We start from the raw sequence: 72,089 nt of genomic DNA on the forward strand, positions 1-72,089 counted from the left end.
ATTAACCACAGTTAGTAGTGGTAGTGACAGGAGTACTACTAACTGTGAGAGTGATTTTTGTATTGCTCTACTGTATCAGATATATCAAAAAAAAAATTCAACTCAGTCTAGTTAGTGCCCTTCCTGGGTACCTGTACTTTATTTTCTTTTTGATTATTCCAGACATTCTTTTTCAGATGCTATCTCAAATTATTAATCTTCACCTCTCTGCTACCACTCAGGCAGTTATTTCAAAAAATTCAAAGAAAGCATTCAACCACCTTCAAGATACAATGCTGGTTTTTTTTTTCATATATAGAATCAAAATAAATTTCTGTGGATATAAACCTTTCAGCCTTTTGGTATTTTTAATGCTTAGAAAAATATTGCCTTGTAGAAGAGATTCTAGACTTTCTTCCATTATCTTGATGAATTTGTTATTTCCTCTCTATCACTCTGGCAGATGGAGCAGAAGAGTGTGTGTGTGTCTGTGTGTGTGTGTGTATTCAGAGGAGACAAATAGATTTTTATGGGATAAATATTCAATATTACAGACAAGGAAAAGAAGAAATAGATTAACACCAATTAAGATCATTTTTTTTTTTTAACAAAAAGAGTAGTTATCACCTTAATTCAATCATAGTAATAGTCATACAGTGACAACTGCTAGTAGCAAATTGAAAGGTACAATAACAATATCCTTGGAGGTATTTCAGATAACCTATAAACTCCAAATGAAAAAGCTGATAGAAAGGAGTATTAGATAAATACATTTATTTTTTCTGAGAAGCATAGCTTTCTGCTAAAGTTTATCTGCTCTGGAGCCAAAACCCAGGAAGTATACAAAGCACTCACTATGAGGAAAGGTGATTGAATTATTTACACCAACAGAAAAAGTAAAGTATATGCATTTATAATCCCTACTAACTGTGTACCATTGAATTATGTAAGGTGGAATAAATAATACTCTGACTGATTTTATTCTCTGTATTTTCCAAAGTTATTTCAACATGAATATTCATGACAATGAACATCTATGAAAACAATTAATATTAAACTTCTGTATACATCTAAACTATTACCTCTTTATCCCCACAATATTGGCACACCGTACTATTCAGAAACTATACCAAGGTAACGTTGTTCTGATTTCGCTTTTCAAGTCTGTTCTGGAGGATTTTGATGGTACAGTGTTATAGCCTGTAATTTTGATAGTTATTTTTTCACCAAGTGTATTTGGTAGAGAGATATTTTCCTTCTTTTTAATACTTCTAACTTCTTCATTAATAAAAAAAAATTGGAAGCCCAAGGTAATTACCACATTACACTAAAGCTTATACTCAAGCACCAGTACCAGATTCCCAAGGTACATGGATATAATATGTGGCACATAACTCTTGAGATAGTCTTATTGAATATTAGTTTGGTGTTGTTCTTTTCCTCTTCTTTTTGTTTATTTTCTTTGCTACTCCTCCATTTTTGTGGATGTATGTCTTCCTATCAGCATATTAGAATTGCTAAGCTATAGACTAACTGACACTTGTTTGGTATTTGGCGGGTGGGGAGGCGCTTTTTTAAAAACTTTTATTTTAGATTCAGGGAGTACATGTGCAGGTTTATTACCTGAGTCTATTGTATGATGTTGAGGTTTGCTATATGAATGATCCTATCATCCAGGTAGTGAGGATAGTACCCAAAAGTTAGCTTTTCAACCCTTGGACCCTCCATCTCTCCCACCTTTAGTAGGCCCCAGTGACTACTGTTACCATCCTTACGAGTACCTAATGTTTAGCTCCCATTTATAAGTGAGAATGTGTGGTATTTGGTTTTTTCTGTTCTTGCATTATTAGCTTAGGATAATAACTTCCAGATGCATCCATGTGGCTGCAAAGACCATGATTTAATTCTTTTTTACAGCTGCATGGTGTTCCACGGTGTATATATACCACATTTTCCTTATCCAATCCACTATTGATGGGCACCTAGGTTGAGTCCATGTCTTTGCTATTGTGAATACTGCTGTGATGAGTACATGTGTCTTTTTGGTAAAATGATTCACTTTCTTTTGTATATATATACAATAACAGGTTTGCTGGGTCAAATGGTGGTTCTGTTTTTAGTTATTTGAGAAATCTCCAAACCACTTTCCACAGTGGCTGAATTAATTTACATTCCCACCAACACTGTATATATGTTCCTTTTCTCCTCATCTTCCCCATCATCTGTTGTTTTTTGACTTTTTAGTAATAGCAATTTTGACTGACATGACATATTACCTTGTTGTAATTTTATTTGCATTTTTCTTATGGTTATTGATATAGAACTTTTTTTATATGTTTCTTGGCCCTTTGTATGTCTTATTTTGAGAAACGTCCATTTCTTTTGGCCACTTTTTAATGGGGTTGTTTTTCAATTGTTGAATTGCATAAACTCCTTATAGAGTCGGGATATTAGACCCTTGTTGAATATATAGTTTGAGAATATTTTCTCCTATCTTGTAAGTTGTCTGTTTACTCTGTTGATAGTTTCTTTTGCTATGCCAAAGCTATTTAGTTTAATTAGGACTCACTTTTTTAATTTCTATTTTAAGTTCCAGGGTACATGTGCAGGATGTGCAGGTTTGTTAGATAGGTAAACATGCGCCATGGTGGTTTGCTGCACCTATAAATCCATCACCTAGGTATTATGCCCAGCATACACTAGCTATTTTTCCTGATTCCTTAATTTTTCTTTCTGTTACAATTTCTCTTTTTTTTTTTTTTTTATTATACTTTAAGTTTTAGGGTACATGTGCACATTGTGCAGGTTAGATACATATGTATACATGTGCCATGCTGGTGCACTGCACCCACTAACTCGTCATCTAGCATTAGGTATATCTCCCAGTGCTATCCCTCCCCCCTCCCCCCACCCCACAACAGTCCCCAGAGTGTGATATTCCCCTTCCTGTGTCCATGTGATCTCATTGTTCAATTCCCACCTATGAGTGAGAATATGCGGTGTTTGGTTTTTTGTTCTTGCGATAGTTTACTGAGAATGATGATTTCCAATTTCATCCATGTCCCTACAGAAGACAATTTCTCTTGAGGACTTGGTCACAAATTCCTTTGAAAAGGTGATGTCCAGAATGGTGTTTCCTAGGTTTTCTTCTTCAATTTTTATAGTTCATGGTCTTATATTTAAATCTTTATTCCCTCTTAAGTTTATTTTTATGTATGGTGAAGGGTAGGAGTTCAGTTTTATTCTTCGGCATTTGGCTAGCCAGCTTGTCCAGCACCATTTTTTCAATAGGGAGTCCTTTTCCCATTGCTCAGTTTTGTGAAATTTGTCAAAGATGGCTGTAGGTTTGTGGCTTTATTTCTGGGTTCTTTATTCTGTTTCATTGGTCTATGTATCTGTTTTTATACCAGTGCCATGCTGTTTTGGTTATTGTAGTCTTATAGCATACTTTGAAGTCAGGTAATGCTATGCTTCCAGCTATGTTCTTTTTGCTTGGTACTTTTGCTTTTTGGATTCCATACAAACTTTAGAATAGCTTTTTTCCAATTCTGAGAAAAATGACATTGGTAGTTTGATAGGAAATGCATTGAATCTGTAGATTGTTTTGGGTAGTATGACCATTTTAACAATACAGATTATTTCAATCCATCAACCTGAAGTGTTTCTTCATTTGTTTTTGTCATCTCTCATTTCTCTTAGCAGTGTTTTGTAGTCCTTCTTGTACAGATCTTTCACCTTCTTGGTTGGACGTATTCCTAGGTATTTTATTTTTTATTTTATTTCTGTGGCTATTGTGAGATTGTGTTCTTAAATTCAACCTGGATGCTGTTCATGTATAAAAATGCTACTGATTTTTATACATTGATTTTTGTATACTGAAACTTTACAAAAGTCATTTATGAGGACCAGGAAACTTTTGGCAGAGTCTTTAGGGTTTTCTAGGTAGAGAATCATATTACTAGTGAAGACAGGTAATTTGAATTTGTCTTTTCTTATTTAGATACCTTTTATTTCCTTCACTTACATGATTGCTCTGGCTAACATTCCCAGTGTTGTTGAATAGGAGTGGTGAGAGTGGACATCCCTGTTCTGTTTCAGTTCTCAAAGGGAATGCTACCAGTTTTTCCCTGTTTAGTATGATGTTGGCTATGGGTTTTTCACAGACTGCCCTTATTGTTTTGAGGTATGTTCCTTCAAGGGCTTTTATTATGAAGGGAAGTTCGATTTTATTGAAAGCCTTTTCTGCATCTATTGAGATGCAGAAAGAGATCCTGTGGTTTTTGTTTTTAATTCTGTATATGTGGGCAATCACATTTATTGATTTACATATATTGAGCAAACCCTGCATCACAGGAATCAAGCCTACTTGATCATGATAAATTAAATTTTTGATGTGCTGTTGAATTTGATTTGGTAGTGTTGTGTTGAGGATGGTAGTGTTGTGTTGAGGATTTTTGTATCTATGTTCATTTGTAGTTTTCTTTTTTCCTTGTTTCTTTTCCAGATTTTGGTATCAAGGTAATGCTGGCTTCATATAATAAATTAGAGAGAGGTCCCTCCTCCTCAATATTTTGGCATAGTTTCATTAGAATTGATACCAGTTCTTTTTAATCATGTGGTAGAATTTGGTTGTAAATCCTTCTTGTCTGGGGCTCTTTTTGGTTGGTAGGCTTTTTAATACTGATTCAGGTTTGGAACTTGATATTGGTCTCTTCAGTGTTTCAATTTGGTTTCATTGATTCTTTGTATGTATTTTTAGGTCTTAATTGTGTTCACTTTTGATCTGATTTTAGTTATTTATTTTCTTCTGCTAGCTTTCTGGTTAGTTTTGTTCTTATTTTCCTAGTTCCTCTGGGTGTGATGTTAGATTGTTAATTTGATATCTTTTTAAATTTAAGAGGTAGGCATTCAGCACTATAAACTTTCCTCTTGACACTCTTTTGTTGCACCCTAGAGATTTTGGTATGTTGTGTCTCTATTTACATTTATTTCAAATAATTTTTTTACTTCTGCCTTAATTTTGTTGTTTACGCAAAAGTCATTCAGGAGCAAGTTGTTTAATTTCCACATATTGTATAGTTTTGAGAGTGCTCCTTGATATTGATTTCTATTTTTATTTCACTGTATTGTGAGATTATAATTGGTACGATTTTGAGTTTCTTGGTTCCATAAGTCAAGTCTGGTTCCTTATAGCAGGCTGCTTATATTTGAAAGCATGTCATTCCAGTCAAAGCCTGGGTAAAAATAACCAGTTTCTTCAATTGTGTCCTGTTGCAAAAGAAAACAGATGCTAATTACACTTATGCAAATAACTATATTGCCATAAGTTAAGAATGCTCACAACTAGTTTTCAAATTTGGAGAAATCAGAGAGAAATATGCCTCAAATTTCGTTTATAGGAGTATACTCAATTGTTAAAAGCTGTACATAGCTTAAAATAAAAGTGTTCTTGACTTTGAAAACCAAAACAAAGAATCAGTAACATTTTCAACAAAAGTCATAAAAGGAATAATTTAGTCTTAGTTCAGTCCATGAGGTTTACTGCTGTTCTGCTTGATATACATGAACATTCCAGCTTTCCATGAGAGTTCTGAAAGTTTTTCCTCTATTCTAATGTCACAATCTCCAAAGCTATAAAAAACCTGAATTCAAGAGCACCTGTCAAAGTCCTATAGCTGATTATAACCACCTTTTGAAGAGGCTCAAAACAAGACAACAGTTGTCTGTGGGTGACAAAATTCTCAGGACAGCCATAGTTAAAGCCAAAATTCACTAGGAATCTTGGTTATTCCTGTGGTATACCATCAATTTTACACAATAATTATAATTACTACTAGCAACATATATAGAGACATATCACAATTACAGGAAACTTACATAATTTTGTAACACATACTAATAATATATTTATATGAACATAATCCAGAGAAAGTTAAACACCATTTTATATCAGACAGTGTTTCCTATATGATTTTAATATATTAAATAAGCTGAATATGTCTTTTTTGCACTTTAGGGGACCTAAATTTTACCTTTTTTTAATTTAGAATTTGATCTTGGAAGACTTGTCAAATATCAAAGGTTTGAAACACTGGATATCACAAAACAGAACTTCAGGTCACTATCAGTCATTCATTTAGCCAGAATGATTACTCGAATATTTTAAAAATGCAAAATCTCATACTCACTAAGAGAGGAGAGAATCAGCTTTCTAATAAAGACCCAAGAAAGACAGCATGAGGTCAAGTGAATCTGTCTTCTCTCTCTCCCCACCCTTTTATTGTAGTTTACTCAAAAGGCAAATAAAAATTTTTAATTGTCTCTCAATATTACATAAAATTATTTTTCAAAAGAGAAAATCAAATTTCATGTTTGTGTTAGTGCATCTTTAATGTTAAAATTTTATTAAAAACTAGTTTTATCAATCTATCCAGTGTTAATTACCTTGACTATAAGGTAATATTTTCATAAACTTTTTAGAACCCTTTACAATTTTCCATTAATCAGCAGATCAATTTTCTAAGGAAACCCTGTTATTTGAACACATGGGTCCAGATTCTGGCTAGATGTGGGAAGGTGTGCTGGAAAGTGGGCTGGTGTGCACAGAAAGGGTGAGTGCTGAGGGGATATGGTAGGACAATGAAAGCAGCTGTTACAACTTCTTCCAGAGAAAACATTCTTTTAAAAATGAGACATAAATTAAAGGCAGTTGTGTAAGGAATAATACCATGGTTGCTGAAGACTCATAGACCAGGATTGAAATCCAAACTCTGCCATATCCTGGGAGGCTAATCCTGATAAAAGTATTTAATTTCTCTCAGGTTGGGCTTCATTGTCTGCAAAATGAAAAACATGGTATCCATCTCAAAATTTGTAAAGCTTAAATGAATTACCTAAGAAATGCTTAACACAGAATCTAGTATTCAATGTATAGTAAATATTAATGTAATTAAAAGGCAGTTTGGTATTTAAAAATTATATTACCCTTAATGCTGACCATCACTTACCAGAGTTATTTTAAGAATGCAGGGAATCTCATCCAGGTTATCCTTCTCTCACAACTGTTGAACTCGGATTTGAATCCTCTAGTTTCATAGCATGCACAGCCTTTTAAAAAGTCTGTTCACTCTGGTTGGGGGCAGCACTAATGGCTAGCTTATTCTTTTTTATGTTGGAACCTCCCTATAAGTTAAAATAGATAAATGCAGAGGTTCATAGATTCAGAGAGTCTCAGATACACCTCTAACATTTGTGGGACCTGTGTCAAGAGAAGAGATGGCAACATACCCTTTGTCTAAAAGTTAAAATCAAGCTAACATAACTAATACAAAAAATCTTCTATTTTTCTGTTCTGGATAAATACTGAATCATCTTGCTTGTATGTGGTATCCAAAGTATTCAAATACATAGAAGCAGAAAGTAGAATGGTGGTTGCCAAGGAATTGGGGAAGGGGTAATGGGGGGGATTTTCAAGGGTACACAGTTTCAGTTATGCAAGATAAGTTTTGGAGATCTACTGTACAATGTAGAGCATACGGTTAACAAAACTGTATCACACACTTAAATATTTTCTAAAAAGGGTTAATCTTAGGTTAAGTGCTCCTACCACAGAAAGAAAAATGTAATTATTATAATAATAACTAAAAATGGCACGAAAAAACTTCTAGAAGTGATAAATAAGTCTATAGCATAAATTGTGATGATTTCCTGGGTGTATACTTATCTTCAAACACATCAAGTTGTATACATTGTATATCTATCTATGTATATGTATATCTATCTACAGCCTTTTCTCTGTCAACTATACCTCATTAAAGTGGCTAAAAATATTCTATGTAGTGGAAATATTGAAATGTATGTATTAAGCTACAATTTCCAGAGAAGGAAAGTTGGTATAATATAAATTGTAAATAAATATAATTTTATTATGCATGTCTGATTATTTTCTGAGTCAGTGGCATTTGGATGACTAATACATTAAGACTGACATGAGTCACAAATTATGTTTATGCAATCTTAACTTACATTTTTATCAACATTAACAACTATGTTGTTATAATCAGAATAACACATTTTCTTCTGTTGAGAGTAATGCCAAATTAGACAACTTTTAAAAACAAATTATTTTGAAATAATTTGTTGGAATAATGATATATTGCCAGCATTTAAAGAACAAATGTTTTATTGTTTTTAAAGTCAACTTTTTGAGGTATAATTTCCATATAATGATGTTCACCCTTCTTAAGTGTACAGTTGATGAATTTGACAAATGTTTATAGTCATGCAGTCACCAAAGCAATGCAGTTGTTAGATATTTTCATCATCCAGAAATTCCCTCGTGCCTCATTGTAGATAATCCCTGTCACCACTCTCAGCCTACAACAGCTCTTACTGAGTTATTATAGCTCTAGTTATTTTACTTTTGTAGTTTCAATATAGAAAATTTTAGCCCACTGAGACAATAGCCATTACAATTGTCCATAAAATTCTTAAATTGGTAGTTAGATTAAGATGTAAACCAAAGAATTGAAATAATATTGTTCAAATTTTGTGATGAGGTGACAAATATTAAAGTGTCATCACAGAAAATATTACAAAATACTGTAATTTCATTTTATAAATTGCTATCTCAGATTGCAGTTTTCACCATCACTTAAAACAATATCTAGTTTCATAGATTATTGTTTCCATTCTTCTTTCAAATGTTTCAATGGTAACATAGTATTAAAAAATGGAAATAGCATATGTTGCCAAATTTGTTTTTTCTTTATATACTTTGATCTATAATTGCCAGTGTTATTCCCTATAGAAATAAGTGTTGAGCTTATATGTTCATGAATCTTATCTTTCATAGTCATAGAAATTGTGTTGATTTTCTTGTTCTAATTATCTTATTTTTATTGGAATAATATTTGTATTCCTTTTTTTCCACATGTTGTATCTATCTTTTTTTCCACATGTTGTATCTATTTAGGAAACAAATTTCTGTAAAATTTTAAAAATACTGTAATCATTTTAATAGTGAAATCATTCAGATCTGTTAGCATTTTTTTTTGCTAAGCTTTCACTGATATTAAAGGTAAATTAGTTTATACTCAATAATGTGGAAAATATAAATTCAATTTTAGTTTTTGTCTAAGACCACAATTCACCCTCCATTTGAAGATCACCTCTTGTTTTACCTTTTTTAAAACTGCATCTTATTGTATAAAATACATCAAATTTTTTATTGTGATTATTCTCTCTTAGATCCTAAACTGGAACAATAAGAGAAGCATGCAGGAAACAAATGCACGGTGTGACTGGCAAAACATGCTTCATTACTCAAGAATGTATTGCTTCCTTGCTATTGGAAAGAAGGATTCACAAGTTAATTTTTTTTTCTTCCTTTACCCAAGTGTTTCCAAAGCTGAAAAGCTCCTTATAGTTCAAAACAGTGCCCTAAAAAAAGTTAGTAGCACAATCCAAACCTTCAGAACTTCCAAAAACAGTTGTTCTTTGTTTTGAAGATATAGAGCAAGAGATGTGGTAAGGAACTTCCTAGAGGTCTGACTCAGTCAGAAGAACAGATGGGTGGTTTATGGGTTGAGCTGTACCGGTGTGTCTGAGTATTCTTTAATACATTTATTTTGTGTGCATTTGAGATATTCAGGGCCTCCAAATTACATCACTCAGAGCAGGAAAGTCCCTTGAATGGACTGAAAGATGGGTACTGATTGATCTCACCTCTCATCTTTATGACAGTCCTTTAGCTTTGATGATGGCTATTAATATCTTCTACTTTTATAACTGTATGTTACCGGTTTCTTCATGTCTTCTGTTAAACAGCTTGATTTACTCCCTGACCTGGGTTTTGAAGTAAATAATAGCCACAAGTCTCCAATTGTTAGCAGACAATTTAAGAGGTCTTTCTTTCTTTTTTTTTTTTTTCTTACTTCGCACTTCCTACTTTTTTCTTAGCACTTCCTCAGTTTTCATGTAATTCACCAAAGATTGTTCAAGGAATGTCATCTCTTTACTGTTTTCCTCCATATGACTGGTTGGCAGTGCATCATTGCTAGCATGGTCATCCAGAGGCTTTATCTCTCAGAAGAGGAGAAACTGCATCTGTTCTGTATATGCTGCTCTTGCTGCATGTTGCTAACCCTTCATACTAGAACACCTTGTTGGACCCTTTTTCTACCTGGTAATTATGCTTAGCCATCTGCAAAAGCCTTTCTGTTCTTAATACAGTTTCTTCTTTGGCCCTGACTACTCACAGTTCTCTTTCTTAATTACAGACAGGAATATTTGGATCTGAATTTTATAGATACAAATATAACTAAATAAAAAATACATAACAGTTGAATACCATATATTTCATATTTGTGGTAGCACTGTTCACAATAGCTAAGATTTGGAAGCAACCTACGTGTCCATCAGCAAATGAGTGGATAAAGAAAATGTGGTACATATACACAAGGGAGTATACTATTCAGCCATAAAAAATAATGAGATTCTGTCATTTATAACAGCATGGAAGGAACTGGGGATCATTATGTTAAGTGAAATAAGCCAGGCATAGAAAGACAAACACTGTATTTTCTCACTTATTTATGGAATCTAAAAATCAAAACTATTGAACTCATGAACATAGCGTGTAGAAGGATGGTTACCAGAGGCTGGGAAGGGTAGTGGGGGGCTGGTAGGGAGGTGGGGGTGGTTAATGGGTACAAAAACATAGTTAGATAAAATGAATAAGACTTACCACTTGATAGCACAACAGGGTGACTATAGTCAATAATAACTTAATTATACCTTGAAAAATAACTAAAAGAGTATCACTGAATTGTAACACAAAGAATAAATGCTTGAGGTGATTGATAGATACTCAGTCTCCATGTTTTTATTATTTCACATTGCATGGGTTTATCAAAATATCTCATGTACTCTATAAGTATATATACACTTACTCTGTACTCACAAAAATTAAAAGTTAAAAAAATTAAAATAAATATTTAAATAACATATTTCCTATTTGACATACATGCTAGATAGGTCTACCACTCTCACTCTTCTCCTGTCTACAATCTTGAGGTTTTGATATCTGTTCTTTAAAATCTCTTTTCTTTACAATGTATGTCTATTTATGCAATCTCCAAACAAATTAGCTTTATTATTGCTATTAAATTTGTAATAAAAACAGAAGTTTTCATTTTCCTTTCCATACAATTGTTATTACAGAGAGATTGATTCATTGAAGTTTAGGAGTGATTAAAGCAAAAATGTGGAAAGCATGATATAAATGAATTGATACCAAAATCAGAAATGCAGATGGGTAACTAAAGTCCTGTATTGCTTCAAAGAAGTGAATGGGATTCCTTCCACCAGAGTCCCAATGGGACACATCTTCAAGGGAGAAAACCATGTCTGTTAATGTGAGATGCCAGGTCAATTAAGGAAGAGACAGAAGATAGAGGGGGAGTCTGTCAATGAAGAAGAAAGGAATCCCTAGACTGAATGGAATTTAGATTGAGGAAGCACATTTTTAAAAGGGGGAAGGTAAACAGAATAGCCGTAGAAGTTTGAGAGAAGACAGCTGTCAATCATGTTTCTTATTTGTAGGCTGGCCAGGATGGCTGACTGAATTTAGGAAACTAGGAGGGAGGTTGAGCATGATAGATACATTAGCAAGAAGGGAATGATTGTGGATCAAACAGTTCTAACCATTTTCACAGTGCCTATGGTGATATGCAAATGTATTGCATAGGCAAGTAGGCAGGGATTAAATTAGATACTCACATGATATTCTAAACTAAGCCATTTTACCTTTTATCAAAAGACTTCATTTAAACTAGACATATCCAGAAATCCTTTTATAATATTGAGATTTATCATGACATCATTTCAAACAGTGAAGAAATTCATGTCGATTTTGCATATTATATTAACTTTTATATCATATTGCCTTAGCTTATCAAAAGGACTTGGTTACATATGAATGGAAGAAATCCAGGTTATTAAAGCCACCAATCCAAATGTAACTCTAATACTGGCTTGTGATCAGTAATACTGCATAAGCCCAAAAAGCACAAGAAGCAGGACTGAGTACTTTGGCCTGAGGACTTTTGGATCATAGGGTATCCCTAGTTTTCCTGCTGGTATGCCAAAAAAGAATATATGCTATTACTAACATTTTCTACTGAACATATAGTAATACCACAGGGATGCCTGAATAATCCATATGCAAATCAAAGGGAAGGGCAACCTGACTATTAAAAGTAGACACTGGAGGTCTCTGGGACCTGTTTCCCTTGCCAAGATTGGGCGATCTCCTGTCATGGCTCTGAAGTGTCTTCTAGTCGGATGTTATGTAATTGCACTTATTCTTATTCATCTCACATCTTCAGATGTCTGGTCTGCAGAGTCTGAAATGATGCTGCATAACTCCTTTCTTGTCACATGGCACAAAAACTCATTCTTCAACAAAAGTAAAATGAACTGTTTCTGCTCTGCTCAGAGTAAATGCCAGAAGCTTCATAAAAATCCAGAGATTATCAGCTGATAATAATGCATATGGTGGTAAAGACAGAAATTATTAACACATGACCCAATGCTGGTTTCTTCTATATTTTAAGGGGCAATAGGGACCCATAAAAGTGGGTCGTTAAAAAAAAGTTATTCAAGCTTCTAGCATGCACATCCAAATACTCACTACAGTATTATTCATCTCATCCTGGACCCCTTTGAGAATTACACCCTCCCTTCTGAGACAAATAACATAAGATCATTTGTAAAAAAGAGTATACAATCTGCTTTCTAAGTCAACTTAAGACTTGAACTCATATTGCCTAAATTGGTGTTTTTTCTTTTTTCTCCTTTTCTCTTACCCAGTAATTTTCAACCACAGGTGATTTAGCCCATGGGGGAATAATTTGCAAACATCCAGAGAGAGTTTGATTGTCATACTCTTAGAGGAGCAGGGTAACAGGTATCTAGTGAGTAGTGGCCAGAGACACTGCTCAGCATCCTACAATGTATATGACACCCCCACCCACCACCACACAGAGACACAACCAAGAATTACTCAGTCCAAAGTGTCAATAGTGGCCGGGAGCAGTGGTTCACACCTGTAATCCCAGCACTTTGGAAGGCCGAGGTGTGTGGATCACTTGAGGTCAGGAGTTCAAGACCAGCCTGGCAACATGTGAAACCTCATATCTACTAAAAATGTTTTTTAAAAATTAGCCAGGTGTGGTGGCTGGCATCTGTAATGCCAGTTACTCAAGAGGCTGAGGCAGGAGAATAGCTTGAACCCAGGAGATGGAGGTCGCAGTGAGCCCACATTGTGCCACTGCACTCCAGCCTGGGTGACAGAGCAAGACTCAGTCTCAAAAACAAAAACAAAAAATAACAAAGTGTCAATAGTGCTTCTGTTGAGAAACCTAAAGCTAGCTCTTTATATTTCTTCTCAGGGAGACCCATACAATTTGTTTTTTAAATGATACAGCTCCTCCTCACTCAATAATCAATGAACACAGCTTGTTGTATTCAGTTATGGTAGTGTATGTTTAGTGATTTGACTTGAGACGTAAGCCAGAAGGATGCATGGTAAGACATTAGCTTTTGCATCAAAATCAGACTATTTGATTTAATGAAACAAGAAACTGTTTATCTGATGTGACCCATTAGCTTCATGGAAAGTTGAAACCTGTAACCCCATTTAGTGATAACATATGGTGGGACCTAGTATGAAGTGAGTTTTGGGATGTCTTTCTACTAAATATGAAACTTCTCGAGGAGTTTTAGGATCACTGTAGTCATATCCAGGATAAAGAAATCCTAGAACTAGTATAATGTCAAATATGTCGGAGTATCAAAGCTCTTCCATCACAATCTAGAACTTCATGAGATTTATTTTTGAGATAAAATCTCTTCTCTGATTAAAATAATGTAAATTTATCTGTGCCAGAGTGTGCTCATCAGTTGTATTTCACCCTACCCCTACTTGTTTATTCCAGGAAAACCATTCTCAAAGGTTTCTTGTTTTTGTTTTGTTTTTCTTTTTCCTTTATTTTCTGCAGCTGGAAGGCTCTATCCTTTACCTTTTTATCTGTTTACTTTCCAGTCTTAATGACTTCAGCTCAAGTACACCAAATTCTCTAATTTGATACATAGTTATTTCAACATACACGAGATTTCCTTCTTATTAAAGTGTTTTTACAATGGCTATCTACTTTTGAGTAAAGGACAGGATAAGAGCCACTTGGTAGGAGGGATGTTTACATTCGATTGTCACTCATCTTGATGCCCTGTCTCTAATCCTCTTCTGATACTACCCTCAATGAGAAACCCCCTTCCTCAGAAATGACAGCATGTAGCATTGTTTTAAGAACATGTTGTCTTATGTTCTCAACCTTTTTTTGTGTATTATTGTCTCTGCAGTCATATATAAATGTCAGAACTTTATCCTATACCCCTTAATAATTTGCATATTGCCTAAGACAATCTATGTCAACTATATATTAACAATAAATACTTAGCTGAAAATTATCTAGTTAGAAAATGAAGTCCTAGTCCAAAGGAAAAAAAGTATCTTGAACTCCTTAGGATGAGATTTCCAAAGTTATCTGTATGCAGTTAAACAGCAAATACTTGGCTTATGTTAATAATAGAGCTTTATAGTCTGACCCATGATAAGAGGATGACTGTGAACAGAAACATTTTAGGTTTGATTGCATTAATATTTTATTGGAAGCAGCCAAGCAAATTATAGATTGATTGTAAACAGCACACAATCAGTGGCTATAGAGAATTCCAATATCCAACAACACTTTAGCTTCTTTAAGAAACAGTAGCAAATTTTCAGAAAAATAATTCAAGCTTTAATTTCCTAATTTAAATGGTATCACTCACTTAAGCAGTTTAGCTGATTATAATTATAAAAACTTGCCATGTACTTAGCAGCAACTTGCACATTCTCCTGTGGTCTAACAGTTACAATGATTGCTAATAGTTTCAATGATGTAATTTTTTCAATTAAGATTTTTAATATACAAAACACTGACACTGAGATTAAGCATTTTATTTCAGGGGTAAAGCTTTCTCCTTTTCTATCAATATATCAGGTGGCAAAACAGTTATTCATGCTATTGCTTTACTATGCTTTCAAATATATTTGCTACTTGAATTAGGCCATCTTAAATTAATACATGCTAATTTCTTTTGTATCCAAAATGCTACCTCTTTGTGGAATGACAGTGGGTTGCTTAAGGCTCTGAGGCACTGTAGTCCTTGCTTTTACAAGAATATAATGATTATGTCTAATTTTACCCAGCTTAGAAAGCCAGGAGATCAAGGTGAAGATAGGGTGCTTTCAGCTCAGTTCATATCAATATTTACTAAGTGCCTTCTATATGCCAGGGATACTGCAAAGAAGGGGGAAATAAAAGATGAATGTGATGCTGCTGTTCTCAAGGAGATCAGAGTCTAGAGCTGAAAAGAAGAATCAGCTGGAGTAGACATTAAGATAAGAATTGATCAGCAGGCAAGCAGGGACTAGGGTTGTTTAAATGAGAGGCAAAGTAACTTTTTAAATTGAAGCAAAGTTAATTTTTTTCTTCACTGAAAGTCAACCATTCCAGAAAAGTGCAGCTTATTTTTTAGTCATTAAATTCTTATTCATTATTAAGGGCATTAATGGCTACCAAGAACCACCACAAACATTATTGTTATTGGTGTTCTTCCCGCCTTCAATACGCTGCAGCGTTTAAACATAAAATAGATCATTATTTCCCTTTTGTCTCTCTCACCTCATACCCCATATTATATATTATATTATGTATCATACTATATGTCATTTAATAATATATATTAACATATATAATTATATATATTTTTTATGGATACAAAATAGTTGTACATATTTATAGGGTATATGTGCTATTTTCATACAAGCATACAATATGTAATAATCAAATGAGGAAAATTGTGGCTGGGCACTGTGGCTCACACCTGTAATCCCAACATTTTGAAAGGCCGAGTTGGGTGGATCACTGGAGGTCAGGTGTTAATGTGCAGCCTGGCCAACATGGTGAAACCCTGTCTCTAATAAAAATACAAAAATTAGCTGAGCATGGTGGCACGTACCTGTAATCTCAGCTACTCAGGAGGCTGAGGCAGGAGAATCTCTTGAACCCAGGAGATGGAGGTTGCAGTGAGCAAAGATCGTGCTACTGCTGTACACTTTCCAGCCTGGGTGATAGAGCAAGACTCTGCCTCAAAAAAAAAAAAAAAAAAAAAAAAGAGCAAAATGGAGATATTCTTCACCTCCAACGTTTATTATTTCTTTGTGTTGAAAACATTCCAAATCCAATCTTCTAGTTACATTGAAATATACAATAAATTATTGTTAATTATGGGAACGCTATTGTGCTACCAAACACTGGACTTTATTCCTTCTATCTATCTATATTTTTGTACCCATTAGTCAATCTCTTTTTCTTCCCCTGCATCTCTCTTTCTCCGTCTACATTTCCCAGCCTCTGGTAACAATCATTCTACTCTCTACTGCCATGAGATCAATATTCTAGCTCCCACATATAAGTGAGAACATGAACATGAGATACTTATCTTTCAATGCTTGGCTTATTCTCCTTAACATAATATCCTGCAGTTCTATCCACGTTGTTGTAAATATCAGGATATCATCCTTTTTCATGGCTGAATAATATGCCACTGTCTATATGTAACACATTGTCTTTATCCATTCATCTATTAATGGACACTTAACGTTGAATCTGTGTCTTGGCTAATGTGCATAGTACTGCAGTAGACATGGGGGTGCAGATACCTCTTCAATATACTGAAGTCCTTTTGTTTTGGGATAAATATCCAGCTGTGGGATTGCTGGATCACATGCTAGTTCTATTTTTAGTTTTTTGAGGAACTTGCCCACTATCTTTTGCAGTGGACGTACTAACTTACATTCCCACTGACAGCTTATTAGCTTTCCCCTTTCTCCACATCCTCACAAGTATTTATTATTCCCTGTCTTTTTGATAAAAGCCATTCTAACTAGGGTAAGATAACTTATGTGGTTTTGATTTGCATTTCTCTGACGGTTATTGATATTGAGCAATTTTTTATATATCTGTCGGCCATTTGTATGTATTCAAGAAATGTCTATTCAGATTTTTGCCCATTTCTTACTTGGATCATTTATTATTATTATTATTATTATTATATTATTTTGCTATTGTGTTGTTTGAGTTTCTTATATATCCTGGTTATTAATCACTTGTCAGTTGAATAGTTTGCAAATATTTTATCCAATTCTGTAACTTGTCTCTTCACTTTCTTGATTGTTTCCTTTGTTGTGCAGATGCTTTTAACTTGATGTGATGCCATGTGTCCATTTTTGCTTTATTTGCCTGTGCTTTTGAGAGCTTCCTCAAGAAATCTTTTTCCAGATCAATGTCCTGAAGCATTTCCCAATGTTTTCTTGTAGGAGTTTCATAGTTTCAGGTCTTACATTTAAGGTTTTAATATATTTTGATTTAATTTTTTTATATGGTGAGAGATAAAAGTTTAGTTTCATTCTTCTGCTTATGGATATCCTGTTTCCCCAGCACTATTGTTGAAGAGACTGTCCTTTCCCAAATGTATCTTCCTGATGCTGTTGTCAACAGGTATCTTCCAGTAATTTCCCATGCTTGAAAATTAGGAATTTTATGCAAATATTTTTAAAAATTTCTTAAGGAATCCTCTAGATTCTTCTAGATTAGTGGTTCTTAATCTTTATAGCTCTTGGAGAGCTTTAAGGTGCCTAGGTCACAATCCAGATTAGTTAAAGTGTCAGTACTTTAAAAAGCTCCATTGAGGTCAAGGACTCTTCTAGGGTGATAACAAGATCAATCATGCTGATGGATATTCTGGCTTTGGGAGTGCGAGAACCACTGACATTGAGGAATGTGCAAAGAAAAATATCATCCCCGCATGGAAATTGAATGGTGGTTGCTCCATGTGGTTTCTAGGCCCCAAGCATCTTACAGTATTGTAGGAAGCAGATATCTCTAAGAGGCCAGGTGTCAAACACAATTGCCTAGAAGTAGCTTTGTAAGTAGCTAACTCGCTAACAAGCAGAGAGAACTGGTGAGTTTGAAGATAGTGACAGAAAGGGCAGCCACTGTTGCTCATGATTAAAAAGCCACATTATTGAGTACTGAATTTTAGGATTAATTCACAGAGTAATAATGGGTCAGGACCAAATGCAAAGGCTTTTGGCTTTTTCAAAAGATTTGAAAGTTGCCATTAGCCTATAGGGGAACAGAGGCTATTATTACCCTGTTGATAAATGTAGTTAATAGTGAGATCCTGAGAGAACACAAGCAACTCATCCAAAATTACACACACAGTAAAAAGACAGCACTGGAACGAATTTACTCAATCTTAGTCCTCCTCCATGTCTATTACGTTATTCTGACAGTGAAGAAATTGATATATTTAATTTTACTGTGTTGGAGGAGAAAATTTAACATGCCTCACTTTACATGTGATTAATCAGTGCCTAAATGAACTTATTTGTTGGGGTAAAATCTAGATTGTCCATCTCTATTTAATACAGGTATTTCTGTAAAAGGAGAACTACAACATCATAAAGCAGGAAGACAAAGGTTAAAGCACTGAGGCCTTGAATTGCAGGTAAATAAATGTAGCTCTTATATATCAGTGAAGTGGGGACATTAAGTTTATAAAACAGTAAATCTAGATCTAGATTTTACACTGAAGGCAATCCAAAAGCACCTGTTTATTTTCTTGAATTATGCATTAGAGATTAGGATTTCTGAAATACTCAGCACTGATTATTGCTAGGGGAATGGTATAGATTTAACTGCACTATTAAGTGAGATAAAGTGTGCTCAGAAGGGCAATTGCATATACCCTATACTTCTAAGCTCAATTCTTTCTTTAAATAGGTTTTGTTAAACCTATTCAACTTGAAGTTATCTACAAGTTTCTTATGCTCTGGTAGCACTTTAAACAATAATCCGTGCAATAGATGGTCAGTATGAAGCATGATCTTTTATTACTTTTATCTTTTAGATTTCTTTTATAGATGAGTTTTCTTGATAAAGAATGGCACCAGCAGCACTAGTTAGATGTCTTTGCTCTATCCTTCAAGGGATGAGTATGTTTAGGAAGTAGCCCAAATTTAATATTTCCTATGATGTTTATTTTAATTATTTGTTTCTAGACTCTTCATGTCATATATATGTATGTTGAACATAAAATAACAATTTCCCAATTTCCCTCTTCTATAATTAGATGCAGATTCATTTTTCTAAAAATTGAATACAAACTTATGAAACTATAGAATAGTATCATCATCATTGTGAGGGCAGAATTACACTGGCTGAGAGAAAACAATAATTTCAATCTCTCTCTCTCTCTTTTTAATTTTCAACTCTTTGACTCTTTGTTCCCACTGTCTATTGTTGACAAAGGAAACTCAAATGTGTAATACCACTGAGCTTGATTAGATACACAAGGAAAGTTATGTAGTATGTTTAATCTGCAACCTGTGTACATTAAAAAACAAATTGAAATGGGTTTTTGGAAGTGCATTGTCATGAATCAATGTGCTTTCTGGGTCTAAGGAATATAAGACAAGCATCTTTTTGTTTTTGTTTTTAAGAGAAGCGTAAATAGCTGAAACCGAAGCACAATCTGTTATCAATACTTATGGGTCAGGAGATGTGTTTCTTCCTCATTTAATTTAGTTTATATTTTTGAAATGAAATCAAGATAATCATTTAGGCCAGTTCTTTTTTATTTTTTAATTTTTAATTTTTTTTTTTTTTTGAGATGGAGTCTCTGTCTCTCTCACCCAGGCTGGAGTGCGCCAGCATGATCGCGGCTCACTGCAACTCCACCTCCCGGGTTCAAGTGATTCTCCTGCCTTTAGGCCAGTTCTTTACTTTACTCTAGTAGTCTTAGATGTGATTTGTAGGAACACATTGGAGTATATGAAAACTTTCCTAGGAGTACATGGTCATGAAGATTATTAAAAAACTTTCATTTTAAAATTTCAGTTACCATATGTATTCTTTTCTAATATGGGTCTGGCTGAGAATGTGTCTGTTATTAAGGCATCCTATGGATTTTCCTTTCTGATGGTTTATCTCTCAAATACCAAAAGAATGATAAATATGGTTGTTAATGTTAATAAAATGGAAAAATCAATGACTGAGTATGAAATCATTTTGCAAGAAAGATTGTTACCAATGTCTTATTTTCAACAAAATTGACACAGGACTCAATTAAACTAATAGCATATAGAAAGTCAAAAATAAGTTTTTATGATTGATTACTATGTGAGATTTGGTATAGAACTCCATTCTGTTCTTATTTGCTAATTTATGTTCATTAGCTTTTCAAAGCTTAAAATAATGACAGAAATAGAAAAAATACATTTATCCATATGATATTCGATAAGAAATTATCTGTCCACAGATATAATAAATCAAAATTTCCATAACTTTCCATCCACCTCATACTTATATTTCCAGTAAAATTATACTTTTATGTTTATTAATCATTTTTAAATCTTCATATAACTATTTTTAAATCTGACATTTGGTGTTCTAATATTAAATGAGACAGTTCTCATGAAAATCATTATCTTTGAAACTTGCTTCACACAAAACTAAGTTTACATACAGGTTATTTATTGCAAAGGAATAAGAGAGGATGATCAAGAATGACTTTTAAGTTTAAAATAGATTGGAATGAAATTCCATGAACTAAATGCAATGAAAAATAATGTATTAAAGAAGAAAAAAGAATGGTGTACAATAACTGATTGTTAAAACGTTTTGCACGTGTGTGTATATGTATATGATAATATGTATAACAGTATGTATTTTTATGCCACTTAAATTGTTTAAAGATTGACATAATATTCTGCCTCAAATTATTCTTTCCAACTATTTAAAATTGAAATACAATATTTTAAGATGACTTAATGGTGAGTACATATATTTTCTAAATTATTTTTAAAACACGCACACAAAGGTTTCAGATGCATACAACTCTGAGTAATGTGGCCTTCCCAAATATCTCTTTCTAGACTAACCAAGCATTTGCTAAACCTTCCAGAGGCTAAAATATAATTTGAGGATAGTTAGTTGAGTTGCTTGCATTGAGAGTGGAAACAAATCTCATTCCCACTTTCTTTAGCTAGATAGCTCTTGAATTCCATGGGTCCAGGTACATGAAAGATTTTTCCAGCTCATCCGGAATGATTCATTACTAATTACAGGAGAGAATTCTGCACTATTCCCTATTGTCCATATGTCTGATAGTTTCCAAAAGTTAGATTCCAAGGAATCAAATGTGGGGCACTAGTCAGAATATATTTCAAAATCAGGGCAGCCACTAGATATTTCCTTGGTGAGGGAGTATGCTTAGTAAGAATATTGTCATTGGGGTCTAAGAGAAATTTTTTTCAGAGCTCGCAGAAACTCTAGGAACAGGACTCAGTATAAGAATAAGACAGACCAGAGCTCCTGTGTTTTCATCTGGAGGACATGCTGTGCCTTAGTCACCATTTTATTAGATTATTTTATATAGTACTTTTATCCAAAGTGATAATAAAAACAGTTTTGCATAATTGTCCTGTAAATCAGATTTATTGGGTCATACTCAAGAATAAAGTTGAAAAAAATCAACTCTATGGAAATTTTATCATATTTTTACTGAGGAATGTGAATATATAAAATTAATGTTTATGTTATTGCTATGACTTAATTTATATTAATAATCTTTCAATGAAAATAATTCCTAACACAGTAATTTAAAAATCAAATAAGAAACCTCATGCTATATAAAAATGTGTTAAATAAGAAAAATGTATGTCAGACTCTAAATGGGTTAAATACCATTTTTTCTTTCATGGTGTTTGAAATAAGTATTTTGGGAAGCTCGTTTTAAAATATATATTTTAAAAGGAGATGTTGAACATAAATCTTTCGCAGAATTTGTGCTAAGCATAAATCTCCCATATATCTCAGTTTACTCCATGTCAGTAGAGTTACACAAAACTAACAAATTAATATCTTCATAAAGAGGGAGTAGATACAAGTACATGATATGTAGCTAATAGAGATAGATATGTGATAAATGGAGATAGATCCATAGCTATATAGATGGATACATAGAGATAGATATATATGAATATTAGTATATAAATTATACAGTACTCAGGATGGTAGGGAACTCAAGTAAGTCAGACTGAGATTTTGTTACAAAATGTGACATTTTGCTAGATCCATTTACAACCATACTTTCCCCCCGTGGGATTATGGAGACTCCTATGAAAGAATCTCAGTCATTTCTGAAGATATAGAGGTTTGGACCAGAGCATTTGGTTTGATAAGGGACAGAATGGCTTCCTGGGAGTGGATTTATCCCAAAGTTACAAGGGAACTTCAATAAAATACAATATCAACAGATCATTTAGTCATGACTATATTGATATGACCCAACCTTGATATTCTCTCCCAACATGCATTTGGGGGAGAATGAACTACAGTCAACTTAGAAAAGCTTGCATCTTGGGAGCTATGCACACATTATGGCCTTAATAAACATAGTTCAGAGAAGTGAGAACTGTTTCTCTACTCAATTCCACCAAAGAGTGAGGAGCAACAGGACTCTGACCTGGGAACAATGGAATAACTGAGAGAAAATGACAGATGGGAATGAATCCATGATTGTCAGTGCCTTGAAAGTCAGTGTTTTTATTTTTTAATAATGGAAGGCACTGCATGATATAGACAATAAGGCCAGACAAAAATCTCAGAAGCAAATTGAAGAGGCTGAAGATACTTCCAGGCATACTGAGTGCAAGAAACTTTGAAAAAGAGTATCTGAAGTACAGCCATAGTAGAGGTGATTCATAAGCCCCAAAACTCCCAATTTAGGGCTCTTATAAGACTGGTTACATGGTCTAGGCTTGAAGCTTGAGTGGATAACAGTCTCCTCCTAACCAAAATCTAAACTGTAGGAATCCTATCCTCAGGTACAAAACTACAGCTAGGTAGAAGAAATAAGTTCTAGTGTTCTATGCCACTATAAGATGACTATAGTTAACAGTAAAATATTATATACTTTCAAATAGCCAGAAGGATACTGAATGCTCCCCACATGAAGAAGTAATAAATGATTCATATGATGGGTATGCTAAAATCCTGATTTGATCACTATATATTACAGGTACTGAAACATCATTATGTACTCCATGAATCAGTACAATTATTATCAGTCAATTAAAAAATTAAAATAAATAAAACAATTAAAAAAAGAAGGTAGTCATAGAAACTCAGAACCATTAGCATATGTACCAGTGACCCTTTTGTTTTACTACTGGACAGATTGAAATGTGGAAAGAGAGATATAGATTATAAAGAAGGCTCTATCTAATTTAGCTACTTAATAATGCTCACAAGAAGGAAAACACAAAACCTGGTGTCTCTGTCCCAGGCAGCAAATAGACAATGTTATCATGAGGTATCCTCTGTAAATAACAGTACCCTCCTCTAATATGAAAATATGTCCCAATAAATGTCCTGACCTTTTTTCAAGAAAACAGGCTGCTCTCTTTTCTTTGAGATTAAAATGTATCTAAAGCAGTGAGCTGAGAATTCAGAAGTTAGAAGCTGCAAGAGAGTCCCCAGCCTCGTAAGCTGGTATTTGACAAGTACAATAGTTATTTCCATCTTAACAGCCAAATCATCTGGAGGGGTTTTAAATAACTACAGATGCCCAAAGCATACCCTATGGCCAGAGAACCAAACTTTCAAGGGGTGAAGACTACACATCTGTATTTTCTAATAGCTCATATGTTAATTGCGATTCTACAATGAAGTTTGTAAATCACTACTCTACAGTTTTTGTAAAATTAGGCCTTACTTTCAAATCTCTGTATTAGGTTGACACACTGGAAGGAATGTGAGAATAAGAGTTGACCCAGGCCACCTTCTCTACTGTAAACCTTTGAAGACTAGGTGAAGGAGAGGCATGTCAGCAGATGCCTAAGGCTTTAGAACTTGCTTGGTCCAGGTCCTGTGACAGCAGTTGCTGATTCCATCACTTCTTTATTTTACAAACTAATCTACATTTTCATGAAATTAAGAACCAAACTACACAAAGCAGAGAGAGTAGAAAAGAAATCTTTAGGTTTTACCAACAAAACTCTGCCTGATTATAATATTTAATAGCCTTAGTGCCAACAAGGCTTCTCAGAATAATTGTGTCCATATGCTGGCTCCACTCTCTCAGCTCTTATTTACTGTTTGTTGCTAAAATATTTTATTATGCAAATCTCTGTAAGTACAAATTTAAATCAAATTGACCCCACTTGGTATGGGATTCTTAATTTAAAATACACTAATGTAATTATGCTCTAAATTCTTTATTTTACAAATAAGCTTTAACCAAACCAACTTAACAGCTAACATTTATTGTATGATATTGTCTAAAAATGTACTTTAATACAAAGAAAAACCAAACTTTAGGGAATCTAAGAACTGCCCCATTTTTTAATTGCCTCTAAAGACTTAAAAACCTATGGGAGCCATTTCATCTCTCCACATCAGAATTTTTTCATCTGCAAAGTTGATATCATAGCCACACCAACTTACCTCTTAGGATTGTGTAAAAAATACAGAATTCAGTATAAAATAATATAAAGTATAATGCAATTAAAAGTTAACTGGTTATGATTATTTAAATAACTAAGCTCAACTATGGAATGAAGTTGAAACAAATTTGGAACTTATGCTTGGTGAAGGAATGAATGAAAGCATAATTCCATGATGATGATATTAAGGACTTGTCTCTTATTATATCCTACTAAATGTAGTAATAAAGTGTTGACAATGTTCTCTTCCTTGACATATGAGATCTTTGTGTTCCTATTGCACTTGCTTAGTGTCTAGTTTGCGCTGAAAGTAAATGTTTACACAAAGGTTATAATTTGCTCTATTATGACTAGGTTGAGGGAAGGAGTAGCTGTTCTTGTTCAAATGTTGTGAAGTCTGTCTCTGTTTTTTGTTTTGTTTTTGTTTTTTTTTTTGTTTAAATTCTTTGGTCTCTCTTTTGAAGGCTAAGAAAGCAAATATCACCTCTGTACTCTTACCTTGCAGATAGAGGTTTTTCTTTTCATTGTGTTGGGAGTGCATTCCTAAGAGCAACATTTTAATCAGTATACCATTTTTTTGGGTCACATTTCATTCCAGTGGTAAGGAACTAGTAAATTTTGCATAAGTAGAAACAAAAATTCATAATATATTTTTTTCAGCTCACTGACTTCACCTTTTAAGGGGCTATTAATAATTCAAATTGGTGCTCATTACCCTTGACAAGTTAGTAAACTGTGCTTTTAAATCTTTTGCTTATGTCTCATATTCTTGTATATCCTTTTCCATTTATGTAAATGTTATCTTCCCAATCATTTAGCCTTGAAAACTTCTGAGTCATTTGAATCCTGGCACTTTCTTTTCATTTCTCCCTCTCTCTATCTCTCCCTCTTTTTATACTTCATCTGCTGGTTTGGATTCTATAGGTTTTATTTTAAGTAATTAAAATTTCAATATACATATTTAACTGTATATATTTCTAGCATGATCCAAATTTTTTCATGAAAGCACCTTATGCTTAACAGTCCTTTAAATGCTTCCATTGTCATTTTGCAAATCATTATTGTCTGGAGATTTGGCTCCGGTATTTTTAAAATCAGCTACAAAATGAATCATGTATTACAGTCAATAATTCCCAAAATATGTTACTGATTAATTTGCTCTTACTTACATTTCACTTCTTTGCCATGGATTTAATTTCCATGCTGCATGTATCCTTGACTAGTCCTTTCAGAGCTCACAGAACAATGCCACACATTCAGATTTCAATGGATTCTTATCTGGCTTCTATACCTAAATTCTATGAAAACTGCTACTGCTAGTGTTACAATAATTTTCACATTATTAAAATCCAATGGACATTTTTTTTACTCTTCTTACAGTGTTCTCAGAATCATTCACCCCATTTCTGTTTTTTCCTTCGTGAGGACTTTTCTGCTCTAGAGTCACTACCTACTTACCATGTTTGCCTTTTCCTTTCTAGGCATTCCTCTGTTTCCTTTCAGACTCCTCATCCAACCTCTAACTGTCTTCCTCTTGCCCTTTTCATTTAAACACTTTCTAGATCATCTCATCCATTCCTTTACCTTTAAATGTCACATAGGTATACTGATGGTGAAGATACCTATATATATAGTGCTGATCTTTCAAAACTGTATATCTTGATCTCTCCATCTGGTTACCTTCCATTTATCTAAAATTTCACTTGTCCTAAGCTGAACTCCTAATTTTTGGATCTTCCATTTATATTTCTCCTTCAAACTTCTCCATCTTTCCACATGGCACTAGCATGTGCTCTGTACTTCAAGCTGTGACCTAGTGATCCACAGCCATACCAGCTTCTCTCTCCATCCTCATCAGCAAATCTCTATGATTATTAGTAAAAGTCCTATATTAAATCTTAGCCCTTGTTCCTATGTCTGCTGTCACCTTCCTCACCTGTCCGCCATAGCCTAATGAAGTACTTTTATTTTATTTATGCTTTTTTTTTTTTTTTTTTTGTGAAGGAGTCTCACTCTGTCACCTAGGCTGGAGTGCAGTGGCACGCAATCTCGGCTCACTGCAACCTCCGCCTCCCAGGTTCAAGTGATTCTCCTGCCTCGGCCTCCCAAGTAGGTGGGACTACAGGCATGTGCCACCATGCCCGGTTAATTTTTCTGTATTTTTAGTAGAGACAGGGTTTCACCCTGTTGGCCAGGATGGTCTCCATCTCCTGACCTCATGATCCATCCACCTTGGCCTCCCAAAGTGCTGGGATTACAGGCTGAGCCACCACGCCTGGCCTGAAGTAGTACTTCAGTGAATTTTCTACTTCCTCTTTCTCTTAGAACAACTATTGCTCGCTCCATAGACAGTATGACTTTTAAAAAATATATAAATTTGGATATTGTCATCTCTTTGTTAAAAAGTAAAAATTATCTTGAGATAAATATAACATCTTTAATATGGCCAGGAAGTTATTGTTTACTCCTACTGTGAAATTATTCAACATGCTTTTTCCTGAATCTGGAATGGTTTTTCTCCATTTATGGCCTGACTTATCACCACACTTTAGGGCTAAGTTTAAATGTCCAAATAATTTTTCACTCATTCATTTATTCCACAAGTATTTCTTGACTTCCTATTATGTACAAGGCTTTATTCTAGGTACTGGAATACCTTAGTGACAAAGCTAGAAGAGAAAGGAAAGGAAAGAATGAAGATGAATAGATAGGAAGATAGATACATATAATCTCTATCTTCATCATTATCAATATATGTTAAGTGCTATGAAGTAATTTCTAAGAGAGGTCTTGTCTAATACCAATCTAAATTGGATTTTCCTTGTTCTTCTTCCTAACAACCTGATTTTTTATAGCATTTATAAGAATTTATAATAGTGCACGTATTCATGTTATTTTTCCATAGATAATCTTTTTACTATACTGTAAACTCCATGTGTTAGGTGCCATGCTTCTTTTAGCACTAATTTATCTTTGGCATTAAAACCCAGGTTGGCACATAATAGGTTTTGTAATAGATATTTGTGTAACAACTACCCAATTATTTCTTTTTAATATTCATCTTTTAAAAATTGTATCCTAAATGCTCCCAGGAGATGTCCTGGGTCAGAAACAGATTTCTTACTATCTCACAGTAAAAATTGAATGCTTCGACTGCCCTTCTTTTTTCCTTGCAGTGACATGATGAAAGCTGATAGTTTTTTTTTTTTTTCTATCTGAATATCCAGATACTCCATGGGTGAGAGACAAAGTAAATTTTTTTTTTTGCTCTCTGCTAATAAAGAGGAAAGAGGCCACTGTATCCCTCCCTTTCTAAAAGGGTCTCCTTAGAGACCCTGAATCCTAATGGGCCTGAATCCTTACTCCAATCATTTGGTATATGTAAATAAAATATCTCTACGAGGCAGGTAGCCCCCTGTGTCTGAGGCATTGTTTCTTCTGAAATATCAATACTGGGGAGATAATGCTCCAGTCTCCTTGACATCCTGAAGCTTAATCTAGGGAACTATTACAGGATATAACCATTTGGTCCTCTTGAGGAAATATTAGTTTTATTATACTTTCATATCAGGAACATTAAGTAGACAAATAGCTAGAGATCAAATTCTTATGTATGTGAAGAATGGAATGTTCCTGTGTCTCAGGAGGCTAAAGATTTCTACAGGAACGCTAAAAAAATACAGCGAAATTTTATTTCCCCATAAATAATGAAGTGAATACATAAATAAAAGTAGGGCACTGATAACACGACGAAGTGAACACATGAGTGAAAGCAAGACAGTCTTATATGGAATAACCTTTCAGATGTGAACTTACTTCAACAATCTCATCTATGTTTTTGCTGGGTAACAGTCCTCCACGAAGTCTCATACTCCTCAGTCTTAGTGGGTACACCAAACATGCAAGGCCCTGACAGCTCTTTTCCTTTGCCAGAGTTGTGTTTACAATGAGTAACCATGAGGTATGAGATCATGTCTCCCTCTAGAACAGTGTGTGCTTGCTTATTGCTTACTATAGGTTAGTCAATTATCGATGCTCAGTATTCTCCTGCAATGCAACCCACTGCATGTGCAGCAACCATCTGGGCCCTCTGCATTAGCCCCATTGAACCAGTGGAACAAGAAGAAATAATGTAAACATGATGTTCATCCTGCCATGAGTAATGAAATTCTCTTTACCTCTCACCCAGGAGTCTCATGTCTACTGCCAGCATCCATGAAACAGTAACAACAGGCTAACTTGTTCACAAGGAGGGTAAAATTAAATCCCAGGGCCTGACAATTATTCTTAGCATACAGTTGAGAGGTAGCAGGAGGTTGAGTTGACAATTTAATTTAACCATGCTTTGGATGTGCACTACAGTTTCTGTATTATTCTGGATCTGCAACCAGAATAATGTTCTTTCTCTTATTGGTCTCACCTACAAGTCACTCAAATTATCCCCAGTGAGGGCATCAGATGCAGCTGATACTCCCGTTTGTGTGATATATGCCTTTGGGATATATCTGCATTCACAGATAGTGCCTGCAGTGGCTGTCAACTCAATTCTACTGATAATTTAGGGACACTCTATCAGAGTAGAAGGGTCTTTGGAGTGGCCATGCAGCATGTCTAGCAGAGATATATTATAAACCTTTACTGAAATTCTCGTTGTTTTCCAAATATACCATGTTCTTGTGTTCTCCTGGGATTTTGCACATTTGTTTCTTTTTATCTCAATCTATTGCCATTATACTCACCTTTTATAACCAAATTGAGGATCACACTTCTCTGATATATCTTCTGATTCTCCCTTGTGAAAGCCAAACTAGTTCCTCCCCTTTTGTTTGCTTAGTTACTATATACCTCTATAACGTACTGGTTAAGCATGAAAATTTCCTGTCATGACCGAGAAAATGGAGTGATCAAATTATACCAAGATAAACACTTAGAAAACTTTCAAAAATTTATTTATGCTCATCAAAATATTATCCACTGCATATTCCTTGTTACACACTGCAACAACACTTATCTCTGAATGTCACCAGATAAGTTGTTGATATATTTTTCACACCTTATTTTACAGGCTAACTTGTCTAATAGATTGTACCACTGTCCATTATGTCATAGAAGTAGCTGACACAGCCTCAGTCAACCTTGGAAGGATAGGGAAGGGTTAAATGAATCTGAAATATTACGCAATATACACCTAACCTATTCTAGGTTACTTTTGAATACAGTGGTTTCTAAGACTGAGTTTATATTAAAACGTATATTATGAAATTGATTCTGAAATTGAACTACTGCTGGAGCCACAGTTAAAAAAAAAAAAAAAAAAAAGGATGAAAATTTGGAGTTGGGAAATGATAAAAATAGGTTTTAAAGAACATATAATTTACAACCTATTTTGCTTTTATTGGTTTATTTTAGTGTCACTTTCCAGCTTCTTTAACAATAAGATGAAATGATAACCCAAGGGAAAGTTTCGTTATTACATTTTAGAGGAAAATATGAGCATTGAATGTTTTAGTAGAAAAGATAAAATAAGCACTAAGTGAAACATATCTATCACCAAATTCATTAATATAAAAAATTGAAACAATTTAGATAATTTTTAAATCCTTAACTAGGAAAACATCTCATTTGATCATTTCAATTTTTATCTCTTGCATTTGAAGACTTTATGCCAGTCAACAAGTTATATAATATGTTAAACAGCAGTAACCAATGTGGTTATTTATAAATCTCTATGTGTATAAAGTTAAAATCTCTAACATTATCATGGTGTTGCCATTTAGTTAAAAAATAGCAATAGTTTAAAAATAATTGCAAAGAAGTCATGTCACTATGTTGGGAAGTGTTCAGTTTTTAAGAAGAAAACGTTATCAGTCTGAAAAAGAAAAATTTCTTCTAAACCATTACAATTATGCTGGTAGAAGTCAGCAACCTCATAAAACATCCATTTGGATGATTAGTATTAAGCTAATCAGTAGCAAATCTCATGGAAAAGAGCTATGTTTTGGTTGGTATGTTTGAAGGTACTTATTACATTATTTTAAACAATTAACTAGATAAATTAAAATGGACTATGCCAGGGCAAAAGTGAGTTTGCCATCACAAATAATTACTACAATTTATTGCATATGAGATTTAAAGGGCAATCAAAGGGACAGAAAGAATTAATCCATCATCAATGAGGGAGGTAGCTATCCTTATAATTACATATTTTAGATAGCCTATTTAAGTACCTAAGTATATAATCATTTAAAATGCCAATGTCTCAGAAATGTGTTACATACTTCTAAATGGAAACTAATGCCTATAATTGAATGTTCTCTTGACACAAGATTTAGATTATGACAATCAAACATTTTACTCCCTGTTAACTAGCGTATTAGCCTCTGTTAACTTTCCTAATTCTAATTTCCACTATCTAATAAATGTGGTGTAGAATGAGAAACAAGAAAGTCCAAGGTTCTTATATTGTCTAAACAACTCAATACTTTCTGATGGATGATTTAAATTTCTGTTGACTTCTGCTTCTCTTAAGAGTATGGGTTTTGTATTTTTATATGGCACATAGTTTTTTTTGAAAGTTAGAAATCTGTATTGATTCTGAGGCAAATAAGTCGTTTGTTTGTTTGTTTTCTTAACTGGACATTACTTTTCTCCTGCTTTGCCTTTAGTTCAGAGCATTGAGTCAATCCAGTTTTTAATCAGCTGGGTTTGGGATTTGTGGTTGCTATAGTTACCCTCTGGTGAACCACCTGTTTCAAATTCCTTGAATGTGACCTTCCTACCTTCACCTTTAGGTCTTCCCTCCATGCTGTGCCTCAAAGCAGATCTCTCTCTATGCTCTTGCTCCTTCCCCAGCAGTATTCTGCTGTTCCTTATTATTTGATGCTTGCTAACCTGTTGGTAGTTGGAGGCTTGGGGAAGGCATTCACTGTGGTTCTGATTAAGCTTTCATTCTAGGCAAATACTGTGTTTCCTGGCTTTCAGGGTTAAAGCCTTCTAATGACCACGCTCCTCCCTCAACTGGAGGAGACTCTAATCACAGCACATTTTTGCCACTTCCTCTACGTTGGAGTGATTTTTCTGTCTCCCTCTCTCAGATACAATAAATTTTCACCATTTCTCTAAGAAAAATGCTGTATAGTGCCCTTCACCAACAGCTTAAGGCTTTTTTATTTCCTGTAGAAAACAAACAACAACAACAACAACAACAACAAACGAGGAGTAGGGGTGTGGGGGAAGGAATTTGAAGCTTGTTTTGGATCTTTACTGCAGTTGCTGAGTCTCCTTTAACCCAGAATAGCACCACATGGGAGACATTTTAGGATGCTCAACAATCTTTTTGGTGAGGCTATTGAGTTCTATGGAAAAAATCCTGTGAGTGAGAGAAAAGTCTTCTCTCAGACTGTACCCACCAGGAGTTCTACATTCTCTGCTATCCCATACTCAGGCTTTAGCATTCCATTAAACAATTTATCCAGACTAATCTTACCAGTGTGCAATAGCATCTTCCTCAGGTAAGCAAGTGCCTGAATCTCATTTTTCCAGAAGAAACTTGTTTTTGTTAAATTTTTAGTTATTTGGTTGACCTATAAACTCAAATCTATGGAGTGTTCAAGAAAATTATGAATGTGTAGCTAGTCTAGTTTTTTGTTGTTTTTATTTTAAGAATAGGAGTGAAATGGTTTGGACATTTGTCCCCTCCAAATCTCATGTTAAAATGTGATTCCCAGTGTTGGAGGTGGGACCTGATGGAAGGTAACTGGATCATGGAGGCAGATCCCTCAGGAATGGTTTATCACCATTACTTTGGTGATAAGTGAGTTCTCATTCAATTCGCACAGGATCTGGTTGTTTAAAGGTCTGGGACCTCTCCCCAACCTCCTTTCTCTTGCTCCCGTTCTCACCGTGTGAGGTGCCTGCTTCCTCTTTGCCTTCTCACATGGTTGAAAGCTTCCTCAGGCTGGCTTTCACCAGATGCTGGCACCATGCTTCTTGTATAACCTGCAGACCTGTGAGCCAATTAAACCTTTTTTTCTGTATAAATTAGCCAGCCTCAGATATTTCTTCACACAATGTAAAAACAGCCTAAAACAGAAAATTGGTACCCAAGAGTGGGGCATTGCTACAAAGATAACTAAATATGTAGAAGCAGATTTAGAACTCGGTAATGGACAGAGGTTGGTAGAGTTTGGATGGCTCAGAAGAAGACAGAATGATGAGAGAAAGTCTGGAACTTCACAGAGACTTGTTAAATGTTTGAGATAAAAATGCTGATAGAGATATGGGCAGCAATATCAGACTAAGGAGATCTCAGATGGAAATGAGAAACTTATCAGGAACTTGCATAAAGGTCACCCTTGTTATTCCCTAGCAAAAAACTTGGCTGCACTGCATCCATGTCCTAGGGCTTTAAGAAAGTTTGAACTGAAGAATGATGACGTACGGTATCTGGTGAAAGAAATTCCTGTAGCAAAGAGTTCAATAAGTGAGCATAGCGCCTCTAATAGCCTAAGATCATATGTGGGAGCAAAGGAATGGCTTAAAGTTGGAACTCATATTTAAAAGAGAAGTGGAGTGTCAAAATTTGAAAAATTTGCAGCCTGCCCATGTGACAGAAGAGGAAAAGACACTTTCTGGAGAGAAATACAAGCAAGCTGCCCAGGCAGCCATTTGCTAGAGAGATTAGCATGACTAAAAGGGAGCCAAGTGCTACTATCTAAGACAATGGGGAAAAGGTTTCAAAGGCATTTCAGAAATCTCTCACACAGGGCATCTCATTACAGACTAGAGACCTAGGAGAAAAGAATGGTTTCTTTGACAGACCCATGGCCCGCTGCCCTGGGCAAGCCCAGGACACTGCTCCTAGAATCCTGGCTGCTCTACCTACAGCTCCAGCTTGATTGGACCCATATACTACTTGGGTCACTGCTTTGGAGAGCATAGGCCACAATAAGCACTGGTGGCTTCCATGTGGTTTTAAGTCTGTGGGTGCATATAATGCAATAGTGAAGGAGGCTTGGCATCTTCCCTTTAGATTTTAAAGCATGTATGAGAAAGCCTGGGTGCTCAGGCAGACACCTGCTACAGGGGCAGAACCCTCACAGAAAACCTCTACTAGGGTAGTGCTGAGGGGAAATGTGGGATTGGAGCCCCCAGACAAAGTCCACACCAGGGCACTGCCTAGTGGAGCTGTGGGAAGGAGGCCTTCATCATCCAGACCTGAAAATGATAGATCTACTGGGAGCTTTTATCCTGAGCCTGGGAAAGCCACAAGCACTCAACTCCAACCTGTGAGAGCAGCCACAGGGCCTGCACCCTGCAAAGCCACAGGGACAGAACAACCCAAGGACTTGGGAACCCACCCCTTGCTCTAGTATACCTTGGATGCAGGACATGGAGTCAAATGAGATTATTTTGGAGCTTTAAGATTTAATGACTGCTCCACTAAGTTTTAGACTTGAGTGGAGCCTGTAGACCCTTTCGTTTGGTCAATTTCTCCTATTTGGAATGGGAATGTATATACAAAGCTTGTATCACCATTGTATCTTGACAGAAAATAACTTGTATTTAATCTCATGGGCTCACAGGTAGAAGGAACGCATCTCCAAATGAGACTTTGGACTTGGTACTTGAGACTTGGGACTTTGGAGTTAATGCTGGAACAAATTAAGACTTTTGGGGTTATTGCAAAGGCATGATTGTATTTTGAAACGTGAGAAGGACATGAGATTTGGGGAGGCAGGGATAGAATAATATGGTTTGGATGCTTGTGCCCTCCAAATCTCATGTTAAAATGGGAGTCCCAGTTTTGGAGGTGGGGTGTGGTGGGTGATGATTGGATCATGCACGTGGGTCTCTCATGAATGGTTTAGCACCATCACCTTGGTAATAAGTGAGTTCTCTCTCAGTTCTTGTGAAATCTGGTTGCTTAAATACCTGGAACCTCTCTCCCTTCTTCTGTTGCTATTGCTCTCACCATGTGACATGCTGGCTTCCTGATAAACTTCACCATGATTATAAGCTCCTTAAGGCCTCACCAGAAGTAGATGCCAGCACCATGCTTCCTGTACAACATGCAGAACTGTGAGCCAATTAAACCTCTTTTCTTTTAAAATGGCCAGTCTCAGATATTTCTCTCTAGCAGCGTAAGAATAGCCTAATACTGAGAGTGGTGCTTTTCTAGCTTTCTATATACTAAGCAGATGTTGGAAGTTCAAATATGATTTTAAATCTTAAAAGAAAAGCATTAGTATTAATTCAGTTACAATGAGATCCTAGAAGGACATTAACAAGTACCTTTATTATTTAATATTATCTTAGACATAAAGCAAATTATATAAAATAATAAATTTAGCACATGAATGCTGTGTTGGACATGTAATAAGTACATATCAATATTGACACATAAATTGCCTTTGATAAGATCTTTTGCTTTAACATGCAAGAAAATTGTAAACACTTAAAGTACTTAAAGTCTACCTATGGGTCATGATCCACGAAGGCCAAGGACTACTGTTCTGCAACTGGCAGCTTTCCGTCACATAAGACTTCCATGATGCATTACCTATATCATAGTTATGTTGAGATTAGCATCTAATTCTCTAATTAGGATAACCATGCAAACTTCACAGGTATGTTGTCATAAAACATAGCATAATATTCTCAAAACAAAAAACTGCCTGTTCTGAAGAAGAGTAAAGTAGAACTGGTTTAAAATAGTGAGTTACCTTTAGCAAATAAGAAAACTCTCCAATGAAAAAAATAACATGTTTTATACACATATTGTATATGTGTTTTGTATATTTTTAATATAATGTACATAAAATTCATGTGGGAAAGATAATTTTTAATAAAAAGATATTTGCATTTTAAAATCAATAGCAATGAATGAAATACACATTACATGTATACTGATGAGAGGAAGGGCATAAAAGTATATGTGACTATCTACATGATTTCCATTTTATATTGCCTTTCTTTTAGGTCTTTCAACTTTCTTCTCCATATCTTCAAAATTTGGAGACTGAGAGCTGATAAAATAGTTTTACTTACACAACACATAATGTCCTTCCACATTCTGTTTGAAGACATCACTGACACCCCAGGACCTTCCCTTTCATTGTATGTATTTTGATAACATAAAGTACCTAATACTTGTAATCAAATCAGAATTTTCAAGGCCTGTGTTCTTTCTGTTGATCTTCCTGGTATTGTAAATATATCTCAATCAGTTAAAATGAAATATAAAATGAATTAATTTTACTACAGAGTCAATTACATACTAATACAATTTATAGCAAAAATATACTTAAATTTAGCAGATGTTGAAAAATTAACAAAGCAAGTTTATTCAGTTACAAGATAAAATAAATTCAGTAGAATGCTTTTATCACATAGCAAGATCTAATTATGTTCAGAAGACACATGCTATAAATTTTTCAGCAAAATTCATAAAGCAGTCCATGCATGTAATCTCTTACAACATGCATTGTTATAAAGGAGGAGGCTAACATATGGCTCAATTCAACACATCCCTTTTCTATATGAGCAGAAGCCTACCATTGAGCACTCTGGTGGTTTCTGTACATTTAAAATTCAAGACTGTAAAACTACACTAATGTAGTACAACCTTTATGCTTGTTATTAACTCTTACAGTTGCCTAGATTTTTATTGCCTGAGGAAAAGCTGGAAATAAATAAAATGATTAGGTTGGGTAGAGAAGTCAAGCCTTGGGGAACATGGGAAGAAAAAAAAAACTATCTGGAATTAATCATGAAGGGAGAGGAGAAGTCTGCTGTTGAATTTGATTAGTTATTTGGAAATTCCACCAAACACATGGCTCACAACCTAGTATTTATTCCAAACAAGAGAAAAGATTGAGAAGCACCATAGTTATGGAATTATGTAAGTATAACAGTGAACAATCCAACCTCATTTCTAAAGTTGTTACAATAAGTGAATAGTCTGTTGTCTATTTACCTTGTTTAAATTAAACAGAAATGTTTTGTTTTAATTTTATATTCACTGACATTTGCATGCATTTGCCATTTTTGTTGTTTAGCATTGCAGATTTCTTTCTTTTGTATTTTTATTTTTACTTTTATTTTAAGTTCTGGGGTACATGTGCAAGATGTGCAAGTTTGTTACATAGGCCAAGGTGTGTCATGGTGGTTTGCTGTGCCTATCAACCCATCTCCTAGGTATTACGCCCAGCATGCATTAACTATTTTTCCTAATGCTCTCCTTGCCTCCCCCCAACCCTACCCCAACAGGCCCCAGTAAGTGTTGTTCCCCTCTCTGTGTCCATGTGTTCTCATTGTTCAGCTCCCACTTATAAGTGAGAATGTGGTGTTTGGTTTTCTGTTCCTGCATTAGTTTGATGAAGATAATGGCTCCCAGCTTCATCCATGCCCCTGCAAAGGACATGATCTCATTCCTTTTCATGGCTGCACAGTATTCTGTGGTGTATATGTACCACATTTTCTTTATTCAGTCTATCACTGATGGGAATTTGGGTTGATTCCATGTCTTTGCTATTGTGAATAGTGTTGCAATGAACATACACGTACATGTATCTTTATAATAGAAAGATTTATATTTCTTTGGGTATATATCCAGTAATGGGATTGCTGGGTTGAATGGTATTTCTGGTTCTAAATCTTTGAGAAATTGCCACAGTGTCTTCCACAATGGTTGAACTAATTTACACTCCCACCAAAAGTGTAGAAGTGTTCTTATTTCTCCACCACTTCACCAGCATCTGTAGTTTCTTGACCTTTTAGTAATTGCTATTCTGACTGGCATGAGATGGTATCTCATTGTGGTTTTAATTTGCATTTCTCTAATGATCAGTGACGTCGAGCTTTTTTTTGTATTTTTTTTTTTTGGCTGCATGTATGTCTTTTATTGAGATGTTTCTGTTCATATCCTTTGCTCACTTTTTAATGGGGTTGTTTTTTCCTTGTAAATTTGCTTAAGTTCCTTGTGGATTCTGACAAAGCGTATTAGACCTTTGACAGATGAATAGATTGCAAATTATTTCACATTCTGTGGGTTGTCTGTTTGTTATGATGATAGTTTCATTTGCTGTGCTGAAGCTCTTAGTTTAATTATATACCATTTTTCAATTATTGCTTTTGTTGCAATTGCTATTGGCGATTTCATCATAAAATCTTTGCTATGCCCATGTCCTGAATGGTATTGCCTAGATTTTCTTCTAGGGCTCTTACAGTTTCGGGTTTTACACTTAAGTTTTTAATTCATCTTGAGTTGATTTTTGTATAAGGTGTAAGGATGGGGTCCAGTTTCAATTTTCTGTATATGGCTAGCCAGTTCTCCCAGCACGACTTATTAAACAGGAAGTCCTTTCCGCATTGCTTGTTTTTGTCAGGTTTGTTGAAGATCAGATGGATGTAGATGTGTGGTGTTATTTCTGAGGCCTCTGTTCTGTTTCATTGGTCTATGTGTCTGTTTTTGTACCAGTACTATGCAGTTTTGGTTACTGTAGTCTTGTAGTATAGTCTGAAGTCAGGTAGTGTGATGCCTCTGGCTTTGTTAATTTTGCTTAGTATTGTCTTTGCTATGTGAGCTCTTTTTGGTTCCATGTGAATTTTAAAATAGTTTTTCCTAATTCTGTGAAGAATGTCAATGGTAGTTTAATGGGAATAGCATTGGATCTATAAATTGTTTTGGGCAGTATGGCCATTTTTACAATATTGATTCTTCCTATCCATGAGCATGGAATGTTTTTCCATCTGCTTGTGTCATCTCTGATTTCCTTGAGCAGTGGTTAGTAGTTTCCCCTTGAAGAGGTCCTTTACTTCCCTTGTTAGCCATATTCCGAGGTAGTTTATTCTCTTAGTGGCAATTTTGAATGGGAGTGTTTTTATGGTTTGGCTCTCTGCTTGTCTGTTGTTGGTGTATAGGAATGCTTCTGATTTCTGCACATTGATTTTGTATTCTGAGACTTTGCTGAAGATGCTTATCAGTTTAAGAAGCTTCTGGACTCAGTTAATGGGTTTTTCTAGATATATGATCATGTCATTTGCAAATAAAGACAATTTGACTTTCTCTCTTCCTATTTGAGTACCCTTTATTTCTTTCTCCTGGCTAATTGCTCTGGCCAGAACTTCCAACACTATGTTGAATGAGTGTTAAGAGAGGACATCCTTGTCTTATGCCAGTTTTCAAGGGGAATGGTTTCAGCTTTTGCCCATTCAGTATAATATTGGCTGTGGGTTTATTATAAATGGCTTTTATTATTATGTGGTATGTTCTTTCAACACCTAGTTTATTGAGAGTTTTTAATATGAAGGCTGTTGAATTTTATCAAATGACTTTTCTGCATCTATTGAGATAATCACGAGGTTTTTGTCTTTAGTTCTGTTAATGTGATTAATTACCTTTATTGATTTGTGTATTTTGAACTGGCCTTGAATTCCAGGGATGAAGCTGACTTGATCGTGGTGGATAAGCTTTTTGATGTGCTGCTGGATTCTGTTTGCCAGTATTTTACTGAGGATTTTTGAATCCATGTTCATCAGGGTATTTGATAGAAGTTTTCTTTTTTGGTGTATCTCTCCCAGGTTTTGGTATCACGATAATTCTGACCTCATACAATGAGTTAGGGAGAAGTCCCTCCTTTTCAATTGTTTGGAATGGTTTCAGAAGAAATGGTACCAGCTCCTCTTTGTATTTCTGATAGAATTCAGCTGTAAACCCAACTGGGACTGGGTTTTTTTTTTTTTTTCTTCTTGTTGGTAGGCTATTTATTAATTACCGCCTCAGTTTCAGAACTTGTTTGTCTACTCAAGGATTCAACTTCTTCCTGGTTCAGTCTTGGGAGGGTGTGTGTCTCCAGGAATTTATCAATTTCTTCTATGCAAATAAATTAGAAAATCTAGAAGTGTTTATAGTATTCTCTGATGATTGTATTTCTGTGGGGTCAGTGGTGGTATCCCCCTTATTATTTCTGATTGTGTTTATTTGAATCTTTTCTTCTTTATCAGTCTCACTAGCAATCCATTTTATTATCATTATTTTTTAAATAAGCTCCTGGATTCACTGATTTTTTGAAGTTTTTTGTATGTGTCTCTATCTACTTCAGTTTGCTCTAAGCTTGGTTATTTCTTTTTTTCTTTTCTTTTTTTTTTTTTTCTGAGACGGAGTCCTGCTCTTTAGCCCAGGCCGGATTGCAGTGGCACACAATCTCGGCTCACTGCAAGCTCCACCTCCCAGGTTCATGCCATTCTCCTGCCTCAGCCTCCCGAGTAGCTGGGACTACAGGCACCCGCCACCGTGCCCGGCTAATTTTTTGTATTTTTAGTAGAGACGGGGTTTCACCATGTTAGCCAAGATGGTCTCGATCTCCTGACCTTGTGATCCGCCCGCCTCGGCCTCCCAAAGTGCTGGGATTACAGGTGTGAGCCACCGCTCCTAGCCAAAGCTTGGTTATTTCTTGTTTTCTGCTAGCTCTGGGGTTTTTTTGCCCTTGGTTCTCTAGTTCTTTTAGTTGTGATGTTACAGTGTCAATTTGAGATTTTTCTAGTTTTTTGATGTGGGCATTTAGTGCTATAAATTTTCCTCTTAACACTGCTTTAGCTGTATCCCAGAAATTCTGGTATGTTGTCTCTTTGTTCTCATTGGTTTCAAAGAACTTCCTGATTTCTGCCTTAAATTCATTATTTAGCCAGGAGTCATTAAGAAGCAGGTTGTTCAGTTTCCATATAGTTGTGTTGTTTTGAGTGGGTTTCCTATTCTTCAGTTCTAATTTGATTGTGCTGTGGTCTGAGAAACTATTATGATTTCAGTTCTCCGTATTTGCTGAGGAGTGTTTTACTTCCAATTATGTGATCAATTTTACAGTAAGTGCCATGTGGCATAGAAAAAATCATATATTCCATTGTTCTGAGGTGGAGAGTTCTGTAGATACCTATAAGGTCCACTTGGTCTAGAGCTGAGTTCAAGTCCTGAATGTCTGTTAATTTTCTGTCTCAATGATCTGTCTAATACTGACAGTGAGATATTAAATCTCCCACTATTATTGTGTGTGTGGGGGGGTCTAAGTATCTTAGTAGGTCTTTAAGAACTTGTTTTATGAATGTGGGTGCTCCTGTATTGGGTGCATATATATTCAGGATAGTTAGCTATTCTTGTTAAATTGAACCCTTTGACATTACATAATGCCCTTCTTTATCTTTTTTTGATGTTTGTTGGCTTAAAGTCTATTTTCTGAGAAACTAGGATTGTAACCTCTGCTTTTTTGTGTTTTCCATTTGCTTGGTAAATTTTCCTCCATCCCTTTATTTTAAGTCTATGTGCATCTTTGCACATGAGATTTGTCTCTTGAATACAGCACACCAATAGGTCTTATGTTTTTATCCAGCTTGCCATTCTGTGTCTTTTAACTGGGGCATTTAGTCCATTTACATTTAAGGTTAATATTGTTGTGTGAATTTGATCCTGTCATCATGATGCTGGCTGGTTAATTTTGCAAACTTATTAATGTAGTTGCTTCATAGTGTCATTGGTCTGTGTACTTCAATGTGTTTTTGTAGTGGCTGGTAATGGATTTTCCTATCCATGTTTAGTGCTTTCTTTAGGAGCTCTTGCAGGGTAGGCCTGGTAGTGACAAAATCACTCAGCATTTCTTTGTCTGAAAAATATTTTATTTCTCCTTCGATTATAAAGCTTAGTTTGGCAGGATATAAAATTCTGTGTTGGAATTTATTTTCTTTAAAAATGTTGACTATTGGTCCCCAATCTCTTCTGTCTTGGAGGGTTTCCACTGAGAGGTCTGCTGTTAGTCTGATGGACTTTCCTATGTAGGTGACCTGGCCTTTCTCTCTGGATGCCCTTAACAGTTTTTCCTTTATGTCAACCTTGGAGAATCTGATAATTATGTGTCTTAGGGTAGATCTTTTCATGGAGTATCTTATTGGAGTTCTCTAGATTTCCTGAATTTGAATATTGGCCTGTCTTGCTAGGTTGGGAAAATTCTCCTGAGTGGGAAAATTCTCCTGAGTGATATCCTGAAGTGTGTTTTCCAACTTGGTTCAATTCTCCCCATCTTTTTCAGGTACTGCAATTAGTTGTAGGTTTGATGTTTTTACATAGTCCCATAGTTCTTTGAGGTTTGTTCACTCCTTTTTATTCTTTTCTCCCTAATCTTGTCTGCCTACCTTATTTCAGCCAGATATTCTTCAAGTTCTGATATTCTCTCTTCTGCTTGATTGATTTGACTATTGATACTTGTGTTAACATCATGAAGTTCTCGTGCTGTGATTTTCAGTTCCATCAGGTCATTTTTGTTCCTCTCTAAACTGGTTATTCTAGTTAACAGCTCCTGTAATCTTTTATCATGGTTTTTAGCTTCTTCACATGGAGTTAGAACATAATCCTTTAGCTCAGAGAAATTCACTATTACCCACTTTCTGAAGCCTACTTCTGTCAGTTCATCCATCTCAGCTTCAGCCTGATTCTGTGCCCTTGCTGGAGAAGTGTTGCAATCATTTGGAGAAGAGACATTTTGGCTTTTGCAATTTTCCGTGTCTTTGCTCATCTTCATGGATTTATCTACCTTGGATCTTCGAGGCTGATGACCTTTCAGTGGGGTTTTTGCGGGGTCTTTGTTGTTGTTGTTATTTTCTGTTTGTTTGTTTGTTTTTGTTCTAACAGTCAGGCTGCTGCAGTTTGCTGGGGGCACTTCAGACCCTGTTTGCCTGGGAATCACCAGTGGAGGCTGCAGAACAGCAAAGATTGCTGCCTGCTCCTCCCTTCAGAAGCTTCATCCCAGAGGGGCACTGACCTGGTGCCAGCTGGAACTGTCGTATATGAGGTGTCTGGTGACCCCTGTTGGGAGGTGTCACCCAGTCAAGTCAGGAGGCATGGGATCCAAGACCCGCTTAAGGAGGCAGTCTGACTTTCCCTTAGTGGAGGTAGTGCACTGTGCTGGGGGAATTCCCCTCATCTGGATCAGCCAGTCTCTTCAGAGCCAGTAGACAGGAAAGATTAAGTCTGCTGAACTTGAGAACGCAATGCACCCTCCCCTGCAGTGCTCTGTCCCAGGGAGATGAGATTTCTGTCTGTAAGCCCCTGACTGGAGCTGCTGGAATTCCTGCAGGGATGGCCTGCCCAGTGAGGAAGGATGGCTCTGGGTCCAACCTAAAAAGGCAGCCTGGCCATGATCTGCCACAGCCTCTTTGCTGCACTGTGGGAGAATTCCACCCAGTGCAAACCTCTCAGTCTCCTTTGCACTGTCAGGGGAAAACCACCAACTACAGCTGCAGTAATGGCAGTCGCACCTCCCCTGGAAACTCAGTCCTCCCATGCAGACTCCAGACTGCTGTGCTGGTAGTAGGGGTCTTAAGCCAGTGGGTCTTAGCTTTCAGGGCTCCATGGGAGTGGGACCAACTGATCAAGACTGCTTGGCTCCCTGGCTTTAGCCTTTCCACTTGGCTTTAGCCTTTCCACTCCTGTGAGGTTCTCCTGCCTCACTGGAGTTCCAGGTACCACTGGAGTATGTAAAAACTCCTGCAGCTCAGTGCCAGCCTGAACAGCCACTGGCGGGAGTGGCTGTCGTTGGTTAGTTGGTTATCCCAGTTTTGTGCTTGAGACCCAGGGCCCCAGTGGTATAGACTCACAATGCAATCTCCTGATCCGCGGATTGCACAAATCCATGGGAGAAGCGCGGTATCTCTGGCAGGTAGCACAGACCCTCACTGTTTCCCTTGGCTGGGGGAGGGAGGTCCCCCCACCTCATGCAGCTCCTGGGTAAAGTGACACCCCACCCTGCTTCTGCTCACCCTCCATGGGTCACGCCACCTGCCTAATCAGTCCCAATAAGATGAACTTGGTACCTTAGTTGGAGATACAGAAATCACCCACCTTCCGTGTTCATCTCGCTGGGAGCTGCAGATGGGAGCTGTTTCTATTTGTCTGTCTTGGCCCCTTTCTCGCATTGCAGATTTCTTTAAGCTCTCCCTGTCCCCCACCTCCATCCATGAACACAAACGAACCACCACTCAAGGTTCTGAGCAATTCACCTCTTCCCTTAAGTCATCTTGGCCATTTTAGCTAGAAGTGTTCTCTTTCAAACATACTTTCATTTTTCTAGAGGCCATCCATGTGCCATGAAATTAGTGGACTAATATGCCTAAAACCAAACTTCATTGTGCAACCCTAATATTGACTATCTCTAAGTGATTGTATGGCTGTAGTGGAAGTTGTGGTGAAGTTTTGCTGAGGACACTGACATCAGCTGGGCCAATCTCAGTCCCCAGTGGTAGCAGGAATGCTAGTGTGTATGTCCTTGGGCCCCAGAGTAGCAGGCTCTGGCACTTGGTACAGGTGACTTGTTCAGGTGCTATCAGTGACAGTGGTGGTCCATGCAGGTGGGCAGGTCTTCAGGGCCCTGGGCAGAGGGCGTGGCATCTGTGATAGCAGCAGCTGTGGCAGGACGACCCTTTGACTCCCAAGTCATCTGCACTGGTGTTGGCAATGGCTGCAACTGCTGTGTGGGTAAGTCCCCAGGCCTGCTGGTGGCATGTGCAGTTTAGTGCTAATGCTGGTGTAGTGGCAGGAAGAGTGGACTTGTTTTCAGGCCCCCAGGAGGAGTGCTCAGTGGCCAACGGTGGTGGATGGAATGGAGTGATTCCCAAGCCTTCAAATGACATTCTTGAATGCTGGAAATTCAAGCCAGGAAGGGAGGAGTAGGTCTCAGGTGCCCCAGCAGTGCATGTGGGTGCTGGCTGTGGTAAACAGGGTGGGGTGATCTCCAGGTACCAGTGAAGTCTCATGTGGGGAAGACATCAGTGGTGAGGAGGGGTTGCTGCCCTTATGGCATATGTGAAGGCACTGTGTCCCTGCTGCCAGGGAGAGGAGGGTTGTTTAATGGCAGCATTTGTAGCCAGGTGGCTGAGGAGTGTGTCTTTTGGCCCCAGGTGACAGCTGCAGGCATGGTAGCTTATTCTCAAGGTACATATAAATGCATATTGACCTCGATGAGGGTGACGGGGGTGCTGCCAGTGACTTGTGCTTAGGCTTCCAGAGGCAGCAGCCAGCAATGGCAGTGGCTGGGGACAGCGGATTTCAGTGGGGCTCCAGGGATATGAAAATGTATGTTATTAGGCCCCAGGGTGGGATGCAATCTGGTGGTGTCTTGGCTCCCAAAATGGTGCTGTGCCACAGCTGCTTAGGTTTTGGCAGTGTATGGGCCTCACCATGAGCTCTCTCTGGAGTAATGCCTTTCTGTAGTCTCTAGGTAGCTTTCTATGTTGGTTTCAGGACCTGCGACTGTCAAGGGGCTCTCCTGTGGCTAGAATCACAGGAGTCTACTTGGGGATGTGGACTGCTGGGGATGTCTGAGTTGCTCTTCCCCCACATTGCAGACCCTACCCAGTGCTCCTGGCCAAGCCTGACCTACCTGACTTTTCTCTCTTTCCTTGCTTCCTGTTACTTCTCTGTTGAATTCTGGTGTTCTTTCTTAGGCACTATATTTCAAGTGTGATCATCTCCCTATTTTGGTTCTTTGTGAACAAGGCAAATGCTAGATACCTCTAGTCAGCCACCTTGAAGTCCCTCACTTATTGGAATTTCAGAATGACTGAAGGAACTTTTTAAATTTTGGCTTAATAGATTCTGAGGTAGAGCTGTTTCCTTAGATAATCCATGATATAAAAATATTTAATATTTTCTTTCAGGGGTCATTATATTTCCCAGGTAAGCATAAGGGGATCAGGACTGCTTGCCAATAATCTATGAGATGATAAGAGACAAAAGGGAGTTTGGAATCTCAGTACAGTTTGGAATTGGTCAGCACCTCTGTTTTCAGGATAATATCCTTCTTAATTTGTCTAGTATATCCAGATGAGAGTCCTTCAATTTTAACCTGTCCAATATTAAATCTTCAGTCTTCTATGAGTATGGAGAAGAAGAGTGCTGCTCCAACTGCACTAAGTAAGGTGGAGAGAAGGTCTTGTAGTCTATCCTGTACTCTGACCATTTATTAAAATGGCTGAGTGTCTTCATTTACACTTACAGATTTAATGGCGGCATGAGTTCATGGTCCTTTTGTGAGTACTGAAGCAAAACTCAAGTTAGTTCTTGGCTTTCCCCATGGTAGCTTAGGATTTGTCTTCCATGGATTCAATGAGTAAGTAAGTTACCACTCTTCCATATGTTCTCTACCCTCTAAAATGTTGCTTACTCCTCTTTTATTCCTTTTGTATTTGTGGATTTATGTCTTTTCAAAAACCCCTTTACTATTATTTCCCATGTTTGGGTGGGAGACAAACTTAATACAGATGGTCCATAACTTATGTTGGTTTAAGTTCGATTTTTTTACTTTAAACTGGTACAAAAGTGATAGACATTCAGTAGAAACTATGCCTCAGTATAGTATTCAATAAATTAGATAGGATTTTTGACACTTTATTATAATATAAGATAGGCTAGATGTGTTAGATGATTGAGCCCAACTGCAGGCTCTCTAACTGCTCTGAGCATGTTTAAGGTAGGCCAGGCTAAACTACAACTTTCAGCAGGTTAGTTGTATTGGATGCATTTTTGACTTACAATATTTTCAACTAAAAATGGGTTTGTTGGGACCAGGACCCCATCATAAGTCAAGGGGCATCTGTTTGTATATTTAATCAAAAATCTTTTTGCATGTTAATGTTTAAAGATGAAAAATATGTTAATTATTAGCAGCATTAGACAATTTGACAGTATTACATATACAGTATTATATATATACACACATATATGTTTATAACTTGTTATCTATATTTTTAAAGATAGAGATATAAATGTAAATAATTGGGGTTAAATTCTTAAACTTTTACAAATAAGTGTCATGAAAAAGATTTTGAACACTACTGGCCCACAAAATGAGGAAAACATTCTTAAGTTTGTCATAAATACTCCAGCAAGCTGTCCTGGACACATTTTTAGGACTCCTCTTAAGCAGCTCCCCATGCTCTTCTGTCTCTATGCCTCATCAAAAAGCTACTAGATATTCCCTGAATACGCCAAGTGAGGAGTGGATGGTAAATAATTTCCTCTCCTTTGTTTTCTCTACAGAACCCACATAGCGCTTCTTCTACATTATTTAAGATAATTTCTAAATCACCCTTATATTTTTGAGATGCCAACTCTGATTCATCTGCTAAATATTTATTGACCCTCTGTCTTTTATACATATTAATACAATGTGAAATGCAATAATGCACAGTGTCAGAGTGGATAATTGCGGTAACAACTGCATGTTAGTCCAATCATATAATTTTATGTTAACTTGTGGTTATGCTCCCTTTGTGTGTGTAATTAAATTGTTATGACTGGCTCAATTTTCAGAATTAGTGTTTCAGAATTAGAGAAGTGTAGGAGCTGAAGAAATCCTGAGAAAGGACACCTAAAACAGATAATTCTTTGGTAAGCAAACAAGGTTATTGACTAACTTCCATGTTAAAGAAACACTTTATTTTCTCCCCATTTCTGTTATTTCCCAGGAGGGATTGCCCCTTAACACATTCATGGCCTTCCTGAACTTTTCCTCAATCTGTCTCTAAGGGGATGCAGTGATTGACCTGGTAGCTGCATTGGAGAAGAACAGCTCTAAAAATATATCAAAATCCACCTAATTTCTCCTGGAGGAGGCACAAGTTGAGTTATGCCTACAGAGGTGGCTCTTCATGGGGTGGCTGCCCACATTTAGTTCCCAATTCCATGCCCTTTGGTTAACATGCTCTATCTCAGGCTCTACCCAAAAGAAAAGTGATGTTTTGGTCTGTAATTGGGATTACTCTTTCTTTTATTATTTTTATTTTTGCTTATGCAGCTTATTGAAAAATCAATGATTTCAACCTTTCCAATCAGTTTGTTTCAGATTTCCGTTTAGAGATCATGAAAATAATAAAATATTCTTGTGCTTTCAATTTGAAGTTCAAGAAGCATAAAATTTAATAAAATTATTTTAACACTATTTTATTCAAAACATTTTAGTCTAAATTTCTGGAATTTGGCCAAAAGATGTATGCATTTTTTAAATGGTATCTTCTGTTATTCTTTTCTTCTTCCTGATCATTTTTATAAGTGTTGCTTAAATATTTCTAACTTAAAATGTCATCTACTGTACAGATTCTGGGTATCCATACCAATTTTTAGAATCAGAATTTCTGGCAGACAGACCTTAGAATTACTATATTAATACATATGCCAAGCGATTCTTACCTTTTAACTACTATGGACAACCCTGATCTACACAATTGTCTTGCTACTGATGGTAGAGTAGACATAAGGCTGGCAAAAGTCAACAGTTATTGAAATATAGATTTAACATACTGGAACAACAAACAGGTAGATTAGTAATGTAAGATTCATGGATCTTTCCAGCACTGCCCGACCAGAAATAAGCTGGATGTGGTGGCGCACATCTGTAGTTTCAGCTACTTGAAAGGCTGGAGGATTTGTTGAGCCCAGGAGTTTGAGATCAGCCTGAGCAAGAGTCAGACCATGTCTCTAAAATAAATTAATTAACTCAATTAAATAATCACTGTGCTGCAACTTGAAAAAATTCAGGCAGGAAAACAGATGAATTACTGTAGAAGTTTATGTCAATCAATAAATTGTACTACCCTGTATTCCCAGAGTTTGACTTTTTCTGGCATCTCATCATGGGAGTTTATAGATAGCTGACTTCTCTGTTTCTGCTAACCACAGTCAACTGCCATGGAAACATACTTTCAGTATCTAAAAACAGAGCATGGTGATTTAAACTAATCACAGAATGAGTTTATATGCATGTCTTCCATACACAATAACAGAAAAGAATAGAAAGTCCCACTCAAAAATATATATGAATTTCTCTGCAAGCTTTCAAGATTTCTGAAGTAAAATAAAATATGCCTAACAAACATTTTCAAAACTATTATAGCATTTATGAAACACACATACATACACACACTTCAGACAGTCCATGAAATAAGCCGTATTTAATTTTAAATAGAGTTCTCAACAGTTACAATAAACCAAATAACTATTTTTCTGGCTAAACTGCAAGGTACTTTAAAAGCCATATATCTAGAATACTAGCAAATTGGAAGTAACAATTTTATTGTAACTTAATCATAGAAAAATCATTTTTTCTGTATTCTATTTCTTCAAAGCAGGTGACTATGTCCAGTCCACACTCAAAAGGAGGTGACTGTAGAATCATGTAAATAATAGGAGACAGGGATAATTGAAACTGCCTATCACTTACCCAGCATCTATTCACTTATAACCGTAGGGATTTCTTGACTTGTCATATATATCATTATGTAACCAAACCCAGGTTTGGCAGCTCACTGCTCAAAAGCCAGACTTGAGACACAAGGGTTGGTAGGGAGGAAAACGGGTATATTTGGAGAATCAGCAAACCAAGAAGATAATCAGCAAACCAAGAAGATAGTGGACTATTGTCCTAGAATATCACCTTAAGTCAGTACAAAATTTAGACCCTTTTTATGTTAAGGCCAGGGAAGAGAAGAGATTGAGATCAAGAGGTAACTAACAAACAAACAACCACAGACATCTGGGCACCAGCGAGTGTCCAAGAAGGTTGGAAACTTCCTTCCTTGTCCTTTGTCAGGTCACAGTGCTCCTCTAAGTCAAGTCTTTAACAAAACATACTTGTTTACATACTTTTCCTTTAATTTCAGAATTAGTTTTTTAAACTACATGACTGCTGCTTTTGTATATTATTTTAGTGTTCTAAAATTATCCTGGCCTATGTATAAGAATGGGAAAAGGTTATTTAAACAAAAATGGAGTTAGTTATGTTAGTTCTATTGCTTTTTTATTGTTATAATCAAAAAGCCCTCATTCTGACTTTTTTTCTTACTTTTATTCTCATTTTCCTAGCTGACTTGTTTATAATATATTGCGACTGCTATATTTTATTTTATTCAAGCCATTTAATTAAATTTTCTGTCTCCGTGGGTACAGAGGAGGGACTTAGATAAGACTCTTATTTGCGTTGCTCGCTCATTTTGTGCTGTGTTCCACAGACCATAAAACCAATTTATCCATCATGTTTAGAAAATGTGTACACAAGTTGATTGGAATGCCCTCTTATATATTTAAAACATATTTATTATTATTTATGAATTACTGATTTTTAAAAAGTTTTAGTCTTATAGTGAGTCCAAATCCTCCAATCCAATGTTAAAACTTTCTCAGTGTTGACAGAAAAAGTGTCTAATTTTTAAGCCAACGCCTTTTCCTATGCCATGTACTTGACATGTTACTTAATAATATTCATCACTGTGTAGTTTTTTTACTCCTTACGCAAACAACATAGTGAAGTTTCCCTTTAATAATAATGCAAACCAACATAATACACCTTCAATAAAATATCCGGAAGTATTTGGCAACAATACACCAAAAAAGTGCCACTTAAAATTCTTATATTTGTGGTGAGCATTTTACAATAGAAATAAAATATCAGTTTTGAAACATGTTCCATTCAATAGTGTTTTCATAAATATCCTATTGTATTACATTTATAAACTATATAAAGACCATACCAATATTTTTTTTGGTCTTAGTATATGCTACAATTCAATACTTTTTTGATATTCCATTTTAATAATATGCTACAATTCAATACTTTTTTGATATTCCATTTTAATATAAGGCCCAGAATAACAATTCACTACAATTTCTTATTGCTGCAACCAATTAACAAAATGTTTTCTTGATGAACTTAAAGTGAATATACTTGAATACATAAACTTGAATGCATAAATATGAAGAACTACCTGTTTTAGCCATATGTTGTTTGCCAGAGTGACTATATTTACTTATTAGCTAAGAGATTTGAGTCAGTTGCAGCTTTGGAATTTAGAATGTCAACAAATAGAGGGTCATTGCTGATGAGAAGAGAATACAAAATGTGAGCATGAGAGAGGAGAAAAAGAATATTCAGAGAGGAACTGAGATTCAATTGTACAGAACGTTTAATTATAACACAGCATATGTGCTCCTAAATATCGCTGCATTATGCAAATATGTAAATAAAAAGTATGGAACTCATGAATAAAATAGGAGCAAAACGCTCAAAATGTCATCAATGACATATTAAATAATATTGATAGGAACTACATTCAAAGGAGTAACATAGTTTTACATGTGCTAAATGGTTAAGAAACGCATCAACAGTTCAAAAATATGGCACTTGATCTTGAAAAGACCTGATATTTGCTTGTGGAAGTAGTTCTCAGAATGGTAGTGAATTATTGTGAGGCAATGGAAGAAGGGCTATCCAAAATATGATGGAAAGTTTTAACACCAGATGTGGATGGGTAAACTCATGGTCCTCTGGTCAAATATGACAGTTAAGCAATCTTTCAAAGCCTTAAATCCTAGGATATATTTTTCTGCTTTTGAGATATAGTTTTGGAGGTATATGCTTATATATGATACTTGTCCATTGAAACTGAAAAACAAAAATTCCAATATATAGTCTTTTCCTGTAATCAACTTCTGCATCATCACTGGTAATTCTTGTGCAACTTTCTCATCTATTCTCACAGTTTTGCTCAGTAGCTGAAGGGTTTGGAAATTGAACTCGTGTTTGAAACTACTACTCTTAGACCCTAATAGCACTAAAAAGAGGCATTCTAGGAGAATTTGGTGCTTACCATTTAAAATCCTCATATATAATTAGTGCTTTCTCTTTGGTTGTAAAGAGGTTGTTTGAGTTTCAAGCCATATGGTTGATAATCTTTCCATTTCTTTAGGCTTTCTTCTTATTGACTTTGCAGCACTTGGTATTGTTATAGCTATTGACGTTTCTTTGCTTTTCATTGTTTTGTCTTTCATAGTCTGCCATATGTGTTCCTTTATGTCCACTGCTTGGAGACATCACATGTTCTCTCAGGTTTTGGTTTTTCTATCTTTTTAAAAACATTTATTATTTCAAGCTTCACTTCAACACTTTAAACTTCTCTTTGCACCAACTTCATGGTATTTTTGAACCAGGACTCTTGAACATGTTTTGAATAATAAATGAGTGCTTTTACTTTTATTTTGTTTCTGTTTTTTGGCTTTTTTTGAGACAGAGTCTCACTCTGTCGCCCAGGCTAGAGTGCAGTGGTGCAGTCTTGGCTCACTGCAACCTCCGCCTCCTGGGTTCGAACAATTCTCCTGCCTCAGCCTCCCAAGTAGCTGTGATTACAGGTGCGCACCACCATGCCTGGCTAATTTTTGTATTTTTGTAGACACAGTGTTTCACCATGGTGGCCAGGCTGCTCTCGAACTCCTGACCTCAGGTGATCCACCCGCCTCGGCCTCCCAAAGTGCTGGGATTACAGGCATGAACCACCGTGCCTGGCAGTATTTTTGTGTTAATATAAAAAAAGAAAGAAAACTTCACAAATGTGAAGAATAGCAGAACATATTTTTAGGATTGTGAATGCATTGGATTAAGAGAACTGGTATATGTTTGAAGTGTGTGCTTCTGTGTATTTTGTTTATTGTTATACAGGCTGATTTAGCTGAGTGCAATTTTCTGCTTTCTCCTACTTTTACTTCAAGAAATGAATCATGCTTAAACAAATGTGAAATATTTATTATGCTCGAATTGATCCCTAATGCATCAATACATTGGAGCAAATTTACCTTTCCAAAACAAGCATAATAAAGTGTAAGTACAAATATATTTCAATAAACAAATAAATAACTTTAAAATATACCAGAATTTAGGAGAGATTTGATACTCTTCTTATTTGAGGAAGCCTGCAATTTATTTTTTTATATTACTTCCTGGTATAGTACTTTGTCTAACATATGTTTGGCATAAATTCTGAAATCTTTTTATTTCTACCCTTTCCTTCTTTAAGACAAGGTATATAAGCAGCAAAATGGTAGTGTTTTTTACTGTTTTTTGATGGTTTATACTAAAAAAGGGGCTTTGCAGCACTGCTGGAGCTAAATCTGTCACCCTTTCAAACGTTACCATTATAACTGAGAACAATTTCCAAACATGCAATTCCAGATTAAACAAACAACATTGTTATTCCTCAACAGACAGAGTATTATATAATGAATTCTCAGTATGTAATGATGCAAACATTCAAGATCCATATTGTATATTATATTTTGTAGAAATGGTTTTCCATATTTTTACTCTTATTGACTGTAATTTAAGATTCTTCAAATGGAGACTCTTAACCATCTTTCCACTAAAGATTATAGAATTAGGTGGTGAAACCCCGTCTCTACTAAAAATACAAAAATTAGCCAGGCACCAAGACAGGTGACTGTAATCCCAGCTACTCAGGAGGCTGAGGCTGAGGCTGAGGCTGAGGCAGGGGAATCCCTTGAATCCAGGAGGCAGAGGTTGCAGTCAGCCGAGATCATGCCATTGCACTCCAGCCTAGGCAACAGAGTGAGACTGTCTCAAAAACAAACAAACAAACACAAAAATTGTAGATTAGGGATATCCTAGTCTGATAGAGGCCAAGAAAATCAAAGAGATGACAGGGTAAGATGCCCTGGTCTGAGACCAAGAAAATCAAATAGGTGACAAGATAAACTGATTCAGAAATTAGCACTGTTTTTTCTTCTATTGTGTCATCATCAAAATTATAAAAGTATTTTTTTCTTCAGCACTTTCCAGGAAATAGCAATATTTCTTCCTAACAGAAATTCATACAATATATTATTTCATATCCTGCTAAGACTCAGCAGTGATGCAACTGACAATCCAATGGCTTTACAAATAATTAAATTACAGATTTAATTGGCATTTCCCTAACTAAAATATAAATTGAAGATCTTCTCATTTATATATCTTTTTCCCCATGTCTTTTTATATAATTTGCCCATTTTATTGTGATACATTGTTATCAAATCAGTAAATTTTTATTGATGCATAAGGTTTCACATAAGTTGTAAATATTTCATCTGTCTCTCAATTTTCTGTTTATTTTTTGCAGCATCTGTCATACACACTTTGCAGTTTGATAATACAATATGTCTGTCTATCATTTACTTCATAGACTTTGGGTTTTCCAGTTTACTAAAGAAGTTATATTCTAATTTTAGGGTTCCAACTTTCTATTCTATGAGATAAGCAGCCAACCAAAGGTTCCAAAATCTCTAAATAAAACAGTATTTTACAAGTTGAAATGCCATATGAGTTCTCATAGAAAAATTGTGGATTGTCTATTTTGTTCTCCTGGCATTTGCTAGTTTCTGAGCCAAGCTTTTGATTATATCAGTCCTATTTTAAGTTTTTAATATCTTCCAAGACCAGGTGTCCATTATTCTTAAATTTTATCTTTTTTAATTTACATTCTTTTCATTTTCAAATTATATTACATTGTTAAACATATATATTTGGATTTTAACTGGAAATGCATTAATTTATGTATTAATTTAGAGATTAATAATATTGTGATGATTTTTGAACCTACCTTTGTAGGACTATATTATATTACTCTAAGTTATTTACTGTAATAAAGTTGTATATATTTTAACATTTATGTCTTTTGGATTTTCTTGTTTATCTTATACTTAGTGATTTTATTGTTATTGTAACCAAAAAAAAGCTTTCCATTTTATGACTAACTGGTTTTTTTAGTAGAGGTAGAAAGAGAGAGAAAGAATGAAAGACATAGAGACAGAGAAGGAAACCATGTTTCTACCAGACATTAATTTTTCTGGTTAATTTTTCTATCGTCTGCTAACTTTTATAGAATTGCATAATTATATAATAACAATTTCTGTTGAGAGGTAACTGTTTACTTTTATTTTTATAATGTAGCAATTTAATGCTTTTATAATAATTTTATTATATTTACATATTATGTTAGAACCTCGAAATATTCGTTAATTATGTTAATTATGCCAGTAAGTATTCTTGTCATGTTTCTAATTTAATTGGTTTGACATTATTTTGTTTATGATGCTATTTGTTGTTGGTTTGGGTTGTATATAATACTTTCGTATGGGAAGAGAAATGAATGAGGAAATCTTTCCTTTATGTTAGCAGAAAGTTCAGGAATGGTTAGAATAAATACACTTGTAAATTTCTATTGCTCACTTTGAATTTGTAAAGTTGAATAACCTGAAGAGTTTGATGTAAATGAATGAATATATACAGAGTTACAAATATACTTGGAAATGCAGGAAACAGGAGGAAAAACAAGATTAATGAATATGTGAAGTAGGTGTTTCCACTAATATTGAATGTTGTATGAGGAAGATGATAGTTTTATTTTGTTAAAATAATGAGTACTCAAACAGAAGGAGTGAAATAATAAACTTTTAGAAACAACAACAGAGACTTCCAGTTGCAACTCCAGTATGTGAAGAGCTTGGAAGTTATTGCTTTCATCCTTAAAACAAGAAAAAAGTAACTTACAACAGTGAGAATCCACGACCTTTCTGAAACCCATCAAAGAAATAAGGTTTTAGAACAAATTGACCACCATGATATCTGACAAGAGAGGTTAATTGAAAGAATCAGAGCTGAGATTTTCTTGCCTAGAGCAGAAATCACTTTAATTATAAAGCGGTATAAATATTTAAGTGGTAGTTTAATTGAATTTCTGGGGACTGAGAGTGGACTAGGCCAATAAAACTTTCCAAATTCAAGTGAAAAGAGAGAAAAAAAAACAGAGACTAGAACATCAAATAATTTGGGGAAAATTTCAAAGTGCATAACAACATACACATGATTAAAATACTAGGGAAAGAGATAACAAAGCACAAGAAATATTTGAAGTAATAATGGCCAAGGGCATTCCAAAATCAATCATATACAAAAAAAGATGTAAGAAGTTCAGAAAACACCAAGCAAGTTTTTTTAAAAAAAATAACTAGCCATATCATATTATTTAAACAGCCAAAACCAAAAACAATGAGAACATCTTGTATAATGCCAGAGAAGAAAAAAAAAAATCTTACCTATTGTTGTGTTAGTTAAATGTGTCTCCAACGAAAAAGTATATTCAAGCCTTAACTCCTGGTACCCATTAATGTGACCTTATTTGGAACTAGGATCTTTGCAGATATAATCAGGTTAAGATGAGGTCATAATGGATTAGGGTGAGACCTAGTCAAATGACTGATGTCCTTGTAAAGAGGGAAATTTGGGCATAGGCACAAAGAGGAAAGTACATCATATGAAGTCACTCAGATTATAGTAATTTGTTATGGCAGTCCTAGGAAACTAATACACATCTAAGAATAAGGATAGAAGTTACAGTAGGCTTCTTGTCACAAATCATGCAAGCAAGAAGAGAGTGAAATAAAATACTTAAAGTGTTGAGAAAAGAAATCCACCAACCTAGAATATATGTCTAGTTAAATTAATTATGACTCAAAAGTGATGGAGAAATAAAGACTTAACTCAGACAAACAAAAACTAGGGGGAATTTATCATTGAAGTCTTTCTCTACGAGAAATCTTAAAAGAAGTTTTCTTCAAAGAGAGGAAAAATAATATAAATTAGAAACTCTGATATCCATAAAGCAAGAGTGCTGGAGAATAAATAAATAAATGTAAAATAAAAATTTTGATTTTCTTATTCTTGATCATTCTAAAAGTTAGCTGTTTAAATAATAACAACAACAAAATTACTATTACAAAAGTGAAATGAATTACAGCAATGACAGAGGAGATGGGACGAAAGATTCAGGAAATCATGTAAGATACCTGTGGTACACCTGAGACAGTATAGTGGTATTTGCAGGATGGCCTTAAATTAGTTATAAGTATATGTTAGAAATGCTAAGGTAAACACTAATTCTTTTTATAAGAAATATACTTTTAATGTTAACAAAGGAGATACAATGAAACATATTATGCTCAAAATCAAAGAAGGAACTCAGTGGAAGAGGAAGGTAAGGCCAATGAACAAATACAACAAGTAGAACACTTATTAAAACATGGTAGATATTAATATAAATATACTAATAATTTAAATATTAATCATCTAGTCAGAGCAATTAGGCAAGAGAAGGAAATAAAAGGCATCCAAATTGGAAAAGAGGAAGTCAAGCTATCTCTGTTTGCTGATGATATGTTCTCATACCTAGAAAATGCTAAACACTCCTCCAAAAGACTCCTAGATTTGATAAATAAATTCAGTAAACTCACAGGTTACAAAATCAATGTACACAAGTTAATAGCACTGCTATACAACAACAATTCAAGCTGCGAATGAAATAAAGAACTTAATCTCCTTTCCAAGAGCTACAAAAAAAAAAAAATATTTAGGAATACACTTAACCAAGGAAGTGAAATATATCACAATGAGAACTACAAAACACTGCTGAAAGAAATCAGAGATGACACAAACAAATAGAAATACATTTCATTTTCATTGATTGGAAGAACAATATCATGAAAATGATCATACTTCCCAAAGCAATCTATAGATTCAATGAATTTTCTATCAAACAACCAACAACATTTTTCACAGAATTGGAAAATAACTATTGCAAAATTCATACAAAACCAAAAAAGTCTAGAATAACCAAACCAATCCTAAGCAAAAAGATTCTGGAGGCAACACATTACCCAACCTCAAGTTATACTATAAAGCTATAGTCATTAAAATAGCATGTATTGGTATAAAAGTAGATGCACAGACCAATGAAACAGAATAGAGAACCCAGAAATAAAGCCAAATTCTTACAACCAACTGATTTTTGACAAAGCATGCAATTAATAAAAATTAGAGAAACGACTCCCTATTCATACATGGTGCTAGGAAAATTGGATAGCCACATGTTGAAGAATAATACTGGATTCCTATGCCTCACCATATACAAAAATTAACTAAAGATTGATTAAAGACTTCAATATAGGATCTGAAACTATAAAATTTCTAGAGGAAAACCTAGGAAAATCTATTCTGGACATTGGCCTAGGCAAAGAATTTATGACAAAGATCACAAAAGCAAATGCAACAAAACTAAAAATAAAATAAATGGGACTTAATTAAACCAAAAGGATTTTGCACAGCAAAAGAAATAACCATCAGAGTAAACTGACAACCTACAGAATGAGGAAAATATTTGCCAACTATGCATCCAATGATGAACTAATATCTAGGATCTACAAGTAACTCAAACAAACAGGCAAGATAAAAACATATGATCCCATTAAAAAGTGGGAAATGACATGAATAGACTTTTTTCAAAAGAAGATATACAAATGGCCAAAAAACATGAAAAAATGCTCAACATTATTATCATCAGGCATATGCAAATTAAAACCAGAATGACAACCCCAATTACCTCAGCTAGAATGGCCATCGTTAAAATGTCAAAAAAATAAAAAGATGGCACAGATGTGGTGAAATGACAATGCTTATAAACTGTTGGCATGGATGTAAATTAGTACAACTTCTATGGAAAAAAATATGGAGATTTCTCAAAGAACTAAAAGATTTACCATTCAATCAAGCAATCCCACTACTGGATATCTATCCAAAGGAAAATAAATCATTAAATCAGAAAGACATCTGCATGTATATGTTTATCACAGCACAATTCACAGTTGAAAAGATAAGGAATCAACCTAAGTGTTCATCAACCCATGAGAAATATATATATGCACACACACACATACACACCATGGAATAATACTCAGCTATAATAGAGAATGCAATAATGTATTTGCAGGAACTTGGATAGAACTGGAGGCTATTATTCTTAGTGAAGTAACTAAGGAATGGAAAACCAAGAATCACACATTCTCACTTGTAAGTGGGAGCTAAGCTATGGGTACACCAAGACAGGGTGGTATAGTGGACATTGGAGACTCAAAAAGGAGGAGGGTAGGAAATGGGTGAAAGACAAGAAACTGGGTACAATATGCACTACTCAGGAGATGGATGGGTGCACTAAAATCCCAGACTTCACCACTATACAATTCATCCATGTGACAAAAAACTAATTGTACCCCTAAAGCTATTGAAACATTAAAAAAAGTCATTGAACTGTAAAAAATAAACATTAAAATAAATATTAACCATCTGAATACAGTAATTAAATGATAAATACTGTCAAAATGGATTACTAAAAAGTAATAATCAACTAGATGTTTTCTACGGGTAACAAATTCTCTTTAATCACAAATACTTAGATAAGTTGAAAGGAAGAAGACGGATAAACATATACCATGCTATCACTAATTTAAAAATATCTAGAATAGTTTCACATAAATCAAAATTCAAAAAAAAGGGAAATTATCAAAGATTAAATAAGACTATTATGTGATGATAAAGGACTATTGTCCTAGAAGACACAACAATCCTAAAAATATAGGTACTTCAACAGATCAACATACATAAGGCAAAAGCTGGTAGACCTACAGAGAAAAATAGGCATATCCAAAATTATAACAGGGGACTTCAACATATCTCTGTCAGTACTTGATATATTAAGCAGCCAAAAAATTAGTAAAGATATAGCTGAGCTGAACAGCACTATCAATGCACTTTTTCTAACTTACGTTTATAGAATATTCCATTCAACAACAGCTTTTCAAGTTCACTTAGGCCATTCACCAAGATGGACCATATTCTGGGCCATAAAACACACCTAAGCAAATTTAAAATAATAGAGATCATACACAGTATTTTGCAGCTTACAGTTGAATTAAACTAGAAATTAATGATGAAAAATACCTGAATAATCTTCGAATATTCAAAAACTTTTAGAAAACTCTTTAAAATAACACATGGATCAAAGAAATATCAAGAGAAATTTAAAAATAGTTTGAACTAGATGACAAATGAAAGTGCAACATAGCAAAATTTGTGGAATATGGTAAAAGAAAATTAAACCCAAAACACAAAGAATACAAGAAATAATAACAGTTAAAGGAGAAATCAATACATTTGTAAACATTAAAACAATAGAAAAAATAAACAAAACCAGTATCTTGTTTTTTGAAAATAGCACTGATTGATAAACCTCTAGGAAGGCTAAACAAGAAAAAAAAAAAAGGAAAAAAAAAGAACCACAAGTTCACAGTATCAGAAGTGAAGTAAGGGTCATCAGATTTCATGTTCATTAAGAGGATAATAAAGATATATGATAAACAACTCTATGCCTGCAAATTTGATAATTTAGATGAAATGGACCTAATTCCTTAAAATACACAAATATCAAAACTCACCTAAGGATAAATTGATAATATATATAAGCCTATATTTATCATATAAGTTGAATTAATAATTAATAACCTACCAGAACAAATTAGGCCTATATGGTTTCACTGATGAATTCTAATAAAGATTTCAGGACAAAATTACATGAATTATATGCAAGATATTCTAGAAATTAGAAGCAGAAAGAAAAATTTTTAACTCTTACCATGAAGGAAAAATTATCATAATACTAAAACCAGATAAAGACATTAGAAGAAAACACAAATTACAAACCAGTATCTCTTATAAACACATATGTAAATATTCTCATCAAAAAATTAGCAAATAAAATCCAACAAAATGGAGAATAATGCATTACAAAAGTGAGATATTATAGATATACAAGTCTAGATTCAAGGTTCAACATCTGAAAACCAATCAATGAAATTCACCATATCAACAAACTAAAATAGGAAAATCACATGATCATAGGAATAAACGCAGAAAAAGCATTTGACAAACTCCAATATTCATGCATAATAAAACCTTCTGGCAAACTTGAAATAGAGGGAAACTTCCTCAATTTGATAAATACCATCTACCAAAAACTTGCAGCTCAGAGAAGAAAGTCTACATGACTTTAAGTTTGGTAATAACTTTTTAGATACAGCAAAGCCATGATCCATGAAAAATAAAAAAAATCTAAGTTGGGTTTTTTTTTTCCTTTTTTTTTTAAAGACAGAGTCTCGCTCCATTGCCCAGGCTGGAGTGTAGTGACACAATCTCGGCTCACTGCAACCTCCACCTCCTGGGTTCAAGCAATTCTCCTGCTTCAGCTCCCCAAGTAGCTGGAATTACAGGCATGCACCACCATGCCCAGCTAATTTTTGTATTTTTAGTAGTGGCGGGGTTTTGCCATGTGGGACAGGCTGATCTCGAACTCCTGACCTCAGGTGATCCACCCGCCTTGGCCTCACAAAGTGCTGGGATTACAGGCGTGAGCCACCACTTCTGGCAAGATTGGAATTTTATAAAAGGAAAAACTTCTGCTCTGTAAAAGACAATGAGAAAACAAGCCACAGACTGGAGGAAAATATTTTCAAAAGATACATCTGGGAAAGAGCTGTTATCCAAAACATACAGAGAATTCTTAAAACTTGACAGTAAGAAAACAAACAATCCAATTTAAAAATGGGCAAAAGACCTGAACTCCTCACCAAAGAAGATATATAGATAGTAACCATATGAAAAGATGCTCAACATCGTATGTCATTTGGAAATTGCAAATTAAAACAATGTATTATCAATGCACACCTATGAAAGTGGTGAAAATCCAAAACACTGACACCAAATGCTGGTGAGTATTTGGAACAACAAAAATTTTCATTTATTGCTTATGGGAATACAGGTGGCACAGCCACTTTGAAAGACAGTTTGGCTGTTTCTTACAAAACTAAACATACTCTTATCATATGATCCAGCATTGCACTTTTTGGTATTTACCTAAATGAACTAAAAATGTACCCACCCAAAAAACTGCACACAGATGCTTATAGCAGTTTTATTCATAATTGCCAAAACTTAGAAACAACCAAGATGTTCTTCTGTTAGGTGAAAGGATAAATAAAATGTGGTACATCCAGACAATGGAATATTATTCATGGCTTAAAAATGAGCTATCAACCCATAAAAATATATGAAGACACTTTAAATGGATATTATTAAGTGAAAGAAGCCAATCTAAAAAGGCTACATACTGTATAATTTCAACTATATGACATTCAGGAAAAGGCAAAACTATGAAAACAGTAAAAAGATCGGTGGTTGCCTGGAGTTGGCTTAGGGTGAGCGAATAAATAGAGTACAGAGGATTTTTAGGGCAGCAAAACCACTGTTTATGATACTTTAATGGTAGATAACATGTCATTATTCATTTGTCAAAACCCAACGAATCTGCCATATTGAGAGTGAATCCTAAACTACGGACTTTGGGTGATAATGATGTGTCAAGGTAGGTTCATCTAATATAATAAATGTCCCACTGTGGTGCAGGATATTGAAAGCAGGAGAGGTTGTGCCATGCAGGGACAGGAATTATACAGTAACTCTCTGTACTTTCCACTTATTTCTTCTGTGAATTAAAAGCTTTCTAAAAAATAACGTTTCTTAAAATATTTTCAAAATTACTTATCCAGCTCATGTGCAAAACTACATTTTATTCCAAAGAAAATGGGACTACTATTACCTTGTGCTGTTGATGTACGTGTCAAAGGAAAATCATACAAAAGGATGTGTACATCTCAGTGTTACAGTAACAGACATACTGAGACAAAGCCCCTAGCAGAGCACAGAGCAAAAGCTCAATATATGGTTATTATTTTGTAACTATTCAAATCTTGGTTCTGATTATTGTCATCTGTATCATCATTATGACTTTCTAGTTGTTATTAATAAAAGAGCAAACTAGGTAAATTTTCAATCTAGTGATAAATTGTTTATTACTCCATTTGGTTGCTTACAGCATTTCTATAAGTCATTTCAGGACATGGCCCAAGGATATTTCTTGTTACAGATAACAAGAAAGGTAGCATTCCTGCCCACTCCAGAGTAGCACGTGGAACTATACCTTGCATTTGGATGATTATTCTGTCTATCCTCAAATGAGCATTGATGGATTTCCTGCAATCCATCTGGGTACAACCAAGGAAAAGGATACTTTGTTGTTTCTGTTAGGGAGATAAAATGTGGCATGGAGAGACAAAGTCCTAGGTTCTATCCAGGCAAGAGCAGGTGGGGATGGGAGGAAGCTCACCTGGAGGTCGAGTATCTCTCCCTTTCCCTAGCTGATCCCTGGGCAAACTCAGCTGCCAGAAAATCCACAAAGCCCATGGTAGGACTTTGACACTTTGTGGGGGCTCTAAAAGCATCACATTAGATACAGGGCATATTTTGCCACATACCCTACTTCATAAATCAAAGTTTCATAAATGGGTATTGTATATTAGCATATGTTTATATAAACATTTATATACATTTATGTATGTATATAAACTCACAATATAGGGCAGAATACTGTTATCTTTGTCCCTCTATTTATGTGTTGCCTCTCATTTCTATGAACCCCAAACATGCTGGGGTTCCACATGTAATTTGTGGCAGTTCAGTAAAATAATAATCAAGACCTACAGAGGATGTTTCAGCCATATAGGACTATGGCCCAAACTTAGCAGACAAAGTCCCAAGTCCCACAAGCAGCGCACACCAACAGAACAAGAGGAAAGACTTCATCATCATGCCTGAAGAAGACTGCATTTATTCACATGAATGATCCCAGAACAGGATGCAGTGAAGGAACACACACACCTCAGTGACAGCAGCTTCCTTCCTGCTGGCATACCACCAGGAAGGGAAGCCCAAAGCCCAGGCAGGCCACGTGCTCAGGGGTCTCCTATTTCCACAACCAGGGCATGCATGTCTGAAATTCTGACCTAATGCCTGCATATTCTTCCCCAAAGTCAGAGAACAATTGACTGGTTTCTTTTGCTACAAAATTCATAAAGAAGAAAGAAACATTTACTAAAAATACGAGTATAAACAATTTTTATTTTCCATATATTTTCTCCTTTTTTAATATACTTTTGTGAAACATTTAAAAGGTGAGATCTTAGCTTTTGGGTTCTATTTGTACTAGCATTTTTCAGACTATGGGTCATGACTGATGAGTGAATTAGAAATCAATTCCATGGGTTATGAGCAGCATTTTTGTAATTAAATAGAATTGAATAATAAAAAAACCCTGCAGCTAACATAATATTTAATGATGATATCTTTTCCCCTAATTTTATGAAGGTATTATTTCCCAAGGAGAAGTAGAAAAAAATGGAAAACATTTCCCAAGGAAAATCTAAAAACCTGTTAGATGTTGGAGATTCTGGATAAACTTGGACATATTGATCTTTAGTTGCTCAGCAGTGACAGAGACTCCTTCCCCCAATACTTGGCCTGTGAATCCCAGCTTAAACACAATATTGGCTAGGAGGTGGGTAAGATGTTTTAGAAAAATAAATAATTTTTAAAAAGTAACACATAAGCAGTTGGTTTTACTAGTGGATGATATAATTCAATATTGATAGTGTAAGTTTTCTTTAAATGAAACAAAAACATAACGCATTTGGCAAAACATTTCCATACATTGTTCCAGTTTGAAAACAAGTAACAAATATTAAAAAAGAAACAGGGATATTTGAGTACAGAAATTCCTTTGTATACTTGTATTTTTTGAATTTGTTGGAAGCAGTTTTCCTTAATGATCCACATGTATTTAATATGGACTTAGGTGTTTAAGTTATATGGACTTTTCCATCAGTAACTAATTAGGTGCAACAAAAAATATAGTATTATAACTACAACCAATAATATGTCATCTGGCTAGAGGTGGCTGGGGCAAAAAAGTGTGCGTGTGTATATACATATATATATTTACACAAATATATATACACACATATATATACACACATATACATTTTTATGTATATATCTCTAATAAATATTAGAGATATATACATTTATGTATATATGTAATAAATATTAGATAACAAGCAAGCAGAGGCATTACAGATTATCCTGGAAAGCAGATTAACATCATTAAATCTGGTTATAAACTGTTTAAGTATTATAGATGGTAATAAAAACTAGTGAATCCAATTACAAGTTATAAAAATTTTTAATAGGGCAGAATTAACTCAAAAGTTTTGAAAAAAAAGTTTGCCTTAAAAATTTCATAGTTTCTAGGGCACAGTAATTTTTTTTAATGGAGAACAAATAATTGAAGACGAGAGATCCGGTTTATAAAATTTTGTAATTTTCTCAAAATAAAAGACCTGGATGAAAAACTCATGATTAATTCAACACCCATCAAAAATTTAAAAACCTATTTTAATAAATTGAATTTTATTTAGGCTCTGATTTTTGTTATTCATTAACATTTTATTGGACCCACTTATATTTTAAAATGAAACCACTGTATCTATAAATAAAATATATTGAATTGCTTTTCATAAATTCAAATTTGTAATAATCAGAATTGTCATAGGAGAGATAAAAGAGTAACTCTTGTACACAAAAATTTATAGACATTTAGTGTTGCTTGATTTATAGTAAGGAAAACCTGAAGAATAGAAAGCTATTGCTAAATAATATAAATTAGTTAAATAAATATTGGCACAGCTATGCAAAGTGATTATTTTTAAAAACACAAAATTTGCCTAGATTTCTTATTTATCTCAGAAAATGCTCACATGATATTAAATAAAAGAAGAAAAACGCTTGCACAAACCACATATATACATATTTGTATACACACACACATGCACACACAGCAGGAGGAATAAAAAGGAAAAAATAATTTTAAAGTGTGTGTGTGTGTGTATAACATGTATGTATTCCACAATGGAATTCTTGTCTCCTCTGAGCCTCTCAGAGTTCTGGATTTCAGGCTGGATGACTCTTCAGGGAAGGAGAACCTCAGTCATGATTATTAGAGGCCAAGGGAGAAGCTGTGTTACAATTCAGGCCCTGTGGCAGCTCTGTGTAGCTGAGGCAGCCAGAGAAGGGGCTGAAGTACTCCCAGCTGCTAGAGTAGCAGGTCTTTCTTTGCAAGGGCATTTGGCCATCACATGATCTTCTCCACCACACTATGTAATCTGAACCTAGCTAAGTGTATACTTGTTACACATAATAGATTGATTGAACAGTACAGATGAAATTAACAATATAGATGAAGTTAAACAATATAGATGAAATAAGGACTATTATAGCTAAAAGTCCAGTCCATTATCCACTCAGGCTTTAGAAAAATCATTTGTCCACAAGAAAAACACCAATAATGTAGACTTGTCAGAAACCCTCTCCCATAGCAGATACATTACATTATTTATATAGAAAAAAATATCCAGCAAACTGCATAAAAATCTGCGGAAACCTGTCTATTTTAGGTAGATTATTTGATCAGAAAGAAATTTCCCAAAACAGAGGAAAATTTCTCCTCAAATGTAACCTTATTTGCACATTTATAATAAGGAAAACCTGAAGAAATAAAAGCTGTTGCTTTTTATGTTTTTTGCAACTGAACAATTTATCCTTGTTTACTAAGAGATTCTTGTGATTTTACTGTCAGAATATAAAAATTATTATTTTTATTATTTTTAAAGGTGCCACAAATGTATACACATGTTTTATAATTTTATGTGGAAAAAAATCATATTTACCATGTATCAAATTATTGGTCCATTCTTTACTCAAGTAACAGTTTGGCCGTATAGGTCATTATTAACTAAGAGTGGGCAACTAAATAATCAACTAAGTCTACTGCCCACTTTATTATGAAATTACATTTTGAAATCAGAGTAATATGTGCTTTTATCAGTAAATGACTATGTTTTCTAAAATATATGGGCATTATATGTATATATAAAATACTATTAATATATCAATTTTTTATTAATATCTCAATACATCACATTAATATATTATACATTAATATATTCGTTAGTTCCACTATTAATACATTTATTATATAATACTATGTTTTATAATTATATAATAGATTACATTAATGTATAAGCATATAACTCATTTCATTGTGCTTCCCTTTATTGTACTTTGCAGATGTTGCTTCTTTCACAAATTGAAGGTTTGTGGCAACCTTGCATCAAGCAAGTCTATTGGCACCTTTGTTTCAATAGCATATGCTCATTTGGTTTCTCTATGCCACGTTTTAATAATTCTCACAGTATTTCAAACTTTTTCATTATTCTCGTATCTGTATGTTGATCTGTGATTAGTGATCTTTGATGTTACTATTTTAATTGTCTTGTGGTCCCACGAACTATGCCCTTCTGAGATGAAAACAAAATTAATAAAGTTGTTTGTGTTCTAACTGCTCTCCAGCTGTTTGTTTCCATCTCTTCCTCTCCTTGGGCCTCCCTATTCCTGAAGACAAAACAATATTGAAATTAAGCCAAATGGGTTAAAAATCCTACAATGCCCTCTAAGTGTTCAAGTGAAAGGAAGAGTCACATGTTTCTCACCAAATCCAAAGCTAGAAATGATTAAGTTAGTAAGGAAGTCATGTCAAAGCCAAGACAGGTCAAAAGCTAGGCCTCACATCAAACAGTTAGCCAAGTTGGAATGCAAAGGAAATAGTCTTGAAGAAAATTAAAAGTGCTACTCCAATGAACACATGAATGATAAGAAAGTGAATAAGCCTTATTGCTGATATGGAGAAAGTTTTAGTGCTCTAGATAGAAGATGAAGCCAGCTACAGCATTCCTTTAGGCTAAAGCTTAATCCAGAGCCAGGCCCTAACTCTCTTCAGCTCTATAAAGGCTTAGACAGGTGAGGACACAGCAGAAGAAAAGTTTAAAACTAGCAGATTAGTTCCTGAGGTTTAAGAGAAAAAGCCATTTCCATAACATAAAAGTGCAATGTGAAGCAGTAAGTGTTGGTGTAGAAACTGCAGCAGGTTATCCAGAAGATCTAGTAATATCACTGACGAAGATGACTATATTAAGCAACAGATTTCAATGTTGATGAAACAGTCTTATGATGAAAAAATATGCCATTTAAGACTGTCATAGTTAGAGAGGAGAAGTCAATGTATGGCTTCAAATCTTCAAAGGACAGTCTGTGTCTGTTGCTAGGCACTAGTGGGCCTGGTGAGTTCAAGTTGAAGCCAATGTTTACTTACTGTTTTGAAAATCCTACAGCCCTTAAAATACATGCTAAATCTACTCTTCATGTAGTCTATAAATCAAACAATAAATCTGGTGTACAGCGTGGCTTACTGAATATTTTAATAACACTATTAAACCTGCTGCTCAGAAAAAAATAAAAAATTCCTTTAAGAATATTACTGCTCATTGACTATGCACCTAGTGACCCAAGAACTCTGATGGAGATGTACAAGGAGATTAATGTTGGTTTTATGCCCGCTATCACAACAACCATTCTGCAACCCATGGATCAAGGAGTAATTTTGACTTTCAAGTACTGCTATTTCAGAAACATATTTCATAAGTCAATAGCTGTCATAAGTAGTGATTTATCTGGTTGATCTGGGCAAAGTAAATGGAAAACCTTCTGCAAAGAATTCACTATTCTAGATGCCATTAAGAACATTAGTGATTCATGGGAGGAGGTCAAATAGCAACATTAATAAGAGTTTAAAAGAAATTGATTTCAACCATCATGGATGACATAGAGGGGTTTGTAATTTTAGATGAGGAAGTAACTACAGATGTAGTGAAAATAGGAAGACAAAGAATTAAAAGTGGAGTCTGAAGAGGCAACTGAATTGCAGCCATCACATGATAGAACTTGGAGAAGGAGTAGTTGCTTCTTATGGATGAGCAAAGAAATTGGTTTCTTGAGATAAAATCTACTCCTCATGAACATGCTATGTACATTATGAAGATGACAACAACCAATTTGGACTACCATGTAGACTTAATAAGTTTGCAGCAGAGTTAGAAAGGACCAACTCCAATTCTCAAAAAACCTCTACTGTGTGTAAAATGTCATCAAAGAGCATTGCATGCTACAGAGAAATAGTTCCTGAAGAGTCAATCAATGCGGCAAACTTCATTGTTGTCTTATTTTAAGAAATTGCCACAGCCACCCCAACCGTTAGCAACCATCCCTCTGATCAGTCAGTAGCCACCAACATCAAGGCAAGACTCTCAGCCAGAAAAAAGATTATGACTTGCTGAAGGCATAGATGAATGTTAGCATCTTCTAGCAATAAAATATTTTTGATCAAGGTAAGTAATACACATTTTTAAAAACGTGATGCTATTTCATACTTAATAATCTACAGTACAGTGTAAATGTAACTATTATATGCACTGGGAAAACTAAAAAAATCCTTTGACTGGCTTTATTGCAATATTGGCTTTATTGCAATATTTGCTTTATTGTGGTAGTCTAGAGGTGAACCCACAATATCTCCAAGGTATGACTGTATTATTTTATACAAAAATACTATGCCCATATGGAAAAAAATAGTCATTTGCTGGAAAAGCATATATTACTCTTATTTCTGCATCACATATATGTATACATAATTGCAGTAATTACATATACATATATATAAGTAATTGAAGTTATAATCATATATGTGTGTGTATATATGTATGTGTGTGTGTGTGTGTGTGTGTGTGTGTGTGTGTATATGATGATTAACTGCAGGTACAGATTGAGCATCCCTTATTCAAAGTGCTTAGGACCAGAAGTGTTTCAGATTTCTGATTGTTTCAGATATTGGAGTGTTTGCATATACATAGTGAGATATCTTAAGGATGGCACTCAAGTCTAAACATGAAATTCATTTATATTTAATATACACCTATAAAAACAGCCTGAGGGTAATTTCATACAATAGTTTTAATACTTTTGTGCATGAAACAAAGCTTGTGTACATTGATCCATCAGAAAGCAAAGCTGTCATTATGTCATGTTTGTGCTCAAATAGTTTCAGATTTTGAAGCATTTTGGGTTTTGAATTTTGGGATTAGGGATGCTCCACCAGTCTATATATATATATACATACATACATATATATACCACACACACACACACACACAGACACATATATACTGTACATATACATACACGGTGTGTATACATATATACACATACACTATATGTACATGCACATACACTGTATATGTACACATACTATATATATATACACACTGCATGTACACACATACAGTATATATATGTACACACACACACACTGTATACACATACACACACACACAGTAAAGCAATAATATTGATGGGCTCCATAAAATATACAAGTAGAACAATGTTTGAGATTTACTAGCTCACAGAAAATTAGGACATCTCTAATGTGTAATATATATTTCAAAGCTATAAATGCCAGGTTTTAGTTTAATAGATAGAACAGATAGCAGATTTAATGTAACAGAGAGAAGATGTTTTATCTCTTATCCCCAGGGCTTCTGTCATGCCATAAAAGCAAGTCTGCTATTTAAATCATAATAAGAATCTGAGAAAAAGTCTTTTGTAGGCTATATCAATTTTTTTTTAATTTTTATGTTTTGTTTTAATCACACCAATTTTTAAGTTAGTTGACCATAAAACAGCAAACAGTGAGGGACTAAACTTGTGGGCTCATCACACAGTATCAAGCATAGTTCCTCTCTTCTATTTAAAATATAAATTCTAATTATGTAAGAATAGTTTTTTAACATGAATAAACAATATTCTAAATGATAATTTTACATAACTCATTAAACAAACTAGACAATTTGCTGGAGATTCATGTGTATAATCATCCACTAGTATCACAGAAACAAAGATGTTGTTTCTTAGAAATTCTGACTCTGTGAAACCTAAAAATGGCATAATTGGTCTTTTTAGGTGCATTGCATATTTTTCAGTAGGTAAATCATTCAAGGTGGCAATATTTTACTAAATTTCAGTATTAAAAAAAAGAAAATAAGCAATATTTTAAAACATAAAACAATGAAAACTTTTTTACAGAATGGAAAGTTTTATTACAAGGAAGGCTGAGGGAATGCAGAATAAGTCTGTCTCTTTAATAAAATGCTCCATCCATCATCCAAAGTACACAATATTTTACTTTCATGCCAACACATTTCTTTGGCAGTGTCATCATATGGTGATAAGAGCACAGGCATTGAAATAAGAGACACTTGCAACTTACAAGCTGAGTGATGCTGAGTGATATAGTTGGGTTCACCCATCTCCAATTCCTTCATCAGTCAAATAGAAATAATAAGACATACTGTACAGGGTTCTTGCCTGTAAAGTGTGTATTATTTCATATGATGCCAATGGCACTTTCCATTTACTGTTATTTTTATTTAGGGCACATGTTGTTTTTAATGAAAAAAGTACTTATTAGAAGTCACCTGACTTGCTATGTTATTTTTCTAACTCCTGGGAATATGACACCCAGTAATATAGCATGTTATTATTCTCTATTTATATCTGCCTTACTATTAGATTAAGACACAGGCAAAGTAACTACAAATGTTTTGGAGGTTTTTGCTGCCATGATTTATTTAAAAGGAAAATCCATTTTACCTGAGATGGTGTAAATATTTGAAGAATATTGAATCTGTTTCTGATTATTAATACCATAATTCAGGAAAACCCTACACAACATTAGTATACTTCAAGTTTTGCAACTACAAACCTGTAAGAAAATAAGCATTATGCAGACCAGAACAGTGATCTCAGATAATTCAAAGAATTTGGCCAAGGTCAAGGAGATTTTAAGGAGCCTAATCAGACATAACAAAGGCTTTCTCCTATAATCCACCTGCAGAAGCAATGAGGGTTGCAAAATGATGCATCCAGAAGTATGATGATTAAAATAAAATTTCTAGCTGATTCACAATAATGAGAGAGTTAAATTTGTCAGAATATGTGTGAGTTTATGATTTCTTGTTTTGGAGCCTCCTCATTCTAGAGAAACAGAAAAACCTGTCACTCAGAACGCTGTCAGACCTCAACATCCTACCTGTAATTTCCTATTGTAAGGGCCTGGAAACCTTCCATACTATTTGATGTGATGGAAAACAAATTAATATCAAATTGCTCCTTCTCTTTACAGCGGCTTTCTATTAATTTTTGTTCTAATAACATTTTGGGGGGTAATAAAAATTAGGCAAATATCACAGCACCTAATGATGAAGCTTGAAGTTATAAAAATTGACTTTAATAAATATTGGGTTAGTTATTTTATTTTTATGATGCCATAGTCACTAATATTTGTAGGGTTTTTGATCATGTATGCTTTGGTGTCCAGCTTACAGCAGAAAACTGTAACCTTCACTTATAAGATGAGGTAAAGAAGTTTGATTATGCTAAAAACCCTTGCATATACAATGCCATACTTTTTAATAAGATGCTCTGTTAAGAAGTCAATATTTATAGAATAATCTTATCATATAACTCTGTTATCAAAATAGTTTAAATGAGAAAGAGCAAAGGGCTTAGTGAAATGTGCGTGGCTTTCAATTTTTCTATTTAATGAGTGACCACATGAACAGAATAGATTGATACAAGTTGAATGTAACCTCATAAACTAAAAATAATACACGAATACTATCTAGAGGTTGCCAAACTCTATACACCTTAATTATTTTAGTATCTCAAGTCCTAACATATAGCCATAAATTTCTACAATGCTTTAACTTTATTTGGATAAAATAGCAGCATGA

General features: G+C 34.9%; 1 long non-coding RNA gene across 1 annotated transcript; it reads right to left on the bottom strand.

Annotated features, from left to right (window-relative positions):
* Positions 1–1,287: 1,287 nt before the first annotated feature.
* Positions 1,288–55,864, bottom strand: LOC129397165 (uncharacterized). The gene is made up of 3 exons (XR_008624355.2): positions 55,614–55,864; positions 6,707–6,815; positions 1,288–5,247 (listed from the first exon to the last, which is right to left on the bottom strand). It is a non-coding gene; the product is annotated as an uncharacterized LOC129397165 (long non-coding RNA).
* Positions 55,865–72,089: the final 16,225 nt, after the last annotated feature.

This window comes from Pan paniscus, chromosome 12 (genome assembly GCF_029289425.2).
Source record: "Pan paniscus chromosome 12, NHGRI_mPanPan1-v2.0_pri, whole genome shotgun sequence".
NCBI lineage: Eukaryota > Metazoa > Chordata > Mammalia > Primates > Hominidae > Pan > Pan paniscus.